This window comes from Lactuca saligna, chromosome 7 (genome assembly GCF_052625555.1).
Source record: "Lactuca saligna cultivar CGN05327 chromosome 7, ASM5262555v1, whole genome shotgun sequence".
NCBI classification, from domain to species: Eukaryota; Viridiplantae; Streptophyta; class Magnoliopsida; order Asterales; family Asteraceae; genus Lactuca; species Lactuca saligna.
Genome location: NC_136423.1, coordinates 62458414 through 62530502, shown reverse-complemented (window position 1 = coordinate 62530502; position 72089 = coordinate 62458414). Strand labels below are relative to the sequence as shown.

Genomic DNA, 72089 nt, shown 5'->3' with positions numbered 1-72089 from the left:
GTATTTTATATACACGAATATGTTGGGTATGATACGGGTAGATGAATGATGAGAGATAAAAGATGATGTGAGTAAACATTGGCAGCTATAGACTTAGTGCCTAACTAATAAACATCGACAGCTATGGACGTAGTGCCTATTGGATTTAGTACCTGTTAAGGAATTGGTAGCTATGGACTTAGTACCTATTAGATAAACACTGGTAGCTATGGATTTAGTACCCGATGAATAGACTATAGCAGCTATGGAATTAGTGCTTAATGAATGAACATTGGCAGCTATGGATTTAGTGCCAGTCGTATAACCCTGGAAGTAAGGGACTTCGGAATAAACGAATGCATAATAGATGAATCTTAGGATAAATCCTTAAGAGTAAAGAAGATAATGGGGATGGGTAATTGGGTTGATTGTTTGATTGTCTAAACATAATAATTATATTATTGTGGGTTGAAAACCCTATGTACTCACCAGGTTTCCCAAACTGACCCACTCAATTTATTTATATCACAGGTGTTGATATGAAGTCACATTACACTAAGAGATTAAAGAGATATAGATCACTAGTGGAAATAAATGTAAGTTCTGTTTATGCTTACGTTCCTGTATTGACGATGACATCCCAAACGTTTTAAATGAATAAAATACGTTTCTTCGAAAATGTTTTAATAACGTATTTATCGTGTTTTTCTGGGAACGAATTCCGCAACATTTTTATTAAAAGAACTCTGATTTTTATAAAGCATATACAAAATCGGTCTTTTCTGACCGTGAAAATGGGGATGTCACACATACCAATGCATACATATGCAAGAGTCACGCAGACATCTGGCATCCTAACATAATAAAACATCGGTCAGAATTGGTGCCTTCGATCCGCTCAACACAGTGACGAAACTCACCTCAGACTGCTAAATCTTACAGATAAATCTCTAGCTATTGGCCCGCTAAAATCCCCAGCTATCAACATAGAATAACATCCACTTAATAATTGGATCTCGACTCACACTAAGAGTCCAAACTAGGGTAAAAGACCTTTTTACCCTTTACCTAACTTGGCCCAAGGCCAAGGCCCAAACCAACTATCCAAAAGGTCTTAATTCCAAAATGATCACCTAAGGCCCAAATATGGACCAATTTTCCAAATTGGGCCTAAATCCCTTCATGGGCCTTCAACCAAAAGAGTCCAATAAAATAGCATCAATCCAAAAATAGAATTCTGATGGCCCAACAAAGTCTTAGACTCCTAAGGTCCAACACGACCCCAATACCAAAAAGCCCAAAACTATGAAGCCCATTGTTGAGTATGTGGGTCGTACTCAGCTCGTACGCTTAGCATACATGTTTTGGGGTTGGTACATGCATCGTACCAGCTTGTACACCCAACGTACTCCCTAGTTGTCCAACTTTCATCATTAAGCTCTTATTCGGTTAAGACTTCAACCCAACTCTCAGATCTAACTGCCTTAAGGTGGATTACCATGTAAAGTTGGAAACTTTACGTGCATGCATGGCTTAATGGGGTTCTATAACTTAAAAGAATTTAACAAAGTGGCTTAATACATGCACGAGTCCATAAACACCTCAAAGCTTTCATTTTTATGGACAAATGGACCAAAAGAACCCCAGATCTACCATCAATCACTTCTAGAGTGAATCAAGATGTAACACAGAAAATTTTCAAACAAATTTTTCATTTTAAAATCACATAATTCTCATAATACATTTCACAAAATCTCATTTATTTAATTTACAAAATGCAACTCCATAATTGTTTGGTTAATAATCCAAGATCCTCGAAACATAACTCTTTCTCTAGTGTGTAAAATCAAGTTGGCGCCTTCCCGCGATCCTGAGAAGAACCTGAAACACATATCACAAAACACGGTAAGCGCGAAGCTTAGTGAGTTCCCCAAAATAATAGACATATCTGACACCCTTAATTATAAGCCCCAGATCCTCTCAAATGAAACCCATATACAAATCTGGAACCTCATCTCGCCTCCTCAATACACGAATTGTCCCAAACTCAACTCGAGAGTCTGATTCAACAGCAGAATTGGAACCACTCATTTCCAATCAAATACTCAATCCAAAGTTGTGATTCGCGAATTTATGCACACACCATCTCTCCAATTCCTTCCGATTACAATAATCCCTCCTCAGCCTGGGATACAACAATCCTCGACCATCACATAGACCCCAATCTCGCCCCTGGTCTGGCAACCAGGTTTCCGAAGACTCAAGTGGTAAGGCTACCCAAGCCTAAGAACTCCTCTGTGTCATACTCTGACTAGTGAATACTACAGCTCCCCGCAGAACAGTATTCACTCTTATTGACTCATGAGTGCTACAGTCCCCCCTGGTAGTCTTAAGACGCTCCTTTATTGACTCATTAATGTTATGGCTCCTCGCAGACTTACGACACCCTCTCACTGACTCGTGAATGATACAGATCCCCGCAGTATCACAACACTCTCACGCTAACCAGTGAATACTGCGACTCCCCACAGTATCACAACACTCTCTCGCTGACTAGTGAGTACCATGGCTCCCCGCAGTATCACAGCGCTCTCCCGCTATCCAATGAATACTACGGCTCCCCACGGTATCACGATGCTCTCTCGTTGAATAGCGAATACTACGGCTCCCTGCAGTACCACAACACTCTTTCGCTGACTAGTGAGTAATAAAACTCCCCGCAGTACTACGACACTCTCTCCCACTGACTCTTGGATGCTACGGCTCCCCGTAGTCTCATAACACTCTCTTGCTCACTGACTCACCATGGGCTCACTCCATGGTTTCTCCTGATAATCTCAAGTGATTATTCCCACCCGGATCCACTTTCTCTTTCTTATCACCCAAGAATCTCATCATCAAGTCATCACTATACTGAGTTCACCAACTCATGCACCACCATTACCGATGTAAGTCCTCGAAGGCAAGACACTAGTCTCAACACAGATACACCCTTAGACATTCCCACTCCAGCAATAATTAACTAACGGGTTCCCACTAGAACAAAAGTCACTAGGTACTCTACTCGCCATCCCTCAACTCGATTCTTAACATGACCAAAAATTAGGACACCATACTCAGGTACCTCGGTACACCATCACAACATCTTACAATGTCTTGCCTCAACCACTGATCTTCCACTTACGCAACTCGAAACCTCAAAATAATCCCATCTCACAAATTGAAACACGGAGGAATTGTCAACGGCTGAAAACACATTGATGAAAATATGAAGCTCCACCCTCTACTGATCACCACCCATACCAAACTACCCATATCGACTCTAAAATTGGTTGAAAAATGAACTGCTCCCCCTCCTGGAGTATAGATCACAATCTATACCTATACCTACAAATCTCAGCTATTGCACCCTGAACTCAGCGGCCCAACCACCTCGAACTCAACATTTGCAAAATCGAAAAAAAAACCTTAGCTACAATAAATTCTTTGACCAACGGCCACCTTCCATGGATTCACTCATCCTTTCTTAAACACACACTCATACATCATCCCTCCTTGCACCTCGCCTCATCCACCAATAACCCAGGTCTCATGTGACCGCACCGCAGATCTCCATAACCAGTTCTCTAACCGCACTTGAACGGGTCGTTGATCCTCTCAATATAATACCCAGTTCTCCCCCACTCAGGGTTTGAACCATAACCAATTAGCATACCAACAATCTATTCCATAGACTGTTTCACCAGGTATACCACACTTGACTCTTGGAGCATACCACGTAATCACTTCAATGATCTTCCCAATGGAAACCAATCAATTCCAAATATCCCATAACTCATACAAAAATCTCAGAATCCTCCCAACATGACTGTCTCTAAAGATCTCGAAGCCTCAGACCGACACACCGTCAGATACTCCAACTGTTCCAAATTAGTCCTGACTCTCAACCTGGATATAATGCACTATTACGCACCTTGTCTCTGATTCCTCAATCAACCTCCCGTTGCGGGATTCATCATTCAAGCAAGAAACCTCACTCTCACAATCGATACACAACGTAGACAACGAGGGCTACCACCCCGATATACTCCTCTTAATCACCTGGAACTGCTGCTAAAATTATGCCTCCCTCAATAAGGCGCCTCCTTGTTCTTTTCCATCTTAGTCCCACTAATGACTCTCTCATGTAATACAAAATACCTCGTAGCAAACATATTGCCCAAATACTCTAGTGAAAAAGGTTGCAACCCTATGCTACCCCACGGGTTTTACCTCCAAACTCTGAAACCGGAAGCTTGTTATCTCTTTTGCTTCTCCCAGGAGACGGGAATAGCTATACTCTCATCACAGAAGGTGACGTATCATCTATCGGTCGATTGCTCAACTCAGACCGTGATCCTCCAATAAGCATCATCTCTATTCATCCCTTAGTCTTGCAACTGCAACCGGCATCTCACCAATAAAATCTCTCGGAAACTAACTCGATTTCCCCCTCAAGGTATGCACCATTGAAACTCGTTTGACATGGCCCTCTGTCCCCACACTCTATCATATATGTTCTTAGTCTATTCAAACACAATGGGATAACTAGTCAAATAAGAAGCACTAACCACCATGAATCATGGTACTCGAACCATGTGATCACCTCTCAATCTACTACGAATCATGGTACTTGAACCATGTTATCACCTCTCAATCTACTATGAACCTTGGTACTCGAACCATGTTATCACCTCTCAATCTGCTATGAACCATGGTACTCGAACCATGTTATCACCTCTCAATCTTCTTCTTAGAACCTATGAAATTCTCCTTCTTTCAAGTGGGTCCTCTGCTTTTAGTAGTACAGGCCCATACTACCTGCCACATCTACCCATACTTTTCGCATGGATCGTCCCAGATTTCCTAAGTAGCTACTCAACCTTCTCAATCACCAATTTTATAAAACCTAGTCGCTCCTCTAGCAACGTACTTACCTAACTAAGGTCACTCCCTAGGCTCTTCATAGGTTCTCTCACTTCTCTGCTATCAGCTGCCGAAGTACTCCTTATGATGTCAGCCATCTACCTCCTGAATATTGTCATATTCACTTAGTAGCCAACTCCCATCATCAAGAGTTCCACAAAGCACGAAGCAAGTAGCATTTGGGCATCGAATCATCTCCACCAACACGTAAAACCACTCCAGGTTACAACTCCACTTGCTCTACTCACACTCAAAAGGTATCACTGAACTCAAGAAACCCTACCCCTTACGGGTACCTAACTACTCCCTCAATAGGCTCCTCCAATGCTCATCTAGGTATCTCTCCTAGATTACTCCTCTACTCAAAGTTCTCTCTAAAATATTCCTGCTGGATACACTTACTCTGCACATACTAAAAGTACATCATAGATAGAAAAATTCCTAGGCTAAGGCATCACAAATTAGGAAAATCTAGCCCTAAAATATGAAATACCTAGCCTATCTTCTACCATGCATCACTAAATCTCAATAATAGCTCATAACACAAATAGGTAAGGGTATTTTGGGAAATTACCGTTCGAGCTCTGGCTGATTGTACACACTGCTCTTTCTTGTTTTTCTCTTATGAACTCTTGCTCATTTTAGAAAAATCATTTCTTTTGAAAATGTTTCTCAAATCTTCAGTTTGAGTCCAGATATACCCGAGGGTGCATCTGAATCCCTCAAACCAATGCTCTGATACCAACTTGCAACACCAAAAAATTTCAAATAAATTTTTCATTTTAAAATTATATAATTCTCATAACACATTTCACAAAATCTCATTTATTTAATTTACAAAACGCAACTCCATAATTGTTTGATTAATAATCCAGTATCCTCGAAACATAACTCTTTCTTTGGTGTATACAATCAAGCCGGCACCTTCCCGCGATCTGGAAAAGAACCTGAAACACATATCACATAACACAGTAAGCGCGATGCTTAGTGAGTTCCCCAAAATACCACACATATCTCATTAGCCTCTCATGGCTATACTCAGATAATACCCGCCGGTCAATGTGTCTCAGTGGGACCCTCCGGTCCCAAAAATCAGGTGGACACTCTGGTCCTAACTCAATAAGACACAGCATAAATCACAAAGACATAATGCAGGATATCACAATACTCAATATAAGCACATAAGACCCTCCGGTCACACAAAGGTTACCACTCTAGGTAAAGTATAGTGAGAAGACTCACCTCGGATGATGAACATCTCCTATAGATGCTGATATCGCACTACTCTAACACTGGACCAAAATCCACAATTACCCAATTAAGATCTAAGTCCAAATCCTCACTCTTTAGGTCTAAAGGTAGTCCACTAACTACACCATCAATAACCTAAAACTCATTGGGCCCACCAAGGCCCAATAATGAATGGGCTCTCCTGAGGCCCAACTTTGAAGTCCAAGCAACAAGCCCAACACAAGGGCCCAAGACATATATATATATATATATATATATATATATATATATATATATATATATAATATTTCTCTACTCAAAATCTCTAGTATACAAGCGCAACACTTAAGGCCCAAAATGAGACTTAACCCAAAAGTCCACAGTGAGGTTATGCGGGGTGTACCTCCCTTGGTATGCTCAGCGTACTCACGAATCCAGAGTGGCCATCGGAGACACTTGGTTAGTACGCGGGGCGTACTGGAATTACACTTAGCGTACGTCCAGGATTGTTTTTCCTACTCCTTTGGTCTTAACCCGTTAAGACATTAACTCAAATCCTAGATCTAGACTCCCTAATGGATCTTACTCCATAACGCTTGTGACTTTAAGCCTTTGCATGCCTGATAAGGTCACAAACACACAAAACTCTCACTCTCTTATCTCAAAATGCTCATATCTCATGCATGGCTTGATTCCAACGTCCAAGTCTTTATTTTTATGACATTACACAACTAAATACACTCAAAGGGGTTATTCATGGTCTCTGGAGCTCAAATGTCACATAAAGTCTCCAACTTTGGGGACAAAACCTTAAAATACTCTACTAAGATGCACAATTCAAAAGAGTGAGAAAGCTTGAAGATTTATACCTCTATATGAAGCTCCCAACATAGATATGCTCAAATCCAAGGGCCTGGACTCTCACTCCTTCTTCTCCAAAGCTTCTTCTTCACTCCAAGAACACACAAAACACTCAAAGGCTCTCAAATGCACTCACAAGCTCCATGAATAAAGATTATGGTTTAAGAGGGTTTGTTATTTGAGGATGGTGGCCAAGAATAAGGCCATCTTATTCTTTATATAGGGACACCCCATCATTTAGGCTTTTCACTATGTTCCTAGTATGCCCAACGTACTCTGCTGCCACCTTTTTTGATATAGGGACTTATCCTGCCAAAACTTCAAACTTCCATAGCTTCCTCGATATAACTCTGTTTCCAATGAACCTCATATCCATGAAAAGGTGACGAGATTCCCTATGCTCCTAGCAACTCATCGCAACCCCGAGGCTTCCTCATGCCCAGGTTGCAGCCCACGAACCCTAATCACGGACGATCCGAAACAGGATGTTACACAAGAGGCTCATCCATCACTCTAAGGACTCAAGAACACAAAATAGCAAAAAATCTAGATCTAGCATCATAGATTATCAATAAGGGAGCTTTTTACCTCAAAAGGTTAGCAAATGATGAACTAATCTCGGATCCTCAACCTCCAAGCACAATTCCAAATGGTCCACTTCTTCTTCTCCTTCACAAAGCACCAATAAACACACTTTATGGCTCAAAACACTCAAGAACTCGCTAGGGTTTCGATTTCTGGATAAGGGGGGATAGAGGTTGTCTAAACATGACCAAATGAGGATATCATAAGGCTTAAACAGGGTTCAATACCCAAGAAATTAGGGTTTCATTAACCATATGTACGCCATGCATACACACTGTATGCCCAGCGTACGTGCACCGAATGCACGATCATCTTTGAGCTAGTACGCTAAGCGTATCACCCTTGTAACATCCATAAAATTCACAGCAAATTTAAACTTTTTCAGTCATAAATAAAAAAACACATGGCATTGTTTACAAAATGTTTTCAAATCATATTTCCATCAGAGTGTCCCAAAAATCATAACATAAGGATGAGGAGCGATACGATCACGCCTTTTCCTTTCCACGATCTCCTGAAGTACCTGAAACAGTAAACTGAAAACTGTAAGCCCAAGGGCTTAGTGAGCTACCCCCAAAATACCAACACCACACTGACAATACCATAACAGTAACAATCAATCAATCAACATGCATACTGGGCCATCGACCTGACTGGACCGCCCTACCGGACCTACAGTCTGTCTGGATCTATCCCGAGCCATCGGCATGATTGGTCCGCGACGTGGGCCTACAGTCTCCCTGGACCGCTCATAGGATATGTTGGCCTTCAGCACAAAGCAGGACCGCCTCAACCCAAACAACAAGCAAATAACCATGTCCGCATCACTATCATATACTGGCATATACAAACATCAAACATATCTATCTCACTGATCACAATCATAGAATTCTCCTGTAACTAGAGTACCGACCTAGCAGGTTACTAACACACCAATCCCTATGGATCATAAAAGCATAACATACTGTCTACCTCGATTCCGAACTAACAAATCATAACCACATGCAACATACCATAACAATAACAACTAAAGGGTCGGCCTTGGTGTCGTAGACCCTATCGGGATAACTCACCTCGCAGATGTCGACTCGGAAGATAAACTCCAACTCTCAGATCACTCGACACCGACCCTACCACCTATAACCATAGTTCAATATACGCATATGTCTTTAACCTTATAAGGTACTCCATAACCCAATAGTCAACCCTTGATCAAGATCAACAGTCCATGTTGACCTCGACTCACCGAGTACACCCAGCTACTCGTCGAGTCTCTTGAAGCACAATCCAACTCGCCGAGTCATCGAGGTGACTCATCGAGTTCCTTCGAATCCCGATCAGACCTTAAGGCCACCCGTCGAGTTCCCTCCCTTCGACTCGACGGATATACTCGTGAACATTATTCTTGGTTAAAACTCGTCCGACTCGCCGAGTTGTTCTTCAACTCGTCGAGTCTCATGACAATCTTCATCGTACTCGCTGAGTTGTTCAACCAACTCGTCGAGTTTAATGGCCATCTTCATGCGACTCACCGAGTCGACCCTGCAACTCGTCGAGTCCATTCAGTCCTCTTTCCATACAGATCCATTTTGAGCCATGCAGCGGCTCCAAATCACAGATCCAAGCTTCTAGGGCATGCTTATCACGTAAAGTTGCAAACTTTACGTGCATGCATGGCTTTAAAAGGCTCAAAATGGCAAATCTAAGCTATTGATGGGTCTTTATGCACAAAGGGGACCTCAATCACGCCTAAAGCTGCAACTTTATGCTTCTAGAATCCAAAGAGAGTCCAGATCTGAAGTTACAACTTCAGATCTAGTCCATAGCTCATCATACCAACTTGATATTCCATGAAAACCCTAAAACTCACCCAATAAGGGATATCTATAGTGAGAATGATGGATTGGGTACCTTTTGAAGTTGATATCTGAGATGAGTGTTGATTCCCACACTCCAATTGCTTCAATCTCCTTCTCCTCCAAGTCTTCTCCCTCCAAGAACTCTCTTTCAAGCTTCAAACACACACACAAGGCACACACACGAGTAAGGCTCTCAAGGGTTCTTTGGAACTGTAAGGAGGTCCAAGGGAGGCTAAGGTCCCTTTAAATAGGGGTGCAAACCCCGGGAATTAGGGTTTCACTTGCCAGCTCCTACTCGTCGAGTCCCATTATGGACTTGTCGAGTAGGTCACTTAACCCGCGATCCTTCTCACTGCTACTCGACGAGTAGGTAAACCGACTCGTCGAGTAGGGCCTAATCCAAAAACTCATATTAACAATGCCTGAGAATCGGGCTGTTACAACCCTGTACACCCCGCATACTAGCTTAAGGACTAAACTTGCAAACATTTTAGATAAAGAGGATAAATATGAAACTTACCAAATTCAATCGTTACAGTCATCGTCTTCGTCGAATGAACATATCTGGATTTCACCTCGATTGTATAGGAATGCTCTGATGGAGATGGAAAATTTGAGGGTAATTAATGAGTGCTTGGTATTCAGGACAACTAAGAAAACGAAGGAAGAAGATCGAGAAAGAGAAAACGTGTCTCCAGTGGAGTTTATTTTTTTATTTTTAATTGTTTTTTAGGTGCTGGTAATAAAAAAATTAGAAAATTAAATAATAATGGCAAAATAGTATTTACAAAAAAGTTGAAACCAAATTGGACCAAAGTCGCAAGAAAATAAAAGTTTTGGACCACTAGTTCTAGTCCAAACTTTTTTGGCTCAAACATGCGAGTTTTGACATACCATAAGGACCATTCTTGTAACTTTGTCTATAAATAATTAAAAATATAATTAATAAAAATTGAAATATGTCATTAGTGAAAAATAAAAGTTACATAATAAAACCAATAAACATAATTAAAAATTTCTTCAAATCATCGTTCGAATCCTTGGCGAAATAACAGCTATAGTTAGCTTGTACATACTTTCTTGTGTGTACATTTGGACATCCCTCATCTCATTTGTCTGATCTCATTTATGCTAACTAACGATTTGCAAGTGTGCATTTTTTTAATTGGAAAAAAAATATTTTCTACCTCTTGCATCTCACTTCAAAATATGGAAATCAACTCTCCATGTCACCAACAATATAAAAATGACTCTTTCCTCATCCCAAACCGCCGCCTAAACTTTTCAATGTACATGGTGTCGTCAACAAAATAGTCTTTTATAATGCAATGGTGCTTGGCTTTGTAATTTATCTTCAAATTAGCTCTTCTTGTTCGAAATCGTGAACTTTAAACTTCTTAATTGTGGAAATAAACGACTGGTTTTGCAATGGAAGAACCAATAAGTGTTGCTTCTTCTAACGCCATCACCGAATCCGACGAACTAGATGACGATGATAAGATTGTGGTTGAATGACTTTTTGAGAGAAAATATAGAAATGCGTGTAAGAAAAATATTGTAATTGTTTATTATTTATAGAGTGGTAAAGTTTATATATATATATATATATATATATATATATATATATATATATATATATATATATATATATATATATATATATATATGTATGTATGTAGTTAGGATCAAATGAGAATGACAAGTATTGTGTGGACATATGACAAAATTCTAACCATTAGATTAAAAAGAATGGATGGATGTGATCCTAGGGTACATGTTATTAACATGGACTTGAATTTACTATATAACTTCATTTAATTAATTATATGGGGAAATTTGTAAAAATGGCTAATAATATATATGGAATTTTCGGATTATAAGCAAGTTGATTAACACTTCTCCCTTTTTTAGGCAAAATAAGTATATATGGAAGTATAATACTTATGTTTCAAACGGTTTCCAAATTTTCATCTATTCAGAATACTTACATAATCAATTCTTAAAGAATACCAAAATGTAGCAATAATCACTGAATTCTTAAAGAATGAAGTGTTTTTTTATCAATTATTATTCCACATACAACATACTATTCTTAAAGAATATTTAAATGTAGTATTGATTTACTGAATTCTTAAAGAATGTATTATTATACAACTATTATAATTCAAATGCATCACATTGTACATAAGTTAAATTGCAATTCTTAAAGAATACAATAGCCAACTGTTTACTTAACCCGATATTCTTAAAGAATTCCTTAAACAACTATTTACATAAATCTATATATACAGGTAGGATCATGCAACCTCTTGTAAAAGTTGATCTTGTACAGGTTCTAACTGTTGTTGTTGGGGTGCTTCTTGTACTAAACCTACAATTACAACAAATATTATTAGTAGCATACAACACCGAAGTAAAGAGTCCATATTTACAACTGTAATTCTTTAAAAATATTTTACATGGTATTCATATTAATAAGAGTAAATTACACGAATGGTCCCAATGGTTTGGGGTAATTTGCATGTTTGATCCCTAACTTATTTTTTTTAACTCAGAAGGTCCCTACTGTTTATTTTTGTTACACGCATCCCTACAGTTTGTTTTTGTTACGCACATGGTCCCTATCTTACCTAAAAATAATATTATTTTAATATGGAAAAATTATGAAGAAGGTAAGGTAAGTTGAGGAGGGTGGGTTGGGGTGTGTTTATTTAAATAAATTAAAAAATCAATGCCAAAATAGTCTTTTTAGGTAAGATAGGGACCAAGTGTGTAACAAAAACAAACAGTAGGGACCTTTTGAGTTAAAAAACTAAGTTAGGGACCAAACGTATAAATTACCCTAAATCATAGGGACCATTCGTGTAATTTACTCTATTAATAACAATAAAATCTCAAATTTAACAACTTTCTATTATATTATGTGAAACAAATATGGATACATTCTTTTAGCATTTATCATGTGACATGTATGGATAAAACAAACAAAACATTCTTTGTGAATATATAGACAAAAGAAACATACAAATTGATGTAGAATATATGATTTCTAATCCCACTTTCATAGTTTTAACAAAGAAATAGATAGCATCTCACTAATTCTTAGAATAAGTCATGTTTAAAATAAATTAAGCACAACTAATGGAGATATGTGTAGATGAACAATCCTAAATAAAAACAAAAAAATACACACCGGTAAAATGTGAAATTGAAGAACTCACATATTAAATCAATGTAAGATTCAAAACTCTAAAATGTATAAATACAAAATAATAAACAAAAAAAAAATTAAATACCAAAGGAAATAGAGATATCAACATCCGGGAACTACAAGAATCTAAGATTTGTTATCCAAAAGTGGTTCAACTTCAAACCGACTTAACTTTTCTATAGTTCCTATTCCAATTTTTAGTGAAACCCATTATAGAGTAGTGTCCAAATAAACGAAATAAATAGCAAACCCACGAATATGTTAAAGCTAAAGTAACATTAAGTAAAAAACAATCAAAAATATGAAATTTTTGTTGAGTTTAATTTACTAGATTTAGCTAGACCCTTGATTATGTTACTTGTTAAATAGAACCAATGGAGTTGTTAAAGACCTACACCACCACCATTTTGGTTGGATGCACTTCTAGGTTCTGATTTTTTTTTTAATGTATGGAATGCCTTAGTGTGTAATTCCATACCTATAATCATTCACCTGCATTGATAAATATAAAGACAAAAACACAAATTTTTTTATTTTGATAGAAATCAATAGAATAATTAGCAAAAAAATGTTAAATGAAAATATTGACTGATATGTACAAGAAATTAGAACAGGACCTCAGTGAAGTGAATGTAGGGCAAAATTCAAGAGTTTTTTATTCTTTTAAAACTCTGGATTCAAAATAGAGGCTTGAATTGAAGGGTAGTATTCATAATTATGTTAGATACTAATGTAATACTATTATGATTAATGATTCCATTTATTACAAATTGAGGCATTGAGTATTCATTGCATTTGATAAAAAAAAGTCAGTACCTTGAGTAATAAATTAACCATGGAGGATGAGTTAAGAAGAGTCTAGCAAACAGAAGCAAGACCTAACATGAATTAGATAACAAAATCTAAACCCAAGTCACTCACAATTGTAAAATTACTTCTCATTTTAATGCTTAATGTAAATTGTAGGAACATTGAAAAAGAAATCACCAGGGGAGAACCCATTAAAACGAGTTTTTCTTACTTGGGAGGAGTAAGTGTAATAGAAAAAGTGGAAAACACGACAATAAAGGACTAAATTGAAAGCGTTTCCTGACAGAAAAACCGACGGAGCATCTAGATGATGATGATGATGATAAGTGGTGCGTTTTTCAGCAAGTTTTGATGGGTACAAAAGCATTCGATATCGTGTATCGCTTGAGGGGAGGCAAAGATGTTTTTTTTTATCAATATTTTGTCGCTTGAGGTGAGACATTGATGGATGACTTGAGTCGTCGGAGAGGAGGGTTTATTGGTGGGTATCGATTGTCGTCGGATGCATCGTCGTCGTTGAGGAAGGTTGATGAGGTTGTACATAGGGAAGGAGTCTGTGGCGTTCTAAGTGGGGGAAAAGAGGGTTAAAAAGAAAGGAACTGATAAATAGAATGAGATGGTATTAAAATTGCTAAAGAATTAATTATATTGCCTTAATTAACTATTGCTAAAGTTACCATTGTACCCCTACAAAATGATTAGTCCACAATTGGCTACATATTCACACAATAGTTATTGTTTATATATAAACCTAACACTCTCTCCCCCCCTCTCTCTCTCTCTCTCTCTTTATATATATATATATATATATATATATATATATATATATATATATATATATATATATATATATATATATATATATATTAGGCGAATGCCCGCGCGTTGCGCAAAAACACCTATATAGTTGAAATATTTACAAATATATGTTTTTTTAATTATAACAATAACATTTTTATTAAATTTGATATAATAATTCGTATACTAAATTGATATAATATATTGATTATTTTGAATTATATGATAATATATATATCTATTATAACTGCATAATCTCAACCGGTTGAATGACTTCTACCCGCAAGTTAATCATAAATAAAATTAAATATAATATAAGGTTTAATGTTATTTATAGTTGTTGTTATTGTTAATTAATTTTTTGAAATTTATTTGTTTAACGTTTTAATTTCTATCATTATAAATATTTAAAACATCAAACATTGTTTTTTGATTTTAAAATTAACAATATAATCATTTATATAGAGTTATATTTAACTACTGTTATTGTAAATTATTTTAAGCTACTTATTTGAAAACATTTAATGATTATATAAATATCTTTAGGAAATATTTTAGTTAAATTAAGATTATAATTCAGTTTTTACATTTAGCACTACAGTTTATCACGTTAAACTATTCACAAAATATTCATTGGGGTTTTTAAGTGGAACTGAAATTTATATTTAAGTTGATACTGTAATGTTATATTTAAATTAACAATTTAAGTATTTTGTCTAAACTGTTCAAAATTTGTAGTTTTAAATTGATAATGGTTTACATACAACAACATCCTAATCTAATAAATTAAGTATAATCTGTTAAAAATTAAAGATATAACTTTAAAAGTAGAAGTAAAGATGTTATTTTAATATTGAAATTTACTTTATTTATTATTACACTTTAGGTTTGATAGTTATTTAACATTATTAACCAACTTATAATCATTATTAGAAAGACACTACCACTTATCACTTTTAACTATTTACAAAATGTTATTTGGGTTATTTAAGTTAAACTGAAATTTATATTTAAATTGATCCTATAATATTATATTTAAATTTATAATTTAAGTATTTTATACAAATTGTTCAAAAGTTCTATCTTTAAAATGATAACGGTTTACACCCAACAATTTATTAAAACTAATAAATTAAGTATAATATATGTTAAAAGTTAAAAAGCATAACTTTATAAGTAGAAGTAAAGGCATTCTTTTAATATTGAAATTTAGTTTGTATATGATTACACTTTATGTTTTGATATTTATTTAATCTTACTAACCAACTTATAACCATTATTAGGAAGAAACTGAAAAGTCATAGGAGTTTCAAATAAATGTGGTGAAAAAAAAATGCTAGTTTGTATGATATATATATATATATATATATATATATATATATATATATATATATAGTAGACGAATGTCCGCATGTTGCGCAGAAACATATATATAGTTGAAGTCTTTACAAATATATGTTTTTTTAAATATAATAATAACGTTGTTGTTAAATTCGATATAATAATTTATATATTAAATTGATATAATATATTGATTATTTTGAATTATATGATAATATATACAACAATTATAACTTCATAATCTCAATCATTTGAATGACTTCTACCCGCGAGTCACAAATGAATAAAATTAAATATAATATATGGTTTAATGTTATTTATAGTTCTTGGTATTGTTAATTAATTTTTAAAAATTTATTTACTTAATGTTTTAATTTCTATCATTATAACTTTTTAAAACATCAAACATTATTTTTTTGATTTTAAAGGTAACAATATAATCATTTATATAAAGTTATTTTTAGCTATTTTTATTGTAAGTTATTTTAAAATACTTATTTGGAAATTTTAACGATTATAAAAATATCTTTAGGAAATATTTTAGTTAAATTGAGATTACAATTTAGTTTTTGTATTTATCATTACAATTTATCACTTTTAACCATTTACAAAATATTTTTTTGGTTTTTTAAGTGGAACTGAAATTTATATTTAAGTTGACATTGTAATGCGCAGAAACACCTATAAAGTTTAAGCCTTTACAAATATATGTTTTTTTAAAATATAACAATAACGTTTTTGTTAAATTCGATATATACTAAATTGGTATAATATATTGATTATTTTTAATTATATGATAATATATACATCTATTATAACTTCATAATCTCAACCGTTTGAATGATTTCTATCCATGAGTTACACATGAATAAAATTAAATATAATATATGATTTCATGTTATTTATAGTTGTTGTTATTGTTAAGTAATTTTTTTAAAATTGTTTGCTTAATATTTTAATTTCTAGATTATTTAAAATATCAAACATTATATTTCGATTTTAAAGGTAACAATATAATCATTTATATAGAGTTATTTTTAACTATTGTTATTGTAAGTTGTTTTAAGCTACTTATTTGAAAATATTTAACGATTATAAAAAGATATTTAGGAAATATATTAGTTAAATTGATATTACAATTTAGTTTTTGCATTTATCACTTTTAACTATTTACAAAATATTCTTTGGTGTTTTTAGCGGAACTGAAATTTATATTTAAGTTAACACTGTAATGTTATATTTAAATTAACAATTTAAGTATTTTGTCAAAACTATTCAAAAGATGTAGCTTTAAACTGATAATGGTTTACATACAACAACATTTTAAATCTAATAAATTAAGTATAATATGTTAAAATTTAAACACATAACTTTATAAATAGAAGTAAAAATATTATTTCAAAATTGAAATTTAGTCTATTTATATTACACTTTAGGTTTGATATTTATTTAACCTTCTTAACCAACTTATAATCATTATTAGAAATACACTACAATTTATCACTTTTGACTATTTATAAAATATTCTTTGGATTTTTTAAGTTAAACTAAAATTTATATTTAAGTTGACCATGTAATGTTATATTTTAATTAATAATTTAAGTATCTTATACAAATTGTTCCAAAATTATACATTTACAATGATAAGGGTTTACATCCAACAATATATTAAAATTAATAAATTAAGTATAATATGTTAAAAGTTAAAACATAATTTTATAAGTAAAAGTAAAATATTATTTTAATATTAAAATTTAATTTATATATGATTACACTTTAAGTTTAATATTTATTTAACCCACTTTACCAAATTATAACTATTGTTATAAAGAAATTGAAAAGTCATGGGAGTTTCAAATGAATGTGGTGAAAGGAAAAAAGAATGGGAGTTTCAAATGAATATGGTAAAAGAAAAAATGTTTCATTATATATATATATATATATATATATATATATATATATATATATATATATATATATATATATATATATATATCGTATGCAATTTTTTGGGGTGTAACAAAATTGAATTTGTGGTCCCTGTAGTATGTAATTTTTTGTTGTTTTAGTCCAAACCACGACTTTTTTGAATTAGTTGTCCTTTTGAGGTCGTTTGCTTGTGATTTTGGTCCTTCGGTAACTAAAAAGACTAAATTTCCCTTATTATACTTATTTTCCATTTTTCTTTTTTTCCTATAACTATTTATATATAAAAAAATAAAAATAGGGGCCCACATTCTCTCTCTCTCTCTCTCTCTCTCTCTCCCCGATAAACTAAATCGCACAAGCCCCGTCTTCTCTCTCTACAACTAATCTCCTCCTTATTCTAGCAATTTTCCGATGGAACCAAACGGTAAGAACGCTAGAGCAGTGCCACTGACACCGTCAAAGTCGAAGCATTCTAGCAAGTCAAAGCTACCATAGAATGTAAACCCTAACGTTACTAGCCATACTCTGAAAGCCTTGAATTCCCCATCAGTCAGATCAGCGACTAAAGTCCAAAAATCGGCGATGAAGAAACCTAATCAGATCTCTTCGCCTTCTCCCAAGAACAAGAATCGAGAGAGGAAGTTTGTGGTGGCGAAGAAGAATTTGAGAAGAGACAAGGATAAAACCCCGATTTCAGTTGATTGTAAGTGTAAGGCTAATGGTAATTTGGACAAATGCTTGTGTGTGACATTTCTGAGACATCCGGTGATAAGAGGAGAAGGAAGAAACTGTTGGATGAAGCAAGAAAGAGTAATCTTGAACCTAGATCTGGAAGAGTTTTAAATTTGGTCAAGGCCTTCGAGAATATTCTCACATTACCATATTCAAATGAGGATGAACTCGAAGATCATATAAACAATAATCCTAAGAGACGATTCTCATTTACTTCATTCAATCCATCTGATCTCTTACTCATTGCAGAAAATCTAGGGTTGTCTTCTTCACTTGATGGCAACCATGGGAGGTTGGTTGATCATCATCTAAAAACTTTGCCATGAAATTTCTATTAAACATGCTTAATTTCGATTCTAAATGGGTTTATTTCTACATTTTAGCACTTCAAACAGGATTTCAGGAAGTGGTCGTCAAAGTAGAAGAAATGTAAGTCATCATTCATCATTATTTTTCTAAAATCGAGATCGTTAATTCTTGTTTATGTTGATTTATTAACTTTTATTCTACTATGCAGAGTTTTGATTCATCATCTTTAAGTTTTGGAGGCAACAGATGGAAAAGACGAACACTCAAGGCCACCTCCCAACGACCTTTCAAGCTTAGAACAGAGGTTGGCATTTACATTTTACAGTTCACTTATAAGTTACAACACTTGTACCTTTTAAAAATCTCTTGAATTGAGCACATTAACTCATGAATCTACAGCAAAGAGGAAGAACAAAACAAGAAGAGTTCATGAAGAAAGTCAAGGAGATGATAATTCAACAACAAAAGCAATGGATTCCCATGAGAGAGAGAGAGATGTGGGCCTTTTATTTTCTTTTTTAATTAAACTAAATAAAAAAATATCAAAAGGGCTTACCACAAAGCCAAAAAAGTTGGGGTTTAGACTAAAACCCCAAAAAAATTCATACACAAGTACCATTTTTGTAGTTTTGTATATATATATATATATATATATATATATATATATATATATATATATATATATATATATATATATATATATATATATATATATATATATATATATATATATATATATATAGAGAGAGAGAGAGACGATGGAATTGAAAAACAAGCAAACAGATATTTTTCGTTGGCCAATCAGGAGAAGAGAGAAGCAGGAAAGGCTCTCCGCATGGGACCAAACCACATCCAACATATGGTGTTCCAAGATACGATTTCTGCTAAATCAACATGCCGCAATGTGAGATTCAATGTACATCTTCCGACCTTACAAGTTTAACTATTTGGTAAAACAATTTCAGTCTCAGAGTGGGATGGATGTTAATGCACCTTGGATTGATTAAGAAGAAATTAACCCAATCAAACATGTTTTTGATTAAATAAATTGGTTTGTTATTAAAATTTCGGATCTAATACCAACCGATATTGATTTTTATTTTATATTTATTTAACCTTTAAATTAAAAAATAACAAAACAAAAAAAAAAAAAAAAAAAAAAAAAAAACACGATTGCATTTGTAACTTATTTAATTATATCTAAACTTTGTTTGGACATTAAAGTGGTAGTTATTTTTCCTTTGAACTTTGAGTTGTTATTTGATCGATCCACGTCATCCCATTTATTTAGCAAGTTCCATCGAGTTAAAAATATCAGAACCAGTATCCAAATCCACCCCGATCCATTGAGGCTTAAGATGCGTTCTTGAGTTTATAAAAAAGGAAAGGAATTTTACTGTCAAATGACGTTTTTACCCATAAAGGAAACTGTCAGCTATAGAAGGCCAAGGGTAAAAGGCTAAAAGCAGTCTTTTACCCTAGACAAAAAAAAAAAACTTGGGAACAAGGTGTTAAAGAATTTTGCAGCTTTAATATCGTTGATTCAAGACTAATTAAGGCTTCTCATTGTTTTAAAGTAAGCACATATTTAAACATATCTACTATTTTACTAATACTAGTAGCTTAATACATATAATGAATGTCAAAGAGACTGATGACATGAATGAAGGGTAGGATTGCTAACACATCACACAAGAGCAAAGTCAAAGTCAACCCCTCGTAACACCATTTCTCATACACCCTGAAAATAGATCAATTTCATTAAGATTAGAAACACCAACATTTTATATTTCTTCTTTTTTCATAGAGGTCTTAGATATAACAAATTATTTTGATTTTTTAGGAAATAATTTTTTTAATAAAACTGTAGTTCCTTTAAGAATCACAGGAAAGTACCAATATAAATTTCAAGATATCCAAAAAAGGAAAAGGAGCATTTTTTTTAAAATTACGTTAAATACGCATTAAAAAAATAAATAAAAAAAAAAAAACTTTTCAGGGCTTTTTGTTACTTTATTGCATATTTTCGTGCTTTATATATTTTTAATGGATGAGTTTTTCAAAAAGTGGAAAAAAGAATGCTTACGTCAGCAGATGATGATATGATGGAATCCCTTTCAGAATTTATAAGTCCACTCAGCCTCCTACAGTACACAAATCATCTCATTAAAATATATATATACACCGGTATCAGTTTCAGCCTCAGTCCAATACACGCAAAACACAGTATAATTTATCTGTTCTGTTTTGTCATGTCCTAAATAACAAAAGGAGCCAAAAGAACTACCTTGGTTTCTCAGACTTTGCAAGGTGCTTAGACATGATAGATGCCTAGAAAAATTTATTAATTTTAAACTTTAGTTTGTATTGTGATAATAAGTAATAAGATTTAGGAACAAAATGAGGATCTTTAATTTTAAAAAACCTGTTCTTGGATTATACTTCTAGCTTCAACAAGTTGAGCTTCTAACTCAAGCTCTCTTTCAGTTGCTTCAGAAGTGACTTCAGCTTCTTTTTGTGCATCTTGTAGCTGACCCATTCGTTCCTTTACATTCAAACATTAAAAAAAAAAAAAAACTAAATACTTTTTTTTTAATCAATCACAACAAAAAGAAACAAATGGATGAAAATCATGAAATTACCTTAATTGAAGCCACTTTGTTTCTTAGAAATGCTTCTATTTGATCTCTACCCATATTAAATGGTAGGTCGAAGACATCCTGATATTCATAATTCATAAACTTTCAATTTATCTCATATAAGGAGGGCATTTTCGTCTTTTGCACAAAAAAAATATTTGGTCATACCGTTCTCCCACCCAATGGGGATTGTGTGGGGTCCACATCCCTAACAGGGGAAGGATGTTTAGAAGAACCATTTGGAGCATTCAAGAAGTCACGCATATCCACCTATAAACACAATATATGTAGAAAATAGTGTAAAGAAAAAAAGAGATTTATATAAAATAGTAAAATATAATATTTTCATACATTTTTTATTCTATAAAAGTTACAATAATGATAAAATACCTGCATTGATCGTAACAATGCCCTCAGATCAGCATTCTCTGCAACTAACTCTTGATTTTTTGCCTCATATGCATCCACCTAAATGTATGCAATAAGTATATATAAATAATAAATTGAAGTTAAAGAAATATAGATTTATATAATTATAACATATTAAGAATTAACATACAATCTTTTTATAGAAATCATTGTCAGCTTTCTTCCCATTCCATGTCCCACGTTGTCTCCCTTCTTTCTGTGATGGATGAAGGAAAATTATAGTAAGAAGTCTCAAAATTTGAACTGAAAAATATAAATATGAATATAGTCAAAAACATTGACCAATCACCTGAAGTAAATTCATTATTTCCATGCCTGATCTGGATTCCTTCTTTTTCTCCATCATAACTTGATTAAGTCGCTCCTGTAAAGAAACAAAATTTCTTACAAAAATTTGTGGGAAATATAAAATGGAGATGATGGGATTAGGAGAGAATTATATTTATACCTGCAACTTAATGTACTCTTTTTCTTTTTTCTTCATCTCATGTATCTGTTGAGTTCTTACTTGCTTTTGCAAGATCATGTGTTGAAAATGGTGAGTTATAGAAATAAATAAGATGAAAATCAAAAAGGGGGATGTTGGATGCATAAAACCATACCTGATTTCCAATAACCATTCTTTGAAATTCGTCTCTTTCCTGCTGCAACTTCTCGATTTGGCCCTTAAGTCCTGCTTTTGCTTTAGCTTCCTGATCATAATAAATGATAATCAAACAACTATATGATACAAGTTAATAGCTATATATGTATGTATACAGTATACATAAGCATATTATATATATACAAACACATTACAGTGCGGGTAATTGTTGCTATTTCTCTATCTTTAGCAGACAACTGTGACTCCAGTCTCTCTACTTTGGCCTCTAGTCTTGATATATCAGATGAAAGTCTGCAAGAAAATTGCAAAAGAGATAAGCATAATCTTAGTCTTGCATTGTATCATGTATTGCTTTCTGCTTTCAATCCAATAAAGTTAGTTTTAAATTTTAATCCACATGCTTGTTGTAAGCCATATAACAACAGTACTCCATTCCAGAATAAGAGATACAGTGTGGCTTTTGGAAATGAACAAATGAATATATGAAACCCTAAAATTTAATGGTTTAATTTGTTTTGCAGGAACAATCAATATGGTGACTAGGCATTCCACCTCATTCAACTCTTTCATTAAACTAGGCATTGTGGATGATCTAAGGACTTCACATATTAACTTCTCAAATTGAAACTTATCCCTAATTTTGTAAAAGAGATTCTTAATTGATGAATCTCCTGTGTAAAGGTTAGATACTTTAGATAGAAAAGTTCACCTTTGTCTCTGATCATTGGTAGATTCTCGAAACTCTATATCACGTTGCCTCTGCTGCAAGAGTGAGTATAAACAATTGCAAGTTCTTGCAATCGAAACCTAAACAAAAAAATATATATGTAAAGACAGAGTATATAAATTAAACAACAAATCACATATGAAGTCAAAATGTACAAACCGGATCAGTTGCAAACAGATCCAGAGAAGCTGGAAATCCAAATGTGACTAGAGTCTGGTTCAAATACTTCGCACAATGATCCAAATTATCAACATCAGCAAATGTGTACTCACTGCAAAAAGGTACGGAATATTTAACGAAATTTCGCAGGTGAAATAAAACCCTAACTCCTCGTAACAGTACAAAAATAACCAAAATTATAACAAAATCGATGAAATTTTACCTAGCTCCGAAGCTGGACTGTGTAGGTAACAGATCGAGACAACAGATTCAGGAAATGTAAATCAATCAGCTAGAGAAAAGATTTTAAATATATATAAGATGAAATTAATTTTATAGATGAACGATTATACTCTGAGATCGAAGTTCGTAGTGTCAGTTGATGCCATTGTTGCGAAGTGATGGAGTTCAGGACATTCGTCTCGCCGGCGCGGGAATGCAAGAGAGGAAGAGGCGTTTGAAGGTGCTGACGACCGGTCAAGTGGTGTTTGAGAAACTGTTGATAGATCAGGATTGTGGTTGCTTTTGAGGTGTGATAAAACAGTGAAAGTTTGAAAATTGAATTGCACAAAGTAAAAAAGGGTGCTCGGATTTTTTTTTTTAAAGTATGTTTAAAATGCAAATACATAAGTTTAGAATTTACAACGAGCATTTGAATTTTGAAAGTTATACTATATATTTAAGTTTAATTTAATACTATGAGGCTATTCTCCCAAATTATTAATCACAGCCCTTCAAATTCATAGAAGTTTTAATTTTAGCCGCCTTAAACTCAATATTTACGGTTTTCAGGTAACCGACTGCGGCGGTTTCCTATCCACCTTCGTCTGCTCCGGTTTCCTTGCGCACGATCACCTCCAAAAGCTCCCAACCACACTTGCTTCCTCTTCTTCTATACAAATCAATATCGAATAACACTAACCTCTTCGTCACCCATCTGAAATTGAGTCAAAATTCATACAAAAAAATCATCAATTTTGTGTGATTAGGGCTTGGGTATTTTAGGTGGGGTTTGTATCAAGGTAGGAGAAGGTTTCAAATGTATGGTCAAACATCTTGATTGATTTCGGATCTCAATCATCTACATAAACTATAAATATTATCCTTATCTTCTTCTGATTTGGGATAACGATTTGGCTTCACTTTTGTTTTAATCGAAGCATTTTTGTGACAACCTGGAACTTCTATCTTGTATAACTATTCAATTAATTAATGTTAAACTCATTTCTGTCAACTTTTAGTACTAATTAAGAGTTCGTTTAAATGTTCTAAGCTCGAGTACAACCAAGGTTGAGATTAGGAATGAGTTATCGAGGTCGTAAAGTAGCATTTCGGGCCATACACTCCTTTATGAGGAGTGTACGGCCGCACACCCACCCCATGGCCGCACACTCGGGGTGGTGGGTCACCCACCCCTATATATATGAGAAGACCCCATTCCTTCATTTCTTTCTTTGACTGCACACCACTATTTTCTCTCTCTAGATTCTTCAACCAAGAACCCTCCAAAGGCTCCAAAACACGTAAATAATTCATCCTTTAGCTTGTTATACTTGAAAGACCTCTTGATTCTTCATGTTTCAACATTGTTCTTCGTCCTTTGAAGGAGTACGGCCGCACACCTTCATAAGGTTGGTCGTAGACACCTTAAATGCCCTCCAAAGTGAGAGTCTTGCCTCTATCATCTAATTGGACATGTTAAACCTTTGATCCTAGCCTTGATTCACCTTAAAATCGACCATTTTAGCATAAACATAAAGGGTATATGGTCGTACACCCCTTGTACGGCTGCACACACCTCCTAGGGCCGTAAACCCGCTTGGATGATCTTTATTGGCCTCAAACTTGCATTATAACTGAGCAAGGGACCTAGACCACTTCTCGAAGACTAGTTAGGACCTTAGAAACACCTCAAAAACACATCCCTTCATGAGTGTACGACGGTACACTCATGGGCCGTACACTCGTGGCCGTACATACCCTTAGGGTAGTCGTACACCTCCCTCATTCGATCACATATGGTTTTAACACCTAGTTCAAGTGTTTCCAAGTCCTTATAGTGATTTCCTATCATGTCTAGTTGTGAAATACCCTAATCTAATACATATATGTGCTATTATATGTTAAATAGGATCTGTTTGTGTTCGAGACTTCAGTTGACACTCAGCATCCATATCGACCTTACATTCGAACCCCACGTCAAACAGTGAGTTCATACCCCTATGCTTTTTAATGCTTTCAAACGTTTTCAGGGGGAATACAGGTCAAACACAAAAGATTTTGTGACTAAATCAAAAATGCTTTCAACAAGTAAAACTTATGCAATTGGCACAAATCAACGGATTTTCATAAGTCACTTAGATATTTTATCCATTTTGTATTATGCAGAGCATAAGGGTCGTTTTCTAATCAAATTTGCATAGTTTCCAGAACATATCACGAACATAACTTCTCAGTCAAACTATAATAGGTATAGTTTGGGGGATTGTTTTACCAGTTTTACCGATACAAACTACTTACATGGTTAATCTTATAAACTATGACAGATTTAGTTTATGACACACAGCACTACAAGAGTACAATAACTAATAATTATTTAAGTATAATTATTTTTACTCTACAAGACATACATCGAATTTGAGTACAAAAGAACATTACATATTACATATTATTACTTGTAAAGTCGTTAACCTAGCTGGGAGATAAGTCCTTGGGCGCTTACAACATTAACTAAGTGGAGGACTACCCATATGAACCAGAGTCTCCGGAAGGGAGAACGTGGCTTTTGTGTATAGATCTATACGGGATTGACTATCCCGTACCTTGCTGCTAGCTACAGTCGGACCGGCAGGTCTACGGGTGACAAAGTCTTTAATGATATCGGCGTCCGATTCACGTCGTATCAAGTTTAGTATGGTCATAAAACTTGCCAATAGTAACGACACATTTACGTAATGATATATTGCTCGTGAACAATTGCTTTAATCATATAGGTATGGATAATACTTATGCCTCACAGTTTCAGAATAATTAAAGCAACAACACACATACAAGGGAAAATAAGGGATTTTTCCAGTTAAACTTCAGTACCTTACTTTCTGGTAGTAACCAGGGTTTTCAAAACAGCACGTACCTTACATACTGGTGGTAGCCAGGGTTTTCAAAACGAATCACACTTTACATGCAATAGCAAGCAACCTTTTATACAAATTCAGTGACTAGTTTTCATTACAAAAATATGTTTGTGAACTCACCAGCTTTATGCTGATACATTTTCAAAATCGTTTATATTCTCAGGACAACAATAGACAGGTACTCTTGCCAACTTTTGGAAAAGACGGAGCATTTTGGAGTCTTGTCTTTATCTTTTGCTACTTTTGATGTGTACGAACTTGGTATCAAACAAAATGTAAATATTCATATTATATTGTAATGGTTGTGTTTACTTTGATTACTATGATGCAATTGTTGTGATACTATATATGACGTCCTCCACGCCCAAGACATTTCCGCCGTTTGTTTTATGGTTTGGGGGTGTGATAGATTGGTATCAGAGTTATTGTTTATAGTGAACTTAGTATACCGAACCTTACAAGGTATACAACTATAAACACTAAGGGGATGAAGTGCTCTGAACTAAAAAGTATACTTTTAAAATATAAGTAATTTACAAGAAGTATACAAGTATACCTAGATACTAGAAACAATATCATAAGTAGAACAAAACAAAAGTATTTGGATGTTGGACACTGCAGTTAAACCTGGGCAGTTATGTAATCATGTCTAGGGTCAATATATTCTGATCAACTATATTTATTTGAGACATGACCAACATGTGCTTGGGAGTGACTGAGGTGTTGCAGCAATCTTAAAACTTACCAAGTATACATACAACAAGATATCAATAGAACAAAACATCCAACTTAAAATACTATAGGAGTATTTTAGCTAGAGCCAAATACATTATAGAGAATCATTTCAAGTGTTACTACTCATTCTTTCTTAGCGATTGTTTACTTGTATTAGTAACTTTTTGTAATGAACCGTTATTTCAAACCTATGTAATAGTGTAGGTCAATTTGTACTTCTTTTTAAAATAATAAAGAGAAATTTTAGCATACTGTGTATATTTACATAATTGACCCTCAAAAAAACAAAGTATTAAACAAATTCGATTGGGATGAACCAAGTGGTAGAGATTGTAACAAGGTTTCCAAAAATACAAAGAACACTAAAATCCGAGTTATAACGAAAAAGTTATGACCGATCGAAGATCCGCGACAAAACCGGCAAACGTTGTTCAGTGTAAAAACTGAATTTTCAATAAAATACTTTTTAGCCTTAGTGATTTAAATGAAAGTCGTAGTATTCATTAAACCGAGAAGTTTATAAAAAGAACGCTCAAATCTGACTTCGTATGAAGAAGTTATGATTTTTCTAAACTTCGGAATAGCGGTAGACAGCTAAAAACTCGAAATAAATATCGAGCAAGATTTAGCCGAAACAACCTAAACAAGAATCGAAGGTCTCGTTAATACTAGTTCAACGGTAAAAAATCAGACGAAAACGGACGTCGGATGAAGAAATTATGAACTTTTAATGGATTTTCTTGTCCTGGTCTGTTAAAAATAATAATATTAAAAATAAATTCAAAATTAGCCGATGAAGTCTAAACGAAAGTCGTGGAGTATAATTTTACCTACGCGTGCATATAAAGAACATCAAAAACGGAATTCGTATGCGAAAGTTATGATTTTCAGAAGTTTTTGGCACAAAATCTGAGATTTTATGGATAATACCGAGCAATTCCGCAGATCTGACGCGTGTCACTCGTGCCCATCGCTGACTGGTCCAAATTTGAGGTCCACTGTGAATCCGACGCGCCTCACGTCCTAGGCGCTGTCTAATATGGCTCGTAAGACGCCTTCGCACCGTCTAGCCTCTGTGTCCTCTTCGCATGACCGACGTGTGGCTGCTGACTCCTCTCTTCGGCCGATCTTCGCACCCTATATAAATTTGCGAGACTCTCGGATATTTCACCTTTTTCACACCAAATTTGACACACTTTCATCTCTTTCACTCCCATAAACTTTCATACAACCCCTAAAGCCCCGGTATCCTATCTCAAACTCTAAGCAAGCCTCGAAGCCCCGAGATTCCCGAGAAAAAAAAACAATCTCTCTCCAGTCGAAACTTTGTCCGATTTAAGCCGGTTTTTCACTAAATTAACTCCTTTACAGGAAATGAAACGCTATCCAAATCATCACTTATCAAGTGAGTTCATACCCCCGTATTTTCATAATTTTTATTGTTGTTTTTTTTTTTTTTTTTTTTTGGGGGGGGGGGGGGGGGGGGGGGGGGGCGGGGATGCAAGTATAATACAAAAACTTTGCGTTACAAATAAATGATTTCAAATCATGATAAAATGACATTAAAGGATCGAAAATACTCAAAATATAAAACTCTTTTATAAACTTATATTTCCCCCAAAATTCATATATATATATATATATATATATATATATATATATATATATATATATATATATATATATATATATATATATATATAAGATTTAAAAGGCTTAGGACTGATAACTCATTTTAGGTCATTTTCCTTGATTGGATGTGCACTTATACTACCGGTTATTTGTCCGAATGTCGTTTAAATTTTACTTATATATAAAATTGTATATGTATATAAATATAAAAGTTATTTCATCAATTTAATTATCATTTGTAACATGTTGAGCAAAGGGTTACATACAAAAATAGTTAAATATCAATTCATAAAGTACATATAAATTATAATAGGTATAATTTATAATACATAGAACAATAATTCATGATTCAAGTATACTAGAATACACCGTTTTACAAGAAACAAGGGTTTGATTCAAGACAAATCAATGGTTTACCGTTTTCAAATACATGTTAATTCACGGATATACAATCAATCCTTTATTTCAGAATGATTGGGTTTTCATTATACATGTAATGTTAATATGCTTTTTATGAGACATTCAATTCAAGTTGTTTAATTCAATTAGACAACCAAGGTAAAGTCCTGATATTATAACCAAAAGTCTCCAGTCAGAGGATCGAAACAAGTTGTGTTTAGATCTATATTGGGATTGACAACCCCACACTCAGGCTGCTAGCTATAGTCATGCATGCATGCCAATGAGTGGCAATTGTATTTATTGGTTATTGTCACAAACGAATTGAAAGCCCAACATCATATCCGATAGTTCTTATTCTTTGGTTAAATCGACATATTGACCTACATCTGCTTGAGACAATATGATTCTCGATGTGGTCTTAATTGACTTCGATTTCATTTTTGTTTTATTTGGTTTGAATCGCTTGAAAGTCGAACAATATTGTTGGAGACAATTTCAAATTTCGAGTTAGATGAGTCCTTAATTGAATGAGCCAACTGTATTTTTGTTTGAAGAGTCGAAATTGTGTTGGTTCTAAGCCGAATGTGTATTGGTTGAAATTGAGCCAGGGAATTAATTTGAGTCAAGTATTGGGATTTCGAATGTTGGTCTCTAGCATCTGGGTATTTGATTTCGATCGTTGTTGTTTATATCAAGAACAGATGTTGGGAATCAAATAGTTTGACTGATGTTGTTTGATTGGAGTCGATTACAAATGAAGTTGGTTTTGTGAAGTTGATTTTGGTCAAAAATCGGTGATTTAGATTTTAATTTTAGATGTTAATCGAAAGTTGGAATAATAAAGGAGTTTGGTATCAAATTTTATTTGGGTATGTCTTGGAAATCAGGTCGAACTTGTCTTGGAGGTTGATTGATAACGAAAGGGAAGAAGGTTTGAATTGATTTCAAAGAATGGATATTCGAATTCGAATCGAATAACTGTAGTTTGGGTTGATTTTGATTTCGAAGAGTAGGGGTCGATGGTCGATGGTTGAAAACGAACTCGGAATAAACTCGTTTGGAGTCGTCAATGACGAATGTTGGTAATTTGATATTGATGGATGGATATTAGATTTTAGATATCGATGGATGGATATTCGATTGATGAATGTTTAAGTCTTTGAGGATCGAAATGGGTCTGTTAATGGTGATCGAAGCCTTGGAAGTGAGATGCCGATGGTCGACGGGTTCGTTTTTTAAGGGCGTTTGATTTTGTTGTCGATGGTCCATACAAGACTCCGATGTCGAGGATCACCATTTGCCTTCTATACAAAAAAGTGTAGAAGAAAACAAACACTTTCAATTTGGGCCCCTCATCTTTTAACAAAATGGCAGAAAAGGTCCAAATTCGAATTGATGTAGAAAAATTGTGAAGAATGAAGAAGTTTGCATTTAGTCTGTGCAGTTTCGAAATGTTGGCATACACTACCCAACTTGGAAGTAGGACTAAAAATTATGAGAAATTGGAGAATTTACATTTCAGGCCCCTGTAGTTAAGGCAAATTGACATTTTATGCCCAGTTTCGCAATTGGTGTAGAGTTTCGCATCTGAGACTATTTTTGTGACAACCCGAAAATTTCGTCCGGTCAAACCCTAAAGTCAATCACTTCAAACTATAAGTCAAGTTCATTTTTATTTGTTTTTAGTAAATTTAAAGTTCGTTTGATTATTTTAAACGAACGGGTGAAAGGAAGTGTCGTCTCGAGTCTTGAAATTCCAAAACCGCAAGTACCACGTAATTAAGAACTTCACGGCCAAACTTTTATGTTTGGGCCGTAAATCCTTCCAAAAACCGTAAACTCATGCCTTAAGCATGAGTTTACTCCCCAAAATACCTCACTTCTTACTTGCAATCTCAAAAGCAAACTCCAAACACTCTCAACTACCATTCCGTCTTTCACTCGATTTCCCAAAAACGTAAGTACTTATTGGTTTGATTTGTTGTTATATCATAACAACTAGTGATTATACATCGTTTCATCCATCAAATTTCGTGTTTTGTTTAGATTTCCAAAACACCAAGAACACACACTAGTGTTATTGGGCTTTTAGCTCATTTCAAGTTTCAATATAGTAAGTACCTTTATCCTAGAGTCTTTTAAAGCCTTTTATACATCTTTAAATCAAGGAAATGTCCCAAGAACACCAAGAATAAGGTGTTCACGATTCAAGAAGTTCTTGAACCGTAAACACCAAGTAAAGGTGCCAAAGGGTGGCTTAGGGTGCCTTAGTCCTTCACAAGCCTTAGGGACATGTCTAAATCCTTCCTTGATGTGTTTATCACATAAAAAGCACCAAAATCTCTCATTTTATATGTGTTTACGGTTTTGGGATCTCCTAAAACCGTAAACACCCCAAAGTGTGTATAAATGACCCATATTCCTTCCTATGCCTTAGTAACTAACATGGATCCATTCTTTGATGAGCTAAGGACTTGAAAACCACCAAAATACCATAAACCTTGTGATTTTACGGTAGTAAACTCAAAGGAAAATGTTTTAGAGACCGTAAACTCCAAATAGGAGTGAAATGGTCCCCTAGTTCCCTCCTTAGACACATACTTCAAGTAGAAAAGCTTGTAGGGACTTTTAAGGCTTCAAACAACAAATGGTCAAAAGTGTGTGAGCTTACAGCTTAAACTCAAGGGTTTACGACCGTAAACTCTTTTGGTTGTGACCACAAAACCGTAAACTCCCTAATGGAGTTTTCTTTGAGCCTCAAGCACACAAGCCTTTCCCTACAACACTTAGATGCAATCCTTGGGACTTATAACACTTGTACAAGGTGTTTAGCATGTCCTAGGGTGTCTTAACTTTGTTTATTAGTTGTTTAAAGACTAATTGGATACATATATGTGATATTATATGTTAACTAGGATCATAGAGTGTGTTCAAGTCTTCACTTGACACCTAGCAACCCGGTTTCATCAGTTCATCCATACCACTCTCTTCAGGTGAGTTCATACCCCTTAATCAATGGTTTAAATGTTTTTAAATGCTTTTATGGGGGGGGGGGGGGATACAAGTTGAATCATGCTAGTTATTATATCAATCACATGTGATTAATAAGTAGCATACAAAAGGATTTACTACTCTTTTAGCTGTTTTACCAAACAGATTACTTCAAATGGTTTTCCAAAACATGTTTACTCATTTAAAACTCTTTGTTAACCTATCTTACATACTGAATGTTTCTTTTCAAACCATGTTACAGTTGTATTTCAAAACAAAGGTTCTTCCTTATACTTTAAACTGTTCTCATCAAACAAACTGTTTTCAAATCGTTTTACAAACTGACATCGAGTCATCTTTTCCTAGTTATCAAACTTTTCAAAGGTTTTACAAAACTTCTTTTATACTTTTATATTGTCAATTGCATGCCTAGATATGTATAGTTATATAAGTAATTTTTGAAGGACTTAGGAAGGCTAACCCGCTTTATTTCCTTTTCCCCGTTGGGATGTGGTCTGGTAGGGTATCGGGTATCCGTCCGAAGGTCGTTTAAATATTAGTTATATATCATGTGTACATATATAGTCATAAAGGTTCTTCCAGTCAATTCAATACCCTTGGGTAGCAAGGGTATACTTCCATGTTCATACGTATAAGTCATATTACTAGTAAGCTACAATAGGCGTAGTTTAGGGTTTTACTAATACTAATACTAGAACAATGAATCATACAAAGAGTCAGTTCATGCATAAGTCAATACTTTCTAGATAGAGAGAGCACACAATATAGCTAGTACACACAGAACATTACAATACTTACTAGATAGAGATAACACATAATACAGCTAGTACACATAGAACATTACAATACTTGCTTGATAGAGAGAACACACAATACAGCTAGTACACATAATACATTACAATACTATACAGAGAGAACATACAGGATAGACAGAGGGAGAACATACAATACAACTAGCATACATTACATATACATTACATTCAGTTATGTGAGCCATTAAACGGGTCATGGCACTACTTGCCATGACCGTTTTTGTATCCAGAATCTCCTTAATTGGGGAGCGTATGAGTTTGTGTATAGATCTATACTGGATTGACTATCCTACACCTTGTTGCTCGCTACAGTGGGACTTGCAAGTCTACGGGTGCCAAATGTCATTTCTTACGGCGTCTTACATTGTCGTTTTACTATTGAGTCGGTAGCAGGATACAAGCCGATCACATGTTACTTTAAATTTCATTTGGTTTAAGGCAGTTAGTACAACAGTAGTCACTTATTATAAAAGTACAGTACATTATCATTTCCACATTACATTCACTTTGTGAACATTCACACGATGCACGGTAATGTAAATACTATATTTTTGGTTAATGATAGTTAGATTTGGGAAAATACACACTCTTACAAGATACAGAGTCAGATACTAGATGCCTTGGTAGAAGGCTACTTTCAGTGGGAAGCATAGGGTTTTCTAGGTTATTCAAAACTTTTACATACTCATACTTACAAATACAGTCTTACAATTACATTCTTACAAATACATTATTACAAATACAGACACTAAAATGCTTATGATCTCACCAGCTTTAAAGTTGATACTCTCTTTCAAAATAACTTGTATCCTCAGGTCAACAGTAGACATGTACCAATGCAAGGTTTAGAGAAGGTGGAGCTCGTTCAAGACTCATCTTTCATTTTGATTCATACTTTAGTGTCTATTTAACATGTCAGAACACTTGTATTAAAATTATTATAAATGCAATGGATGATGTTGTTGCTTGTTTACTACTATTCATTATTGTGATATTGTACATGACGTCCTCCGCCCCAAAACGTTTCCGTCGTCCTCGGTTTTGGGGTGTGACAATTTTTGGCGCAACGGGTCCCTGCAGAATTCTGATATTGGCAATTTTTACTTGGATTTTGGAAAGTCTTTCAACTCTCACCCAAAAGTTGAAAATTTTCACAAAATTGGAAAATTTTCATAACTTTTTTCGTGATTGTTTTTTCATGCAAGTTTTTCAGGGTTTCATTTTTGGCATGCATCAAGGGGGAGTATTATGAAGATTATTCATCGGACGCTTCTCAACCTTAGTGGATTTTTAGATTTTATAATCATTTTTTGATTATAAAAAGGGGGAGAATGAAGAGTGGCTATTCGAAGTTTCTTGGGTATTCATTTGCAGATTTGAAGACCGGTATTACTTCGAGGGGGAGTTGGTCTTGATCGCGCGAGCTCATTAGACATTGAAGCCAGGACATCCAATCCTAACTTTGAGGGGGAAAATGTTAGGGTGAAAAGTCACGCTTGGATGTCATGTGTGCTTACTCCTTTGTTTGCGTGTAATGAGTTGTCTTTCTTTTATAAGAAAGTAACACTCATTTTATGTAAGAAAGGAACATTTATAAGAGATCACTTTAGAGAGAGAAATATTACAACCCACTTGTACTTATTTCTAAAAACTAATGAGAGCTTAAATGATTTATTTACTCTTGTGGTTCTTCATGTTCTTGATTCTTACAATGATTCACTGGATCTTATCAGTTCCGCACACGTCATCATGATTAACACCGCTACACAAGCAGAGGATTCATTACAACTTCATCTCTATTAAATGCATATTGATTTGTCACCCAAAAACAAATTATTTGGTGTGTGTTGTAGTTAGATGTATGATTTTGGAAGCGCAAAGACGAGCCCGTGTTTTAGTCGTTAGAAGAACTTGTGATGCTTCTTTAGTCCAATTCATCGGATTCTTGAAATTATATATGGAATCTAGCGTGGTTTGTGTGAACTGATTCATCTGTTTTTTTTTTCTTTTGAGTTTGTCTTCCTCAACATTCAATTTGTAATTCTATGGGGGGTGGGGGTGGGGGTTAGTTTGAATCAAGGTTCAATCTGTATGTTTGTTTGTTGGTGTTTCTGTTCTAGTCATTGCCAAATGGTGTTCATTGAGTTCTTGGTCAAAATTTGATTAGAAAAAATAAGATCTTCGGAGGAAGACAATCGACCAGAGGAAAGGAAATAGAGTGTGGGATGGGTCACCTAAAGAATTATGTGTGTGTGTGAGAAAGAGAGATAGATAGAGAGAGAGAGAGAGGCTGGGTGAGATTTTAATTTTTATTTTTAGTTTTAATTATTTAAATATCAAAACAAATAAATAAAATAGGAAAAAGAATGAAAATGATAAAGTCTGACTTTTCAAGTGTATTAAGGACCAAAAACCCAGAAAATCTTGATTTTGGACATTCCATACAAGTTTGAAAACTTTTTGCACCATATCCAAAGGTTTTTGAATACAATAAAAACCAAATTTGCAATTTTGTCTAAAATAAACAATTCATAAGATATCATGATTATTAAAATACATAAAATGGCGATGTAATTCATTTTATCATTTTAAAGTCGTAACTTATAATGTATGAAAACCATAAAAAAAATGTTTCTATTTTAACTAATGGTTTGCTTATATTGCCATTATAATTTTTTAATGATCAACTAAGTCTTTATCATTTAAATGCATTTTTTTTTGTCGTTAGTAATGGATAAACTTCATATGTTTTATATTTTGAAAAAGTAAACAACATAATCGGGTTATACGACACCAAAATTAGAACCGTCGGTTCTGGGATTAGTTCCAAAACTTTAAGAACTGTTTAGACCGATTATTGTTCCGGTTCCAATTTTAAAAGAACCGCTGGTTCAGATTCCGACCAAAATAGATGGGTATCTACCCATGTTCATCCCTAATTGTTTCAATAAAACATTATAATTGTTAAATTATATTTATATTTAATCGTATAATGTATATTTTGTTTCAAATAAAAACATCATAATTATTAAAATATATTTATTTTTAGTTGTATAAGATAATTACGAAAATTATGGACATGATCTTTTTATTTTAAAGGGTAATTATATTAATTTGTTAAAATATATATATTTTTTTAAATGCTAGTTGAAGTGCCTTTTAGATTTGAAAATTTTTGACTAACCTAAAACTTAAAAGTTTTTATTTTTGGAAAAAGTTTTTTTTTTCTTAAAAACTAAAAGCTCCTAAAAATTGCATAAGAAACCACTCATTATCTTGAAATCAGGTGAACTTACGTATAAAGACACGTCAATGTTAGTTGATTCGATTAAAATGTGGTTTTCATTTTTGGATTATGAAATTGAGTCCATTTATATCATTTTAAAATCATCTTCATGCCACAAAACTTTTGTGAGTGATTGCTATGGTGTCAATGATCATGCAACTTAAATAACTCTAATCATATAACGTCAGTTCAACAAAATAATAATAATTATTATTATTATTTTGTATTTATTTTAATAATTAAATTATTTATTAAACATGTTTTTTTCAATCTTATTATTTAATGTAAATAAATGAACTAGATTTGTGTAGTGGTAACAAAAGTAACCATGGTTAACGGAAGGTAGGTGTGCCTGACCAGTCTGGTTCGGTAGGCGTTGGCTCCTCTTTCTACTCTCCTTCATTTCCCTACCATAAAAGCCCCCTCAAGTCAAGACCTTTCTCCCAACTACCCCTACCAATCCCCAGAGGATCTAGAGAGAGAAAGCTACGCAACAGTAGTTTTTGTTTTCACCGAAGACGACTCTCGAGTCTTCTGTATTCTAGTCGGCAAGGGGTTGTTTGGTAGTTGAATTGTTTGGATATTGGGTGGAAAAAATGCAATCCAACTCCGTTAAGATATCGGCGTTTGATCTGATGAGTGCGCTTCTCAACGGCAAAATTTTTGACACATCGAACGCATCGGAATCGGGAGAATCCATGATTCCGCCTTCGTTGGCGATGCTTATGGAGAACCGTGAGCTGTTGATGATACTTACGACGTCGGTTGCGGTGTTGATTGGATGTGTAGTCGTTTTGGTGTGGCGGAGGTCATCCACGAAGAAGTCGGCTAAGGAATTGGAGCCACCGGTGATTGTGGTTCCGAAGAGAGTGCAGGAAGAGGAAGTTGATGATGGCAAGACTAAAGTTACGGTTTTCTTCGGCACGCAAACTGGAACAGCTGAAGGTTTTGCTAAGGTGAAGAATTTCCGCCAACACTTACTTAGATTTCGATCATAAGTTTTTTTAGCGTAATTGACATTGATATCTTCTTGTTTAAAGGCACTTGTTGAGGAAGCTAAAGCTCGATATGAAAAAGCGGTCTTTAGAATAGTTGATTTGGTGAGTATTAAATTAACTTTCATCTGGAAATCAGATTCTCAAAGCGTTTGAACTTTATCAGCCTATTGAATCGTGAATCCTAATTGATTTTATTTTCCAAATGTAGGATGATTATGCTGCTGATGATGAAGAGTATGAGGAGAAACTAAAGAAAGAATCTCTGGCCTTCTTCTTTTTGGCTACGTAAGTTCTCTCAATTAATTGCCACCACTGATTAGATTCGCCTCACCTTCCATCAAACCTGTAAGATTTCCATTTTTGGAAGCTCCTCTAGTTAAAATAATTTATTTTACAAAAACTATTAGCCATATATCGCTATCTAGTAAGTGAGTATATAATATTTATTACTATGATGTGTATAATTTCATAAAGATATGGTAGGTGGCTAATAAGTACCTACTGATTGATTTTTGTATGACAATTTGTTGTGTAGATATGGAGATGGTGAGCCAACTGATAATGCTGCCAGATTCTATAAATGGTTTACTGAGGTAAATACTGCATAACTAATACACCAATCTTTGATTGTTTATTTAAATTTTCTTGCTATTTATGTAGGGTGATGAGAAAGGAGAATGGCTTAAAAAGCTTCAATATGGAGTATTTGGCCTTGGCAATAGACAATATGAGCATTTCAACAAGGTGATAGTTAATATCATGATGTGTATTGGTTATTTGGTTTAATAATTAAGCAACTTTAACATTATAAATGTTCATTCACTACTACATTTTATTCTAAATTTCATTATTTTCCTTTAATGTTTGTGATACATAGATCGCAAAGGTGGTGGATGATAAGCTTGTTGAGGCAGGTATATTCATTTCTTGACATATTGCAAAACACATATTACACTTTTTTTTTTTTGCCAAATTGGTACAAATTGTTGATTTTCTATTATTTATACTTTGTTATTCTTTACTATTTACAGGTGCAAATCGCCTTGTTCCTGTTGGCTTAGGAGATGATGATCAATGTATAGAAGATGACTTCACTGCATGGTACTAAAAGAAAATACACTTTTATCTATTAAATATTTACCAATTTACCCTTTTTCTAATATTTCATTTCTTCAGGAAAGAGTTAGTATGGCCTGAATTGGATCAATTACTCCGTGATGAAGATGATACAACTGTTGCCACTCCCTACACAGCTGCTGTTTCAGAATACCGAGTTGTGATTCATGAAAAACCAGACTCATTTTCTGAAGAGTATAGTCAAACAAATGGACATACTGTTCATGATGCTCAACATCCAGTCAGGTATCATACCATTCTCAAATTTTTATCATTACATTTTAACATTATTATATCTTCTACATTCTTACATAATCTCGTATGCTTAAAGATCCAATGTTGCTATCAAAAAGGAGCTCCATACCCCTGAATCCGATCGTTCTTGCACTCATTTGGAATTTGACATCTCTAACACTGGACTATCGTAAGTTTTTAAACTCATAGTACTCTCCATCTACCAATCTGATACCCACTTTGTACCTGATTTACATCTGACAGTGTGACTCTGGGTCAGCTCAGGGGTTGTTGGAAGAATAACCCTTTTGCATACCATTGTGATAGCCACTGTGTACTATCTGACACTGTGGGTCAGCTCCGGGGTTGTTGGAAGAATAACCCTTTTGCATACCAATGTGATAGTCAGTGGCTACTGTGTACCTGATTTACATCTAACAGTGTCAGGGGTTGTTGGAAGAATCTGTTTATTAATTTATTTATTTGTATTTTAGATATGAGACTGGGGACCATGTTGGAGTGTACTGTGAGAATCTAAGTGAAGTTGTGGAGGAGGCTGAAAAATTGGTAGGTTTACCGCCAGACACTTACTTCTCAGTCCATACCGATAAAGAAGACGGAACACCACTCGGTGGAGCCTCCTTGCCGCCTCCTTTCCTGCCATGCACTTTAAGAAAAGCATTGGCTTCCTATGCAGACGTTTTGACTTCTCCCAAAAAGGTATTTATATATATATATATATATATATATATATATATATATATATATATATATATATATATATATATATATACCTTCATTTCTTTCTATTACAATATGGTGCTTTTTATTAATTCAAGAATTATTATTATCTGAAATTAAAATTAATACTCTTGATGTTTATTTGTTTCAGTCTGCTTTACTTGCCCTAGCTGCTCATGCTTCTGATCCTGATGAAGCCGAGAGACTGAAATTTCTTGCATCTCCTGCTGGAAAGGTTAGGATTTGTTCTTATTATTACAACATTTTATGTACATTGTACTCTTGATATGAAAAATGATGTTATATATTTATTTATTTGTTGGATGAAATATTGCTCAGGATGAATATGCTCAGTGGATAGTGTCAAGCCAAAGAAGCCTTCTTGAAGTCATGGAGGCTTTCCCATCAGCTAAACCTCCACTTGGTGTTTTCTTTGCATCTGTTGCCCCTCGCTTACAACCCAGATACTACTCAATTTCTTCCTCCCCAAAGTATGTTTATTATTTACACAATCTTGTTTTTATTTATTAAAATAATAATTCAAGAATGTAATGTATATTATTAATCTTACAGAATGGCACCAGAAAGGATTCATGTTACTTGTGCATTAGTGTATGAGAAAACACCATCAGGACGTGTCCACAAAGGAGTTTGTTCCACCTGGATGAAGGTATCAATTACTTTTCTTTTCTTTTCTTTCTATAAATAGCAACGGAAAGGGTAAACATGGGATTTCAAGTTTATGGTTTTGTTTTTCAGAATGCAGTGCCAATGACAGAAAGTGAAGATTGTAGTTGGGCGCCTATTTTTGTGAGAACATCAAATTTCAGACTTCCATCTGATCCTAAAATCCCAATTATTATGATTGGTCCAGGAACTGGATTGGCTCCTTTTAGGGGTTTCCTTCAAGAAAGATTAGCCCTAAAGGAATCCGGATCCCAACTCGGATCATCCGTTTTATTTTTCGGATGCAGAAATCGCAAAGTGGTATGTATATGTTCAAAAACTTTTTTTTTTTTTAATTAAAAAAATGTCTTAAGTTTTTATAAACATCTTTTATAGGATTTCATATATGAAAACGAGCTTCATAATTTTGTGGAGACTGGAGCGCTTTCCGAGCTTGTTTTAGCCTTCTCCCGTGAAGGTCCAACTAAGGAATACGTTCAACATAAGATGACTCAAAAGGTGACAAAAAAAAAAACAATATTTAGAATTTAAATATTTAAATATTTCGGCTTTTTTTTTTAATATAAAAAATGTGGATGCAGGCTTCGGATCTATGGAAGTTGCTTTCTGAAGGAGCGTATTTGTATGTATGTGGTGATGCCAAAGGCATGGCTAAAGATGTACATCGAACACTCCACACTATTGTCCAAGAACAAGTATGTTCAATTCAATTCTTGATTTATTTGGATTTTAATTTTAATATTATATGGTGTTAAATATTTTGGGGCCCACGTTCTCTTATCTTCTTACCTTTAAATAATGGGCCCCCATCAAAACCGACATCTTTTTTGATGTGACTGTTAACTGTAGCATTACTTTTCTATTTGGCGTATATCACTTGAGGGTAATTTGGACATTTGACCACCATATTTTGTAATTTTATTTATTTATGTATCAAAGTAAACCGTTATATTAATATTTTTTTTTTTGGATATCAGGGATCTTTGGACTCCTCAAAGGCGGAACTTTATGTGAAAAATCTACAAATGTCGGGAAGATACCTTCGTGATGTTTGGTAATAGGAATCAATTTGGATTAGGCCAACTGATTCGTAATTAAGCTTAAAAAAAACGTATAATGATGGGAAACACAATTTTATGTGTACGGAAATTCTTTCATATTCTTGTGTATGTGTTACTTTTTGTAACTTATTATTGTTGGAATGGTTTTTTTTTTCTTCTCTTTTTTCGGTGTAATTTATAAAGAGATACGTAATTAAGTATAGCTTTATTATACATATATAATTTGTCCATGTGTTTACCAGAAAAACATTATTTTATCATTTTTATGGTTGTAATGAATTGAAAAAAGCAAGTGTATTTATGTTATGAATTGAAAAAAAAAAAAAAAAACATTATTTTATCCCATTTTTATGGTTGGAATACAATGATTGGAGAAAAGAGGGTAGAGAAAAAGTGTCCATTTAAAAGGGGTGTTTGAAAACTTTGAGTGGACGTGAGATAATGGTGATGCAAAGTCGACGTGAGATACCAAACTAATCAAGAAATTTGGTAGTCAATATATTTGGTAGCCAACATGTTTGATTGATAATATCATACAAAATGTTGGTATAGTAATGGTACAAAAATTAAAATACCATGGTAATATCGTACCAACCAATTCATTTGATATATATATATATATTTCAATTGGTGTTTACAGTTTTAATAACATTATATTAGTAATTTGATTGTATTAATCAATAGTTATTACTATGTTAAAGCACAATATTAAAACGTTACTTTAGTATTACTTCAGTGGAATTCTTTTGTAAACTAAAAGAACTACGTAACTAATTTTTATACTACACATCAAAATCTTGATGTTTTTCCCATTTTTTAAATCTTATAATAGAAAATTTTAAAAAATTGGTATATACCATTACCAATTTGTACCAATCAAACTTGTTGGTAGCCAAATAAATTGGTATCAAGTATACTTTGTACGGTACTGGTAGCAATTTTTTTATACCAATTATAGTTGGTACGGTACATAATTTAGTTAAAAATAAATTGGTACCGTACCAATTTCACCCATAATTATGGTGATGCAAAGTGAAAAAACAATGATGTCATTTTTTATCATGATTGAGATACATCCATTTAAAAGTTTAACATACACAAACCATGGAAAAATAATCATCTATTAGAGTATTGGACAATGGAAACATGTTATAATAATAGATAGTAGGGATAGTAATTTAAAAATGTAATATATTTTTCGATTTATATACATTTAGCCATTAGATTTTTTTTTCGTTCATATTTACTCCTTCAACTTGTTAAACTGTACAACACTCAGTCCTTATGACCGTTTATTATAGGTTAGTCGGGAAAAATGACTTAATAAGGTAATATATTTCTCATTTTGGACACATTTAGTCTTTAATATTTTTGTATACGTTTAGTCTTTAATATTTTTTTGTTTCAAAATAAGTCATTTTTTGTTTTTGTACTCATTCAGTACTTATGAATAATTTCTTTAAGGTTTTTCGCACGACATCTTACGTGAGACAATCATTGGTGAGGTGTGACATCCCCAAAATCTCGGCCACAAAAGATCGATTTTCATTTATGCTTTTAAAATAATTTCAGAGTAAATCCTTTTGATTTGAAAGAGTTGCGGAATTTGTTCCCAAAAACAAAACATGATAAAACAATGTTTACCAAAGCATTTCATAAAAGAAATGTATTTTCATTATATAATCAAAACTCGGGGTGTCATGCTCCGATACAGACCAATAAGCATAAACGATAACATTACAAGTCATTCAACAAATATATACATATACAGACTTGTAAACAAAACAACTTAATGGTTCATCCATCTTACGCCCTTGCGCCACTTCCTGTAATACAAATAAAACTGAGTGGGTCGGGCTTTGGAGCCTGGTGAGCATATAGGGTTTTCAACCCACAATAAATAATTAAATTAATTATTATCAACCAACAATAACCCAATTACCCATTCCCGTTATTCTCACTTTATGTCCCTAAAATAACTAACACAAGGGACCTAGTCTAAGAATATTTCATCGGGGTAACAACCCATGCTTCGGGGGTTCCTCAGCAATATAAGTCAAATAAGGCAACCATGAGGGGGATGGAATACAGCGAATGAACACCCAAGTTCATTAACACCTACAGGTTATGAGCTTGCTAGCGTTCCACTGGACTGTCTAGAAAAGTCCGTGGTCGTCATCTAAATTCCGCTAGATGCTGGATCAAAACAACATCGGGGCCTCTCATCTGTTTATTACACACCAACTATCTACCCATGTTCTACCCAACATATTAGTAGATAAAAATATATATATTTTTATACATAGTTTAAAACCTGCATAGCATTCTCATTCAATACATATTCCAAAACAACAGATGAGACACATACACATAACACGTATTTCATAGAGAATAAATCATATCTATGAGATAGAAGAAAGTGAATATACATTCACGCATATAACAACAAAATATACACATAACATGTATTTTATATTAAATACTTGATAATCATGTGTTAGAAGAAAGTAACCACACACTCACACATATAAACAACAATATACTTAGTACACTCAAATCATACTTGTATTATTATCGTGTTTATGAAAGGTAGTATACACTCACTTGATCAGAAGATGATCGGACAACACTACGACTTGCAAAAGTAGTAATCCTCAGCAGATCTGGAAGATCTCTAAAAAAATCGAACTTCTTGCGGGCAGAGCTTCGGCTCGGAAACCGCACTTGTCGGGATCTCGGGACTTGCTTTGGGACTCAGGAATATGACCGGGGCTTCGGGGTATTTATGGCATGCAAAACGATGCAAAACGGGAGAGAGAAGGGAGAAAAATAGCAAAGGAGCCGGTTGCCCTCGCATCCTATTTATAGGAGGCTGGAAACCTCAATTACGCGGGGCGTACTGCTCCGAGTTCGTAAGCACATGCGTCATCCGAAGTCCTCGAGTGCGAGTGTCGACATCCTTCGCCATACACGGGGCGTACTCCGGATGAGTCCGGTGACTCGCCTCCGGATAATACCGAGGTTTAATAATTAAATTTAATTATTAATTATTTAATAAACTTCAAAAAATCATATCTTCTTCATACGAACTCCGTTTTCGACGTTCTTTATATCCACGCGAAGGTGAGACTACGCTCTACAGCTTTCGTTTAGAATCCATCGGCTAATTTTGACTTTATTTTTATTATTTATTTTTAATAGGCAGGGACAGAAAATTTCGTTATAAATTCATAACTTCTTCGTTTGACGTCCGTTCTCGCCTAACTTTTTATCGCTTCGATACTAACAACGAGATCTTCGATTCTCGTTTAGATCACTAAGGCTAACTATCACTCTAACGTAAATTTCACTTTTTACGTCATTCAGCGTTGTCGGTTCTGTCGCGAAACTTCGACGGGTCATAACTTCTTCGTTATAACTCGGATTTCGGCATTCTTTATATCTTCGGAAACCTTGTTTCAACTACTACAACATTATCTAAAGATATCAAGTTTATTTTATACTTAAATTTTGACGCTTATTTTTATTCTTAATTAATCAAACCACATAATTAAGCAATTAAGCACAAAACATATAATACTCAAATAATACACTTCTATTATTTCAAAACGGGTTACAAAGGTTAACCTAGACTATTACATTGCTAAAAATGGCAAGCCCAGAAACACAGGCGTTACAATTCTCCCCACCTTAGGATGATTTTGTCCCCGGAATCACACCTCAACAAACAAATGCGGATAGCGACCCATCATGTCACTCTCCGTCTCCCAGGTGAGATTCGGCCCATTCGTGTGTTTCCATCAGACAAGCACTAACTCGACCATCTTGCGTCGCAACTTCTTAGTCTTTCGGTCAACAATTGCCTCTGGTTCTTCAATCAACCTTTTGTTCTCATCGATTCTCAACTCCGAAAGTGGAATCATGTCGGGAACTTCCTCCGTGAACTTCCGTAAATAACACACATGAAAAGTGTTATGAATTCCATTCAGTTCTTCTGGTAGTTCGAGCTTGTAAGCTTGGTTCCCAATCCTATGAAGAACTTTAAACGGTCCAATAAACCTTGGACTTAATTTTCCTCTTTTTCCAAATCTTATAAGTCCCTTCCACGGCGAGACTTTAAGCAAAACCAAATCCCCAACTTCAAAAATCATCAGTCTTCGCTTTTTGTCAGCATAGCTCTTTTGACAATCCTGAGCCGCTAACATTCTTTCCCTAATTATTTTCAACTTTTCATCTGTTTGATGAACCAACTCCGGTTCCATAAACTGCTTTTCCCCAGCCTCAAGCCAACAAGACGGCGTACGACACTTTTGTCCATACAAAGCTTTGTAAGGTGCCATCTTAATGCTCGAGTGAAAACTATTATTATAGGAAAATTCTACCAGTGGTAAATGTTCATCCCAATTACCTAGGAATTCCAAGGTACATGCTCTCAGCATATCTTCAAGTGTTTGTATCGTTCTTTCACTCTGACCATCAGTCTGCGGATGGTAAGCTGTACTTAAACATAACTTGGTACCCATTTCCTCTTGTAGACTTTTCCAAAACCTTGAGGTGAAACGACTATCACGATCTGACACAATTGTTAGCAGAACACCGTGAAGTCTCACAATTTCCTTCACATAAGAATTCACAAGCTTTTCCATAGACCATTTCTCCCTGGCTGCTATGAAATGCGCACTCTTAGTGAATCGATCGACGACCACCCAAATCATGTCGTGACCATTCTTTGTTCTGGGCAGTTTAGTGACAAAATCCATAGCAATGTCTTCTCACTTACCCATAGGCACATGAAATGGTTCTAAACTCCCATACGGTTTCTGATGTTGTGTCTTGACTCTCGCACAAGTCACACACTCGGCCACATACTTTGCAACATCAAACTTCATCGTCGGCCACCAGTAGTAGGGTTTTAGGTCCCTATACATTTTTGTGCTACCGGGATGAATCGAGTACATGGTTTTGTGAGCTTCTTCCATCAGAAGATCCTTAATTCCTCCTATCTTAGGTATCCAAATCCGATCTTGTAACACCTTCAGTCTATGACTGTTTACACCGAACACCAATGTTTTGCCCAAACGTTCCTCCTTTCGGTCATTCTTCTCAGAAGCTTCCTCTTGAGCTTTCTTTATACTTTCCACAATGGTCGAGACAACTTCAATTCTCAACGCTCTTGGCCTTTTCCTTCCAAGATTGACTTTCCGACTGAGAGCATCAGCAACAACATTAGCTTTACCGGGATGGTAAAGTATCTCACAGTCGTAGTCCTTGAGTAATTCCAGCTAGCATCGTTGCCTCATATTCAATTCCTTATGATTAAAGAGATATTGGAGACTCTTATGATCAGTGAAAAGTTTGCACTTCGTGCCATAGAGGTAATGCCTCCATATTTTCAGAGCGAAAACTACCACTGCCAACTCCAAATCATGAGTCGGGTAATTCTTTTCATGCTCCTTAAGCTTTCGAGACGCATATGCTATCACCTTTTCTCTTTGGGTTAAAACACAACCCAATCCAACACCAGACGCATCACTATAAACAGCGAAGTCTTCAACTCCATCGGGTGAGAAAGTATCGGTGCCTCGCATAGTTTCTTCTTTAGCTTCTCGAATGCTTCTTTATGCTTATCACTCCAAGCATAAGTAGCTCCTTTGTGGTTCAAAGCTGTCAATGGAGTAGCAATTGAAGAAAAGATTTGGATAAACCTTCGGTAATATCCGGCTAATCCTAAAAAGCTTCGGATCTTCGTGGGACTTTTCGGTTGTTCCCACTTCATTACAGCTTCAATCTTTGTTGGATCAACCATTATCCCTTCTTGGTTGACCACGTGACCCAATAATTGGACTTCACGAATCCAAAAATCACATTTGGAGAACTTAGCATACAGCTTCTCCTTCTTCAAGACTTCTAACACTTCTCGCAAGTGTTTGTCATGCTCCTCCTAACTTTTCGAGTAAATCAGAATGTTATTTATGAACACTATCACAGATTTATCAAGGAACGGATTACAAACTCCGTTCATTAAATTCATGAATGTTGTCGGAGCATTGGTTAGTCCAAACGACATAACCAAGAACTCGTAGTGTCCATATCTAGTTCTGAATGCGGTCTTCTCGATATCTTGCTCTCTTACTTTTAACTGATGATATCCTGACCTTAGATCGATCTTCGAGAAATAGCTCGAACCTTGCAATTGATCAAACAGGTCATCAATCCTTGGCAACGGGTATCTATTCTTTATCGTTGCCTTGTTTAGCTCTCTGTAATCGATGCACATTCTCATACTTCCATCTTTGTTCTTCACGAATAACACCGGAGCTCCCCAGGGTGATGAATTAGGTCTAATGAAACCTTTGTCCAATAACTCCTGAAGTTGCATCATCAACTCCTTCATCTCCGTCAGTGCTAATCGATAAGGTGCTTTTGCAATTGGCGTTGTTCTTGGTAACAAGTCAATACGGAACTCCACTTTTCTATCAGGTGGTAATCCAGGAAAATCTTCGGGAAATACTTCCGGATAATCACACACCACAGGAATACTCTGTATCACCTTCTTTTTCCTTCTTAGCATCAATCACGAATGCTAAATATGATGTACATCCCTTGGTCAAACACTTTCTGGCTTTCATTAGGGAAATGATTCTAGAATTCACTCGGCGTTTGTCCCCATACACCATAAACGAATCTTTTCCAGGCGGGTTTACTTTAACTATCTTCTTCTTGCATAAAATTTCGGCATCATTGACGCTAAGCCCCAACACGATGTCGAAACCATTAAGTTTGATAGGTAATAATTCCTCGTGAAACTTATTCCCATTAAGGTCGATTAAGATGTTTTTCATACGATGGCTAACAGGTACAAACTTGGCACTAGCAACTTCGACTAATAAAGCATTATCTATTCTATCAACTGGCAAAGCTAGTTTTCTACCAAATTCATGCGATATAAAGGAGTAGTTGGCTCCATAATCAAATAAAATTTGGGCAGGCAATGTGTTTACGAGAAAGGTACCTAAAGCAACATCAACTTCATCTTTAGCAGCTTCCAGTGTCATCTGGAATGCTCTCGCCTTTGGCTTTGGTGGAATGTTGGGCTTCGCTGCCTCCTTCTTCTTCGGACAATCTTTCAAAATGTGCCCCTCTTCATTACAACCAAAACACATCCTTTTGTTGTTCGGACATTCATTGGCAAAATGTCCAACCTTCCCACACTTGTAGCAGGTTACATCCTCGCTACATTTCCCAAAGTGTTTTTTCTTACACTTTTCACACCACTTCGCTTCGCCTCCTTTTCCCCCACCAAACTTTTTCGAATCAGATTTCGAAAATTTGTTTTTCTTACTGGAACCAGATGTTCCCTCAAACTTTCTCTTTTCACCAACCTCAACCTTGTTGGTGGTTCTCCCCTTAATCATGTTCTCAACAGACTTGGCAGCCCAGATAGCTGCCTCTAGGGTATGTGCCTGACGTACTGGCACCTCGTACTCCCATGGGAGTCCCTTCGCATACCGGTCCACCTTTGTCAGCTCGTCTGGAACAATACGCAAGGCAAACTCCATTTTATCAGTGAAGTTATTGGTGTATTCATCAACTGACATGTTGTCTTTCGTCAATGTCAGAAACTTGTTCTCTAGTTCCAATAGATTTTGAGTCGAGCAGAACTTGCGCTTGAACTGCACCAAGAACTCTGCCCATGTCAATTGTAGTGGCTCATTTAGGCTTAAAGTCTTCCCTAGAGTGTTCCACCAATGAACGGCTCCACCTCGGAACTGACGCACTGCATAGATAGTCTGCAACTTGCCTCTGCAGCCACAAGTCATGAAGGCCAACTCCATTTCAGAGATCCAATCCATCACTCCAATCGGACCCTCCTTTCCATTTAAGGTCGATGGTTTGCAAGTTAGAAAGTCCTTGTACTTGCATCCCATTCCATCATTCCTTCCATCATGGTTATCTCACCTAACTATCGGTGGGTTGGCTTGACCAACTGATCCACTGAAGTTTCCACCTTCCGAGTGCCCTTCATTTAATTTAGGCTCTTCCACACAAATTGACAGTTCTTCACGATTCTGTTGAAACAACCGTCTAGTTTCATCCATCTGACGATCCAACATTGTTTGAATCATCATTTGCACACCAGCCATGGTTATTGGCTCAGGTGCTGCTGCTACGACAGGTCTTTGCTCAATCACTGGTGGTTGATTTCTGTTTTCATCAGCATTTCCAACTCCAGTTCTTGCTCTCACCATTTTTGATCTACACACCGAATAAGGTGAAATTAGATCCTCATTCACGATAGATATTCAAATCATCCTTATCACTCTGAAACGTTTACATGCTAGTTCTAATATTGTAGACGTACGCTTAGAATCCTACACACATAAAGTTTCTAGATCCGGTCGGCAACAAACCATAGATCCGAACAAATAATATCATATATGGCAACATATAACATTTAGCACATAAAGCATTTTAGGCAACTTTCCTAAAATAAACTAGTGCTCGTGTCTAAAATGTAACAGACACACATCTCAAAATTTCACTTAGCATTCTAAGTTTAAGTCTAGAAATCCTAAAAATTCATAGTTCGCTTAAACTAATGCTCTGATACCAACTGTGACATCCCCAAAATCTCGGTCAGAAAAGACCGATTTTCATTTATGCTTTTAAAATAATTTCAGAGTAAATCCTTTTGATTTGAAAGAGTTGCGGAATTTGTTCCCAAAAACAAAACATGATAAAACAATGTTTACCAAAGCATTTCATAAAAGAAATGTATTTTCATTATATAATCAAAACTCGGGGTGTCATGCTCCGATACAGACCAATAAGCATAAACGATAACATTACAAGTCATTCAACAAATATATACATATACAGACTTGTAAACAAAACAACTTGATGGTTCATCCATCTTACGCCCTTGTGGCACTTTCTGTAATACAAATAAAACTGAGTGGGTCAGGCTTTGGAGCCTGGTGAGCATATAGGGTTTTCAACCCACAATAAATAATTAAATTAATTATTATCAACCAACAATAACCCAATTACCCATTCCCGTTATTCTCACTTTATGTCCCTAAAATAACTAACACAAGGGACCTAGTCTAAGAATATTTCATCGGGGTGACAACACATGCTTCGGGGGTTCCTCAGCAATATAAGTCAAATAAGGCAACCATGAGGGGGATGGAATACAGCGAATGAACACCCAAGTTCATTAACACCTACAGGTTATTAGTCTGCTAGCGTCCACTGGACTGTCTAGAAAAGTCTGTGGTCGTCGTCTAAATTCCGCTAGATGACTGGATCAAAACAACATCGAGGCCTCACATCTGTTTATTACACACCAACTATCTACCCATGTTCTACCCAACATATTAGTAGATAAATATATATATATATATATATATTTTTATACATAGTTTAAAACCTGCATAGCATTCTCATTCAATACATATTCCAAAACAACAGATGAGACACATACACATAACACGTATTTCATAGAGAATAAATCATATCTATGAGATAAAAGAAAGTGAATATACATTCACGCATATAACAACAAAATATACACATAACACGTATTTTATATTAAATACTTGATAATTATTCGTTAGAAGAAAGTAACCACACACTCACACATATAAACAATAATATACTTAGTACACTCAAATCATACTTGTATTATTATTGTGTTTATGAAAGGTAGTATACACTCACTTGATCATAAGATGATCGGACAACACTACGACTTGCAAAAGTAGTAATCCTCAGCAGATCTGGAAGATCTCTACAAAAATCGAACTTCTTGCGGGCAGAGCTTCGGCTCGGAAACCGCACTTCTCAGGATCTTCGGGATCTCGGGACTTGCTTCGGGACTCGGGAATATTACTGGGGCTTCGGGGTATTTCAGGCACGCAAAACGATGCAAAACGGGAGAGAAAAGGGAGAAAAATAGCAAAGGAGTCGGCTGCCCTCGCATCCTATTTATAGGAGGCTGGAAGCCTCAATTACGCGAGGCATACTGCTCCGAGTTCGTAAGCACATGCATCATCCGAAGTCCTCGAGTGCGAGTGTCGACATCCTTCGCCGTACGCGGGGCGTACTCCGGATGAGTCCGGTGACTCGCCTCCGGATAATACCGAGGTTTAATAATTAAATTTAATTATTAATTATTTAATAAACTTCAAAAATTCATATCTTCTTCATATGAACTCCGTTTTCGACGTTCTTTATATCCACGCGAAGGTGAGACTATGCTCTACAACTTTCGTTTATACTCCATCGGCTAATTTTGACTTTATTTTTAATAGGCCAGGACAGAAAATTTCGTTATAAATTCATAACTTTTTTCGTTTGACATTCGTTCTCGCCTAACTTTTTATCGCTTCGATACTAACAACGAGATCTTCGATTCTCGTTTAGATCTCTAAGGCTAACTATCGCTCTAACGTAAATTTCACTTTTTACGTCATTCAGCGTTGCCGGTTCTATCGCGAAACTTCGACAGGTCATAACTTCTTCGTTATAACTCGGATTTCGGCATTCTTTATATTTTCGGAAACCTTGTTTCAACTACTACAACATTATCTAAAGATATCAAGTTTATTTTATACTTCAATTTTGACGCTTATTTATATTCTTAATTAATCAAACCACATAATTAAGCAATTAAGCACAAAACATATAATACTCAAATAATACACTTCTATTATTTCAAAACGGGTTACAAAGGTTAACCTAGACTATTACATTGCTAAAAATGGCAAGTCCAGAAACACAGGCGTTACATGAGGTGTTGAAGTTGTTTATGTTTATGTATATCGCGACCTCGACTGCTTTGTTGCATATGACTTGTGGTTTGACTTAGGTCTTGTGTTATGAACGTCGTATCTTCTTCATACGATATCAGATTTTAACGATCTTTATATCCACGTGTTTGTTTTTTTAGTATACTATAACTTTTATTAAGATTACTCTCGTTAAAATGTAATATATCTTTACTTACGATTTTATAAAAAAAAACATCAATACATGCATTCATAAAAAACGTATGGGTATAAAGATCGTAAGTAAAAAATATATTACCTTTTAACAGGAGTAATCTTAATGAAAGTTGTAGTAAACTAAACTACGAATAAATGGATATAAAGATCGTTAAAATCCGAGATTGTATGAAAAAATTATGATGTTCAGAACACATGACATAAGCAACCACGTAGTCGAGATCGCGATGGATATAAGCATTAAAAGCCCAAAACATCTCATTAATGATTGTTCCACATAAGATATGAGAAAAACCTAAAAAGAATTGTAACATACACGTTCAGTTATCGTGTTTTGTAACTTTTAAAATGAATAATATTATGAAATATTATGTGATTTTTAGTGTTGAGTTCTAACAGATAGTTTTTACTAGAATTGAAGTAAAACTATGTTTAGAATCATTCAAAACGTATTGGAAGTCTTATGAGATTTCGATCAAATGTCAGCTATTGAAATTTACGAAAATGTAAAATTAAGTTGGAAATAAGTAAAATTATAATATTGAAAGTTGCAAAGAATCTCGTTAGAAACATTTAGACGAAAACCTCATCGGAATCCGAGTTATAACGAATAAGTTATGACTTATTGACGTTTCGCGACAAAACCGACACGACGTCGTATGACGTAAAAAGTGAGTTTTCAATTGATGGTGTTCCTAGGGCAGCACAACAGAGTCGCATTTAAGCCCTTAAGTCAGGCACACTAGCCAGGCTCAGCCTAGCAAGCTCAGCGCCCGTTGGTGCCCCCGAAAGCAGAACGCCCAGGCGGAAGGCTCGCGCCCGCCAAGTGACGCTCCGTGATCCAAGACAAAAGACACGGTCAGGAGAGAAACAGTGGGATCAGAGCATTACCGTCAGAGCTAATGAGGGCGCTCTAGCAGTTGAAGGCGCATGACCCTCCAATCAGCGCCTTTGATCCTATCTCCCCAGAAAAGCGATCATGTCTGGTACGGACCAGGCAGGGGCGCTAGGTATAAAAGGATGCATTCTCAGGCTAGCGAGGTAAGTTCTATGATCTATCTAGAGAATACATACACAAACCCTAAATCATCCTCTAACTTGACCGTCAGAGCGTTCTTCTGGGAGCTCCTCCCGGAAAGCGGCTGATGGCCCCTGTTCTCTGTGACTTTGCAGTAGTAATCAGGCAGCTAGGAAGAGCCTAACCAAAGCACAAGCAAGGTCATACGGGGAACGAAGTTCCATCATCTGGCGCCATCCATTTGTGAGACGAAGAACACAAACGAAAAGCACGCAAACGAGCATTAATGGCATCCAGCGGCAACGAGGGACAACCAGCTAGTTCCATACGTCCCATGACGACGTTGGGCGAAATGCCACCACCTGCAACGGCCAGCAGGGTCGTTTTAGGTGAAGGAAGTTCTACAGCAGTCACTGGAGATGCTTCACAACTGTCGTTTCCCCAGCAAGAAGCAACTCCGGTGGAGCTACTCCCGTCTACACAGCTTCATATGCCACCGTTCTTCGCACCATCGCTGCAACAGACATGAGCAATCTACTCGACAACACCTCCGTTGAGTTACATTTCCAATCTTCCGCCGCTATTTGCAGCATCTTCACCGCTTCAGGCGACGAGTAGGTAGAGTTCCGCAACCTTATTGCCGCCACTGGCGCAACCATGATGAGCCACCCACCACCTATCTACCCGACGACCTGCACATGGTTAAGACCCACTATATCTTCCAACAACAACCTGCAACAACCGATAATAATCAACCCCGCTGCATCCGTACCCACTTTTTCCACTAGTTATACTCTTTAGTTTCCATTCCAACCATACCCCTTTTACGGACCAAGTTCGGGCTACTTCACACCACCACCGCATGGTACGAACTCCCAGTACCAGCAGGGGACGTCGACCATCCCAGGCCAGGATGGTTTTTCCCGAAGCGTAACGTCTCCGTTCGTCAAAGAGCTATTGGATTATGAGATACCAAATACCGAAAAACCCCCAACACTCAAAACGTACAATGGAACCACCGACCCAGACAGTCACATCGATACATACGAATGGACGATGACGTCGCTAAAACTCAATGAGAAGTTATGGTGCACATACTTCCCAACGACGCTCGAGGGCAACGCCGACACGTGGTTCAAAACACTACAGCCAGGCAATATTTCAAACTTCGCTCAGCTCAAGTACCTTTTCCTCACCAACTTCATGCAGCTTCGCAAATACAAGGGGGACTCTCACTCCATTATTGGCTGTAAACAAAGAGAGGGGGAATTTGTGCGAGAATACTTCACAAGATTCACAAACGCCACGATGGATGTACCAGGGCATGACGAAGGCCTTATAGCCGGAGCCTTCACGTGGGAACTCTTTCCAGGCCCTTTGTCGCAAAAACTCATGGGAAAGAAGCCCTTAACACGAGCCGAGTTGAAGGAAATAGTAGAACGATATCTACGACAGGAGGACGGTGAAGCGGCTAAGCAAGCTTACTTGAATGCCATGACGACTACCAGGCATCACCATCCGAGTCTGCGGACTTCTGAGGGGGTGGAAGACATTATGGTCAGGCAAGAAGACTGCCAGTGCGTTTTCGACCATTCGCTTGAGACGAAAAACGGGGTCGTCGCCCAGAAGTGTACACAGTGTATGGGAAACAGTAACCGACCAAGTCACCCAAGAGCCGGTACTGTGAATACCACAAAAGCAAGACGCATGATACAGTCAACTGTTCGGTGTTAAAAAAGGAGATGGAGGAGAAACAGCTCAAATGAGATCTGGTGGAGGTGGCACGAAGTCTGCGCGCCAAGTTTGACAAACTTTACTTTTGTTCTGTTTTATATAGTCGTTGAAATTTTATAATGTCGTCTGAATTTTATATGATTATCGAAATTTATAATAATAATAATAATAATAATAATAGTAATAAAAGAATTAAAAAAAGGGGGGGGGGGAAACAAAACAAAAACAAAACAAAAATAAAAATAAAAAACAAAAAATTTAAATGAGGGGTGTAATTGGAAAATGAGGGGTACTTATAGCATTAGCCTTATTAATGTTCATGTCATCCTTTTTTTTTTAAGGTTTTTGTAATTATAAAAACAAATATATTTTTATAAAATATAATATTTAAAAACTAAAATAAATAAATTAATTAAATTAAATCTATCGTAACCATAATATTAATCACCCAAATAAGTTTTCCTAATATGCTCTTTCATCATTAGTAGCATTACCATATCTTCAGGCGACAAACCTTCCTTGCTAGCCCGAAGAATTGACAACTAATTTGTCTTTTGTTCTCACTCTCTTCGCTCCTTCTCCTCTTGTGCTTGCTTGTCAAGGAACTCTAAGTGTCGACGTCTCAACTTTTTTTTTTCTTTTTTGTATTAAATTGTCCTCATCGAACATTGCTTTCATTTCCGCCATGTCTCTTGCTTTCGTCTTTGAGTTCCTCTGCATGTTTTGCAACGCGTATCTCTTTGTCGCGTCCTGGCAATCGTCATGGCGGGGAGATCTTATCGATGTCATCCAGAATTCCATCAGTGTCGCCGTTGAGGTCAATGAGAGTCTGTGTGTCTGAAACATCGAACAAACTCGAATTGCAAGACCTCTTCGATTGAACCACTGACGATGTAGTAGTTTTAATCCATTTTGGATCTACTCGCAGTAACTCCCATGCTTTCTCGAACTCGAACACATGTCTTGTTTCAACCCGATATTATTCTTTTGTGGATCTGAACAAATCAAAGTAGTTGGTTTCACTCTGTCATTACACCTAAATTCTGGTGTAAATACCATTGAATTTTGTGCACCGCTTGCTTATTTGACTCGGTTTTATACTAAGCATGTCGATATTGCCATACAAATTTTTCTTCAACATAACATGAAAATTTTCAAGCACTGCCTCCCAATAAGCACTTTTCTTCATGCCATTTCCATGATTTTCATTTTTTGAAGTACCACACCACTAAACATATTCCTCTTCCAGTATCCACCATTGTGAAATTTCCTCACTTTCCGTTTTAATAGCTATAGTTTTCCCTTTCCTCACCCCCTCCCTCTCCTACTACCTCTCATTTGCGTTTCGACTGATGGTTGTGTTAGAGATGGTGGTTGTGTTGTTGTTGTTGGTGGTGGTGGGGGTGGTTGTTTGTGGCATCAAAGAGAAAGTTTGGAAAATGCTTTGTTGTAAATTTGGGTTTTGCCCAAAAAAAAAATTGTTAAATGTAAGGCGAGGTAGGAAATTAGATTGGAGGTGAAGAGGAATTGAAATAGGCACATTGGTATGAGATTTGTGGTAAACTCTGGGATGATAAAAGGTTAAAAAAAATTCCATCACACTTTAACATGTAGCATTTCTAGCTACAAGCTTCTCTAACAACGAGCGCGATACTTCTATTGATTGCTTTGATTTCAATTGTTTGGTTTAATTCGGACGCTACATCAAACTTGGTTCTCTGAATCACATAACCTACTTATCGTAGTCAGACTCAATGTGATATGACCATTAGGGTCGGGATAACAACAATTTTCTTAGTCATTACCGAAACAATGGTAACGACATACTTGAATAAAACAAAATCAGTTACTAGCTTCCTGGTAACCTTGTGACTTTCCCTGATCCAAGTGTGAGTCTTGTGCTTCCGGTAGTATAGGCCTCTACTACAATTCACACCTACTCATACTCGTCCTAAGTATTGTCCCGCAGTTTTCTAAGTCATCATGCAAGAAAATCACATAGCAGTTTAACACGCCAGATAACAAAACGAAGGCTTTATTATTATTTCCTGAAACTATTACATAGGTGTTCAAGTTCACCTTATAGTATGCTTCTAATAGGTTACACCACGTAGTACTATTTACACGACTACTTCATAGATCCTCATTCATGATTCCTTGCATCGTCAGCTGCTTCGTCTAGGATCATATGGAATGCTCTTACCTTTGGTTTTGGTGGCACATTTGGCTTTGTTGCCCCTTCTATATTTGGGCAATCTTTCTTGAAGTGCCCTTTCTCATTACATTCGTAACACACCCTTTTGTTGAATTTACACTCGTTGGCATAATGTCCATGCTTTTCACACTTGAAACAAGTCACCTCCTCACCGCATTTTTCAGAGTGTTTCTTTTTTGCACTTCTCGCACCACCTTTCTTCACTCCCTCATCCTCTAAACTTCCTTGTACTGGACTTGCTTCTCTCATCGGGCTTCGCAAACCCCTCAAACATCCTCTTTTCGCCAACCCCGGTCTTGTTGGCGGCTCTTCCCTTGATCATCTCCTCAACCGACTTGGCAGCCCAAATAGCTGCCTCCAAAGTAGGTGTCTGGCGCATTGGCACCGCGTACTCCCATGGGAGTCCTTTTGCATACTTGTCGATTTTTGTCAGCTCATCCGGAACAAGACATAAGGCGAACTCCATATTCTCTGTGAAGTTGTTGGTGTATTCATCAATAGATATGTTTCCTTTCTTCAAGGTAAGGAATTGATTTTCTAGCTCGAGCAAATTTTGGGCTGAGTAGTACCTACGTTTGAACTGCACCAAAAACTCTGCCCACGTCAGTTGCAGGGGCTCATCGGGGCTTAGAGTCTTCCCCAGAGTGTTCCACCAACGAACCGCGCATCCTCTGAACTGGCGTACCGCAAACGTGGTTTGTAGTTTGCCTCTGCAACCACATGTCATGAAAGCTAACTCCATATCGGAGATCCAATCCATAACCCCAATCGGATCTTCCTTTCCTGTGAAAGTCGATGGCTTGCAAATCAGAAATTCCTTGTACTTACATACATTCCTCTCGACTCCGTCCTCTTGGTTGTTTTGTCGAACCATTGATGGGTTAACTTGACCAACGGTTCCACTGTAGTTCCCTTCCCCAATTTGCCCTTCGTTCAACTCGGGCTGTTCGATATGTATGGTCGCTTCCTCTCGATTTTGTTGGAGCAAACGTCTGGTTTAAGTTGCTCAAAATCATGTCATGTGGTATTGATGAGATGACTCTCTCAAAGTCCTTTATTTTAATCTCTTTAAGATCCTTGACAATTAATGCAAATTTACCTAATCCTTTAAGTTGCCATGATCTATCTATATGAATCTTTATTCTAGGTATTAATATGTAAACTTCATATAAGACTAGGAATATTAATGTGCTCCCACTAGCTTTGTAGAAAACACTAGAGTCATCTTGATTTATAATCAAATCACACTATGTAATTATCTTATAAGAAATAATATTTTTACTTTGATACGTTAGCTTAAATATGGAATGATTTTCATTCATGTATGTTTTCTCATTTGAAAACTCACTAACTCTTTATATTCATAATATATCAAGGAAGAGTAATCAATCTCATACTTGATAACCATATATGAATGCATTTCTATGTGTTTTATTAGTTTTTGATCAACTATTGAGCAAATTTAACAACAATTGAAAACTTGCTAGTTCCAAAGTATGATGCATTTAGTTTATGAATCTTTAGCTCTTAAAGCTCCAAATTGGTCCCACTTAAAAAAAAAAAAAAACCTTTTAATAATTTGTCTTATGGAATGACAATTAGTAAAATTAGTAGAAACTTAATCATAAACAATCATTTAGAATAACCTATATAAATGCAATTTGTAGATGCGAGAGTAGTTAAGTTTATTGTTTTATTTAATAACCAAATTATTTTGCAAAAGTGAAAATTCTATACAAATATAGTTAGTATAAAAGGAATGATCTACAAACGAAAATTTTACAACCCTTGATTGTTATTTCGTTAAATTAACCCAAAATAAAATCGCTAGCAAAAAAATCATTTTCATTCTTTCCACTCACGTGTTCTTCACATGCAATAAAACATCGAATCCGTGCCCTCAGTCAACTAACCAATCAGAGCACCAATTCACTCATCACACGGATCGAAATCGTACGGCATGCCGCCTTTAACCCTTCCCACCATCCAACGGCTGATAACACACAGCTCACAATTCGCCAACATATATATACACACACTTCCACGACCACCATTTCAAAACATCATCCGCTTCAAATCCTTTCAGAGTGAAAAAGCAAAAACCAGAGAAAAAATGTCAGGAAGAGGAAAGGGAGGCAAGGGATTGGGAAAGGGCGGAGCAAAGCGTCACCGGAAAGTTCTCCGAGACAACATCCAAGGTATCACGAAGCCGGCGATTCGACGATTGGCGAGGAGAGGTGGAGTTAAGCGTATCAGTGGGCTTATCTATGAAGAAACACGTGGTGTGCTTAAGATCTTTCTAGAGAATGTCATCCGTGACGCCGTGACTTACACCGAGCACGCTCGCCGGAAAACTGTCACCGCCATGGATGTGGTTTATGCTTTGAAACGACAGGGACGTACTCTTTATGGATTTGGAGGTTAAGGTCGTAGTGATAGGTGATTTCATTGCAATTTCAGTTTCCAGATCTACATTGTTTGTTAACATGGTAATAGTGATAGGTTATGTATCATTGACTTATTTCTCGTAATGCAATGAACGATTTATCTAAATTTAGTGTCTGCGTTTTTTTTTTAATTTTTTTTTTTTTGGAAATTGAAGTGTTCATAGAGTGGATTATGTTTCGATTTGTTTCGAAATTGCCTCGATTATGGGGAAAATTGTTATACAAATCTTGACATTTTGAAAACGACGCCTAAGTTTTTTTTAGATTGACACATTAGTAAATGGAGCTTTATCTCGATTTCCAAACTTAGAAGTTACTTTTTTATTTGGATGTTATTTAGAGTCAGTACAAACTGCATAAAAAGTAATCGAAATCGTCTATTATTATTATTATTATTATTTTGGGATTGTTTGACCATGTTTAAACATAAAATATGTATTTTATATAAAAAATAACAGGTTGATTAAAATTGAGGGTGTTAACTTGGTCAATTATTTCTGTTTTTTGTGCTATGGCATAATTATTTTTTTGAACAATTAAGTATATTTTTATTTTCTGTTTATATACATAATTAAAATAATGTCATATAAATTTATTAATTTTTTTTTTAATCTATATATTTGATTTTGACATTTATCTTTGTTAACTGAGTAAAAAAAAATTAGTAAAAACAAAAGACTAGAGAATATTTGATATCTCAAATATTATATGTGATATTTAACGGAGGAAGGAGTCAACCGTGTTTTATGCAGTGAATATTTGATATCTCAAATGTTATATGTGATATTTATGGGAGGAATGAGTCAACGGTGTTTTATATAGTGAGTTGAGGTAGCTGTTCAAAAGTAACTAAATCCAAATATCCGATTCAAAATGATCCGAAATTCGAATATCTGATTTTTTGGGTTCGAAATTGGATAATGATTTTATAGATTTTCGGATATTTCGAATATCTGACATCCGAAATTTATTTTATTTTAGTCTTTAATAAATTTTATATTTAATATTTAATTGCATTTACATGAAACATTACAATTATATATGATCATTTTGCTTGTGTTTGTTACGATTGTTATTCGTTTTTTGTTGTCTACATCATTAACAATACGACTAATCTGATGGAGAGGAGTAAATAATGAGCTAACTGTTGTTTTTTTTTTTTTTTTTCAATTCTTAATAAGGTTAACCCAACAATGTTATATATAATTGTTTAAATGGTCATTCGTGACTATTTTTTGCATTTGAAGGGCATGGAAAAGTCATGTTACCCATTTTAGCATGTTAACCTACCTCGTCACTTGCCAAGTAAGCAGGTGAGTTAACTCGTTGAGTCAATACTGAGTTAACTTGATGACACATACAAAGAGTAATTATTGTCTTTAATTTCCACCAACACCCTACCAAACTTACACTGTTGATTCGATTGAGTCCCAAGCACACGTCTCGAATTAAAAGGGGACACACCCATGTGGGGTTTGAAGTAAAACAATCCTCAAACTTGTTTAACATATTCTTGCAAGCAATCTTCTCGAAGAACCCTTAAAAAGCAACAATGTCGGCTCCACCACCTTCACTGACTCTTTAAATTATGGTGAAGACATCAATTACAATGTGCTCCACTTAATCTTTTGTGATTGTGGTCTGAAGATTTCAGAAAACCAATCTGAAATGCAACGGTTGAAGGAGTAGCTCGGACAAGACTATATCGTGTGTAGGATTGACCACATCAGTCTCAATCACAAGTTGGATGACAATGATCAGAAGTTTAAAGTCGTTGATGTTGCGATGGGTGACACGATGGTGGGGATGCCCTTGTTGCTAGTGGTTGTGCTTTATTTTGTTCTTAAAATTGGGTGATGAGTGGATTTGAAACAATGGTAGATAAGAAGCTTATTAGTGCGTAGATTTTATGTTTTTTATTTTTATATTTAGTTTTTGGCGATATATGTAAAAGACATGTCTAACAGACATGAATTTTGAGAGTGAACTCCAACGATGAATGAAAGACTTGTCTAGGTGACATGCGTTTTGTAAGTTTAGGTGATGTAAACAACATACCTTATGCATATCCGACATAAATGTTATACCAAAACCATTATCCAAGTGAAGATTATCATCAAGGTTTTCCAAAAACCATTTCCAATATTATTTGTTCTCTACACAGACAATTGTCCATGCAATTGGGAATATGTGGTTATTGGAATCTTGACCTACAACACATATTAGCTCTCCAATACATAACCCCTTTAAGAAACATTCATCTAAATTTACAACCCTTATGAAACTACATCTCCATCCGTGCTTTAGCCCATCAAAACACAATTAAAACTTGATAAAATAATTCTTACCATATGGCATATAATTGACATCCATTTTGATTGTTGATCCTGGATTTGATCTTTTAATATCCTCACTATATGACTAGAGCTTGGCATAGTGCTCTACTAGTGCTCATTCAATCAGATCAATTGCATACTTCATTGCATTTCTACATTGTCCCGTACTCACATCTATACCAAATTTCTCTTAAACCTTATCCCTGAGTAGCCTGACACTAACCTTTTGTTTTTATAAGAACTGTGTTTGTAACGAGTACCTATCCAGGAATAGTTCATAATTGAACCTAACTTGAAGTTTCTTGCACAATTATACTCATTTATGAGACTTTTAATCTAGAAAGACTTATCCTCACTCATCCAAGAAGCCTATATTTTTAACTTGCACTTCTAAGAACAACATTTCACTAATAGTCTCTTACTATCATTTTTTTTTGTAACATAACTGATAACCATTTGCTACAACATAGTTGCACATCATATGTTTCAGTTGTTTAGGACTCACAAATCTCATGCCTAATGCATGTTTATGCTTTTTCCAATGAACATTCTCATTGTAAATAGATTGGTCAGCAGATATTACCTCATCCTCTTATGGTGGATCATATATCTCTTCATGAGATGGACTGTGGGGAGGGGGTGAGTTCCTCCTTCAGGGACAACTTACTCATATATTCATCATCTTTTGTCCTTTCATAGTAATGCACTCATCAGGTTCAGTGTCCACTTCCATGTGAATGTCATCATTTTTCTCACCTTGCAAATCCTCCCTTGCACCTTGGATATCATCCCTACCACCATGTAAATCCTACATGTCGATTCCATCATCCATATCCATACGACTTTGCACTTCTTCATTAACTCCATTTGCACCAGATAATTGGTCTAAATAATTGCAAAATTCTACTTGATATTCAAGAATCCATTGATGTACATTAACACCAAGATGATCCATATATACACTAATTACACAATCAGAAGCATACCCTACTTCAATAAGTTCCATGTAATCCATGTTGGTAGCGATTATCCTCATTTCATTAGGAAAGTCAATATCGGGCATGCAAAAGTACACATTTACACATCTCTCAACACTGAATCTTTCAAGGAGCTCCACAAATTCGTTCTTCTCTATTCCATCAAAATCAACATCATCACACCTTTACTCGAATCCATCTGAGTAACTAATAGGTGGAAACTGGTAAAAATTCCAGCAAAATGTAAATCGATCTTCATGAAAATGACCATAGCAACCACAAACTTCGCAGATTTGAGCGACGAACACTTGAAGAAAAGGGTAGGACCTAAGAACAGTTCAACAAAGGATTTGAATGAGGATGTTATAGAAGAAAGAGTTTGAAAGGGACAGTTGAGGGGTTTAAAATGTATGGTATGCCACATCAACTCATATACATGTGTCAATGATGTGTACTTAATTAATCTAATTGGATAATATGTGGAATTGGAAAATTGTTATGTGGGATGGGTTTCATTGGGTGACCCTCCATATTTCCAAAAGTGCCCTTTTAAAAAACAAAAAATAGAAGTACATGCCCTTCAAATGAAAAAAATAGTCACGATTGACCATTTCAAACATTATACATAACTTTGTTGGGATAGAGTGACAATAACCCTTCTTATTATTTAATACACTTAATGGTTCATATTATAAATCCACGGACATAATATATAGGTCCTATGTCTTTAATGTTATTGTATATAACCCAACGAAAGAAGGTGCTAAATATTATATCAAATTGTTTCGTATTTTTTTAAATATGTTTGTTGTTTGAATGTTTTTTATATAAGGAATAAAATGTTCTATGGTACAAATATTGGTTGAATTCTACAAATTATTAGATTTTTAAAATTAAAAAAATAAAAGCAAATATGTGAAATTGTATCCAAATCCGTATCCACAATTCGGATATCCAAAATTTCGGATATGGATTTGGATATTAAAATCAACTATCCGATATTCGGATATCCAGTTTTGAGCACCCATAGGTCGAGGCGGTACTGGAAATACCACCAATTTTTGAATCCTTCATCACTAGTTGTAGTTGGCTCGGGCCATTAGACCTTCCATGTTAGGTATTTCAAAATTTGTTTTACAATGTCACTAAGCATATATAGATTGTTAATACGTAAATGAATTGCAAGTGTTTTTATCATGTTATTTTAAAATAACACTTTGATAATATTATTTTAATCTAACAATCGTATGTGACATTCTTTTGCAAGGTGTTAAACTTACGTATGTGTGGATGTTCTTAACCGATTGCAACGGGTCTATCAACCCGTGACCTTTGTCTCCAATTTTGTATTCAATGTGCATGCAAGGAATTTATTCCCCTGCCACCTTTTTTTTAATGCGTGACGAATACATGTCTTTCTTTTTCCTTTTCCTTTTCCTTTTTCTTTTTTATTATTAGTTTTATTTAATATAATTTTGTATAAATTTATGAATATGAATATTCTACACATCACTCAATTCCAATGTGTTTTCTCTCAAAAAATTTATACTTTGCTCAAGTCCTTCATTTATTTTCAAGGGATTCCTGAGATAAAACTAAACAAATCGGCTCTAACCAAAGACATAAATCCATGCAATGTGGTTTTAGTCACCATATTCTATTTTTATTTTCCAAACTCCATAACTTCAAAATCTAAACCATAAGCAATACCAAAACTACCAACAGAACCAAAATTTTCTACAAAAATATTACTTGGTGCAATAATCTTACAACAAATTTAAGCTTTCTGAAGAAAATATGAGTTATAATCCATGTAATCCGTTTTCTTAATCTGAGTTATAATCCATGTAATTAGTTTTCTTAAAGGGTTCCAAAAACCTAATTTTAATATTCTCAACCCGAAATTCTCCAGTTCTATGATGCTCAAAACGTAGAATATGACAGTTATAGTGATGAGTCGGCTCTTGAAAGAAACAAAGAAGACGATGAGTTGCAACCTGTTGTTGAGAAAAAAAACGCAACAATACAAAACACTAGTAGTCAAAGAATTGGGTGGTACACAGAGAGTTGGCTTTGGTTGGGGCATATATCGATGTTTATGAAGATAAAGAATGCGAAAATCAACGAAGTTCGAATGCATTTTGGGAGCGGGTTCTAGAGTAGTATAATGTTCAACTGGGTGGTTTAGATTGGCCACGGCACCAAGTAAACTCAAAATGAAAAAACCTACAAAAGAAATGTAACGCTTTCAACCGCATCTACAACCGTAGGATGAACACTATGGCTAGTAGGAGATCTCAGGCTGATGTTTTAAAAGAATCACAAAGCCAATATCAGAGGAATATTAATCAGAAAGCTTTTCGACATGAAAAATATTAGGAGTGGTTGAAAGACCATGCAAAATGGGTGTTGGTAAAAAAAATTGGTGATGAGTCGACACCTCCATCTTAAAAACGAACCAAAACATCTTCATCCAACATCTACACTACATCTTCCCATGCATAGTATCTTCCTGGATTCCCTTAACAATAGTCGTTTAATCTTGAAAACTCACTGTCACGGAGAAAAAGAAAAGGAAAAAAGTGACATCAACATCATTAACACAAAATGAAATGTTCGATCTCATAAACGAAATTATCGACATTAACAAAGTAAATAGGACTGAGGCGGAACATAGACAATGATATCGGGAATAAAAATTATGAATTCTCCAAGCTAATGAATAATATAAAGCTCAATTGTTGGATCAGGACATGGAGAACCAATATATGCAATATTTTCTCAAACCACATGATCATTTTACTGGAGGTAGTTTGCGCACAGTGCTTGAAAGGAAACGACAAATTGCAACTAAATATGGTTGAGAGTTGTAGAAACCCGTGAAATTCAAAATGTACTTCAAAATAAATATAGCATCTTTTTATTTTTATTTTCATTTTCCAAAAGATTTTCTATATGTACGTTTGTTTCATTATATATATATATATATATATATATATATATATACACACACACACACACACAGTTGTTTCGTTTTCTTTGTATATTTCTTTTATGAAAAATGAATCCAAGTGTTCAGAAAATAGTAATGGAATGTAATCATGATAGCTCCTTATCTTATGATGAACTTATTGAAAGATCTATATGCCCAAGAGACATTATAAAATGATATTGCTATATAATATATGATCCCAAAGGGTCACACCAACAACAAATTGATACAATTAATTGTTTATTAGAAATTGATTTTAATAAATATTCATAAACTCTTATAACCAATTGGAAATTCTTTATTTTATGGAAATGTTAATTTTCAATGGCAAATAACATAATATGTCATAACGTATGATATATTAAGTCATGTAAATTATTTTAGACTAGAAAGACTCTTTTTCTTTACCTAGAAGTTAAAGCTTATATCTTATAAAGAGTTATAAGAATTTTATGAACTTCTCATCTCTTTTTATACAATAAAAAAGATAAACTAGTTTTTGGGAAACAAGACACACTCTTTTGAACATAATAAGGGAAAGTAAGCATGACTTACGAGGCATGAGACATGTAGGCCTTAGGGTATGAGATGATTAAAATGTTAAGAACTATTGGGTAATGATTTAGTTTTATGATGACTTTTATCTTTTCAAATTTTTTTGACCATCATTCATTTGATTCTTCATTGTCTAACAATGTTTTGTCACACAGTCTTCTAAACTCATATAAATTTTATTCTTCCATCGTATTCACCCACAGTTTCTTCTCGTGAACAGTCTTCAACATTATTTGATACAATGTTGTTAACATTGTATGATACACTCTTGTCAACGGCTTATGTCTGTTCGACCCATCCATCAAACACCTCCAAATACAAATGCACTGTAACACCTGGTTCCTGGTACGTATTTTAAATTAAGCATTTTGCATTTTGGTATGGGACTCGGTGAGTTGGTGGCCCAACTCATCGAGTATAAGCGAATTGGACACGGGATTTAAGTGGCTGACTCGGCGAGTCAGAGACCGGACTCGACGAGTCCGTGTTGTCTGGAAAAAAACCCTGATACGAAGGTTTGCACCCTATATAAACACCTTAACTTGGCCTCCCTTGTCCCTAACACTCTCCTAGAGTTGCATACTGAAACCCTAGCCGTATGTGTGCATGTTAAGGCTATTTTGGTGCTTTTGTTGACTTGTGAAGCTTGGAAGGAATAAGAGGAGCTTGAGTATTCGACTTGGGGCTTGTGGATCCAAAATTTTCATTCTATTTTCAGCATAATCAAGGTAAAATGCTCCTGCTTTGGTCTTTCATTTGGTTATTCATCTTTAGAATGTGGATCTTGGGTGAATTTAGGGCTTTTCAAGCCATTTTCGGATTTAAGGAGTGTTAGATGGACTCTAGCTTCAGATATGGGCCTTAAGAGGGGTCTCATGCCATAAAGGTGCCAACTTTAGGGCCATGAGAGCCCCATGCACATTGTAGGACACTTTATATGGATTTTTGAGCTAAAAACCCCCATGCATGTGCATCAAGTTTGGAACTTTACGTATAAAATGGACATTAGGAGGCCAAATCTATGGTTTTGGTGTGTTAGACCTCATTTGAATCGACTGTATGGAGTTGATCAAGATTGGACTCGACGAGTTGTTCTTGGCACTCGACGAGTCGGTGACCATTGTGCACCAAACCCTTCCTGTGAATGGGTAGATGATAGGAAGGAAGTTCCTTGTGGGTTTAGATGCGAAAAGGGACCTGGAAGCCATGGGACTCGGCGAGTGGTATGAGCAAACTCGACATGTCCATAGCAATCTCCCAATCTTTGAAGATGGACTCGACGAGTTGTTCATACAACTCGGCGAGTCATAGACTGGACAAGTTCGTAAGTTGGAGATGAACTCGACGAGTTCAAGAAGGAACTCGACGAGTCGGATGAATATGGTCCCGATGTTATAACTGAAGGAGAAACCATCGAGTTTCGCTAGATTGACCTTGTTTAGGGTTGTATGTGATGTGTGTTGACTTGAAGGTTGTTGTGTATGGATCGGGGAGTCGTAAGGAGTCGACTTGTGCGCCGAGGATAGTTCAGACACTGCACGACATTGAGGTGAGTTACCTTCCAGTAAGGGTGGGTCTAAGGCCACAATGCCGACCCACCAAAAAGGGGTATTTAGAAGATAATGGTCTTTGTGATAATTATATTGGTCTGTTTATGTGATTTATCTAGATTATATGTTATGTGTTTAGTAGGGATTAGTTTCCCTAACAATGGTCGTAGGACCCAAGGGTAGGTCAGTACACGGATATGTCTGATTGTATGCTTATATTTGTTGATTGCATGTTAGTAGTAGGGGGTGAAATAGTCCCCAGTTACCGGTTGAAAGATACCGATACTGATTACTAGTTGAAAGATACCGATGATGGTTACCGGTTGAAAGATACCGATGTTGGTTACCAGTTGAAAGATACCGATGAAGGTTACCAGTTGAACGATACCGATGAATGTTACCGGTTGAAAGACACCGACAATATTTTATGGTATGTGGTATGATGGGGGAACTCACTAAGCTTTGTGCTTACAATTTTGGTTTTGGGTTTCAGGTACCTCTTCGTCGAAGGGGAAAGAGCCGGCGGCATAACAGTGCATCACACACACATGTTCCGCAAGAAGTTTTTGGGACTGTACTCTGATTTTCAATACTTATGATGTTATGGTTCGAAATACAACATTATGATTTTGTAATGGATGTTTTATTAACAATATTTTGGTAAAAAGTTTGTTAAATGTGTTAAACAAAAAATGTAATTTTTGGTCTTGAAATTTGGGTCGTTAAATGCACAATCTCCTTAGTTTCAGTCATTACGTTTATGAGTCGATGAACATCTGCTTCATCTACAATATTCACAACATACACATAAATCGGCTGTTGAAATGACAATGATATATTACGATCGAACATATTAGCCCTAATTTTAACCAAATCAAACAATATTCGACGGTTAAAATTAGGCGTAAGTAGTAAGCATAGGTTGTTAAACTTTGGTATAACATATGTGTTAATTCTATCACTCAACTGTGTATCTATACTCAATTTAAAAGACTATAAACAAAAACAAAAACAAAAACAAAAACACAATACATGAAGTTTCGAACCATTGACAAAATGTTTACATAAGTGATGATGTGTAAAAGAAAAGAAAACAAGTTTACGTTCTAAAACATGATTAAAATCGACATAACATTTTAGAAATGAAAAGAAACTATGTTTAAATTATCGATCAACTACAGATTTTACGAAAACAAATTTCATATCAAATAGACATTAAACAGAAAAGAAATTCCGAAATGATTCTTAGATGGATTTATTGAAGGAGTCTATAGATTTTAGAATAGTTAACTTAATAAAAAAAGTTTAATAGAAAAAGTCGAAAATTGTGATTTTTAATACAAGTTTAATACTTAATTTTTTTTTATTACTTTGAGACATTTTTTCATACCATATTTCCCCCCCTATAATACTGAATAAATATGCATCTACATTTAATAATCGTGTTTTTTAAACTATTTAACAAGTTTAACGGTGTGAAATAAAAAAATAAAATTTGATGAATTATTTTGACTAAAAGCAAAAAAGTATTGATAAAAAGTTATAAAAATCTAACATATTATTGTTATTTCTTTCAAATCCGGAAATAAATTATATACTCTTATCAAAGTTTTATTTTCTATGTTATTTACTTACTTATATCTGTTTTTTCAATACAAACTTAAAAAACAAGTACTTTTTAGAAAACGATTATTATTGTTTTTTAATCCAATGATTAAGGCCCAAAACTTATTAGACGTGTCTCTCAAAGCCGACGATCCATCGATTCACTAACTAGCCAATGGAAATACTCTATTTTCCTCCATGCGGATCGCCAGCGTGTGGATCTCAGCCCTCAATCTTCCCCAATCTGACGGCTGAAAATACACTCTACAAAAACACAAAAATCTCTCCTCAACTATATATATAACACCCGGGTCAAATCAAAAATCATCAGTACATCTCAAATTCAAAACTTTTCAATTCCATTCCTACAGAGAGATTTACAGACATGTCTGGAAGAGGCAAGGGAGGAAAGGGGCTAGGAAAGGGAGGAGCAAAGCGTCATCGGAAGGTTCTTCGTGACAACATCCAGGGAATTACCAAACCGGCGATCCGGCGTTTGGCCAGACGTGGCGGCGTTAAGCGTATCAGCGGTCTGATCTACGAAGAAACTCGTGGTGTTCTCAAGATCTTTCTAGAAAACGTCATCCGTGATGCTGTTACCTACACTGAGCATGCTCGCAGGAAGACTGTCACCGCCATGGATGTCGTCTATGCCTTGAAACGCCAGGGACGTACCCTTTACGGTTTCGGTGGTTAGGGTTTTTATTTGGTTTAGGTATTTGTTGCCTTTTATGTACCGATTTAGATCTCTAGTGTTTAGATTTCAGTTCACCTTGTTGATGCTCAGTTATGTATGATATTCATTGCTATCGAAGCTTCATCGATTCAATATTAATCAAGATCTTAGCTTATTTTCGTATTTAGTTTATAGATTCACATCATTTTCCATCTTAAATTCAAAATTCTGGTCGACAGCTTATTTTTTTCATTTGTTATAAAATCTTTCATGATCTTGTCTTATGTGTGCTGATTTAGATTGGATTTTGTGAATAAATTTAGGTAAATTTGAATTGTAATTTGTGAATAGACGATGGGTTTTCAATGCACTATGTTTTTAATAAATCGTGAAAATCTCTTTCGCTCTCGTTTGAACCCCAAATGGTTTAGCTATTACTTACTACATTGAATTTCTTTGCATACTAAATGCTATACGAAAACATTTCATAGACATTCAAATAAGTATGCTGTCAATATCCATATCAATGTTGTTGGTTGAGCTACTTTCATTATACCAGACTTTATATTTTTGTGGAACATTGGAAAATTTATAAAAAAACAAGCAAAGATCTAAGATCAAAGTAGTTGTTAAATAAGTATTTTAGAGGAAATCAACTCGATTAATTATGTTATTAATCATTCTGTTTGTCAGCGAAAAGGTAAAATAATGTCTGGCAATCGTACCAACGATAACCACGTTTACTGGTTCTTCGCAATTTTTTTTCTTCTGGCAAATCATATAAGCTATATACATATAAAAGCCCAGTATGTTATTGGATAACTCTTCGTAATTTGGAAACTCTTCGACCTGCAATTTTGAAGTCAGATAAACACCGGGTCTTAATAAATACGGATGAATGGTGGATGAATTTTGGAAGAACCTTGAAGCTTCTGGCACCAAAAAGGCGCCACACCCTACAATTCCAAACAGTGGTAAAATGGAATGGTGAAGTAGTTGAAAGAATTTTCTCATGAGTACTTTGGAAACCTAGACACACTATCTTGAAAAAATTGGTAGAATTGGGGATGGAAAAATATGAAACCAATCCAACACCAGACCATGAACAACCAACTTGGGGTAAAATGGTCCAAGTGGCTGAAACCACACCAGGAACTATCAATTTGGGGTAAAACTAGTGAAGAAACCCCGCAAAAACGGGGTTCTAGGCCGTTGACTGTATGTAAAGGATGTGATTGGGTAAGAATATTGGAAAGTGCTGTTAGTGGATCCTCTACGGTTAGACATATAATCCACAATTGTTTCATTTATGTCATTTTAGGCTCCTCTATATCGAAGTAATTTACAAAGCTACCACCGAACATAAAAAACAAAACAGATTAAAAAAAAACAACTACGAATCCAACATCAGATATTGATGACTAGAAACCATTTAATGAATATACTATTCCACAGGATGTTTCTTAAGATCAAACTTTAATTGATTAAATTTTTTATAAAATACACAATTCAAATGTATTATTTGTTATTTATAACACTTAATTAAATGATATTAGGTTTGTATGGAAAAGTCAAAACTATGATTATAAATAAATCAAATTTAACGGTAAATTGTCAAAAGCAAAAATTCAAAAGCATAAAAATCAAAATACAACGGTTATTTTCATTGATTGTTACTACCTAAAACTTATGTTTTATACAATTAAAACTCCAACGGTTAGTTAATTATTGCTGAATATGTAAAGCATTATTACTTTTACCAAATATACAAATACTCTAATTCTTTAAAATTTATGTTTGATACATTTAAAACTCCAACGGTCAGTTAATTATTTCTGAATATGTAAAACATTATTACTTTTACAAAATATGCAAAATACTCTAGTTTTTAGCAAAATATGCAAAATGTTTACATTGGGACCATTATTGTAAATAGTTAAATAATTGAAGTACTAAAT

The 72089-nt window shown here is 35.2% G+C and overlaps 4 protein-coding genes across 4 annotated transcripts; 3 read left to right on the top strand and 1 right to left on the bottom strand.

The window, feature by feature from the left end:
* Positions 1-20120: 20120 nt before the first annotated feature.
* On the bottom strand, positions 20121-23712 carry LOC145003806 (uncharacterized). Its single transcript, XM_078962719.1, has 16 exons — positions 23521-23712; positions 23391-23407; positions 23168-23279; positions 22991-23088; positions 22476-22572; positions 22280-22369; positions 22126-22188; positions 21967-22041; positions 21808-21873; positions 21639-21716; positions 21417-21518; positions 21252-21329; positions 21035-21154; positions 20897-20940; positions 20696-20753; positions 20121-20350 (listed from the first exon to the last, which is right to left on the bottom strand). The coding sequence occupies exons 1-16, from the start codon at positions 23554-23556 to the stop codon at positions 20342-20344; spliced, it is 1143 nt and encodes a 380-aa protein (XP_078818845.1). The 5' UTR covers positions 23557-23712; the 3' UTR covers positions 20121-20341.
* A 12896-nt stretch (positions 23713-36608) lies between these two features.
* LOC145004634 (NADPH--cytochrome P450 reductase 1) lies at positions 36609-41177 on the top strand. Its single transcript, XM_078963594.1, has 17 exons — positions 36609-37136; positions 37221-37280; positions 37387-37463; positions 37714-37771; positions 37839-37922; positions 38056-38092; positions 38210-38279; positions 38355-38540; positions 38626-38718; positions 39023-39248; positions 39421-39504; positions 39609-39760; positions 39843-39939; positions 40029-40256; positions 40332-40454; positions 40538-40651; positions 40934-41177. Exons 1-17 carry the CDS (start codon positions 36777-36779, stop codon positions 41012-41014), a joined length of 2130 nt encoding a protein of 709 aa, XP_078819720.1. The 5' UTR covers positions 36609-36776; the 3' UTR covers positions 41015-41177.
* A 17861-nt stretch (positions 41178-59038) lies between these two features.
* On the top strand, positions 59039-59546 carry LOC145003790 (histone H4). Its single transcript, XM_078962704.1, has one exon. It carries the CDS (start codon positions 59107-59109, stop codon positions 59416-59418), a length of 312 nt encoding a protein of 103 aa, XP_078818830.1. The 5' UTR covers positions 59039-59106; the 3' UTR covers positions 59419-59546.
* A 10218-nt stretch (positions 59547-69764) lies between these two features.
* LOC145006520 (histone H4) lies at positions 69765-70318 on the top strand. Its single transcript, XM_078965602.1, has one exon. The coding sequence runs from the start codon at positions 69841-69843 to the stop codon at positions 70150-70152; it is 312 nt and encodes a 103-aa protein (XP_078821728.1). The 5' UTR covers positions 69765-69840; the 3' UTR covers positions 70153-70318.
* Positions 70319-72089: the final 1771 nt, after the last annotated feature.

Bases quoted from the DNA above. Each gene is read 5' to 3' on its own strand.
- LOC145003806 (XM_078962719.1), bottom strand. From the start codon at position 23,556: ATGGCATCAACTGACACTACGAACTTCGATCTCAGA. The intron at 21,717-21,807 runs GTATGTTAATTC...GCATACATTTAG, and splicing joins ATGATTTCTATAAAAAGATT to GTGGATGCATATGAGGCAAA. The intron at 21,330-21,416 runs GTATGACCAAAT...TATGAATATCAG, and splicing joins CCCCATTGGGTGGGAGAACG to GATGTCTTCGACCTACCATT.
- LOC145004634 (XM_078963594.1), top strand. From the start codon at position 36,777: ATGCAATCCAACTCCGTTAAGATATCGGCGTTTGATCTGATGAGTGCG. The intron at 37,772-37,838 runs GTAAATACTGCA...CTATTTATGTAG, and splicing joins TCTATAAATGGTTTACTGAG to GGTGATGAGAAAGGAGAATG. The intron at 40,652-40,933 runs GTATGTTCAATT...TTTGGATATCAG, and splicing joins ACACTATTGTCCAAGAACAA to GGATCTTTGGACTCCTCAAA.
- LOC145003790 (XM_078962704.1), top strand. From the start codon at position 59,107: ATGTCAGGAAGAGGAAAGGGAGGCAAGGGATTGGGAAAGGGCGGAGCA.
- LOC145006520 (XM_078965602.1), top strand. From the start codon at position 69,841: ATGTCTGGAAGAGGCAAGGGAGGAAAGGGGCTAGGAAAGGGAGGAGCA.